This window comes from Brassica napus, chromosome C1 (assembly GCF_020379485.1).
Source record: "Brassica napus cultivar Da-Ae chromosome C1, Da-Ae, whole genome shotgun sequence".
NCBI classification, from domain to species: domain Eukaryota; kingdom Viridiplantae; phylum Streptophyta; class Magnoliopsida; order Brassicales; family Brassicaceae; genus Brassica; species Brassica napus.
Window position 1 is genome coordinate 13,523,469 of NC_063444.1, and position 71,769 is coordinate 13,595,237.

General features: G+C 36.1%; 6 protein-coding genes, 2 long non-coding RNA genes, 1 other non-coding gene and 1 pseudogene across 12 annotated transcripts in view; 5 read left to right on the forward strand and 5 right to left on the reverse strand.

The window, feature by feature from the left end:
- The first annotated feature begins 6,996 nt into the window (after positions 1-6,996).
- On the forward strand, positions 6,997-7,103 carry LOC125581067. The gene has a single exon (XR_007318778.1). It is a non-coding gene; the product is annotated as a small nucleolar RNA R71 (small nucleolar RNA).
- A 6,215-nt stretch (positions 7,104-13,318) lies between these two features.
- On the forward strand, positions 13,319-14,532 carry LOC125580143. The gene is made up of 3 exons (XR_007317887.1): positions 13,319-13,741; positions 13,902-13,983; positions 14,255-14,532. It is a non-coding gene; the product is annotated as an uncharacterized LOC125580143 (long non-coding RNA).
- A 9,206-nt stretch (positions 14,533-23,738) lies between these two features.
- On the forward strand, positions 23,739-25,932 carry LOC125580144 (glutathione S-transferase T3-like). The gene has a single exon (XM_048744189.1). It carries the CDS (start codon positions 24,224-24,226, stop codon positions 25,415-25,417), a length of 1,194 nt encoding a protein of 397 aa, XP_048600146.1. The 5' UTR covers positions 23,739-24,223; the 3' UTR covers positions 25,418-25,932.
- A 32-nt stretch (positions 25,933-25,964) lies between these two features.
- Positions 25,965-27,523, forward strand: LOC106396039 (annotated as a pseudogene).
- Positions 27,524-27,705: 182 nt separating this feature from the next.
- On the forward strand, positions 27,706-29,692 carry LOC106444208 (transcription factor bHLH126). Of its 3 annotated transcripts, XR_001288194.3 has the most exons (5): positions 27,709-28,310; positions 28,447-28,806; positions 28,889-28,962; positions 29,116-29,190; positions 29,350-29,692. XR_001288194.3 is itself a non-coding variant. In XM_013885707.3 (4 exons), exons 1-3 carry the CDS (start codon positions 28,086-28,088, stop codon positions 28,955-28,957), a joined length of 654 nt encoding a protein of 217 aa, XP_013741161.2. In that variant the 5' UTR covers positions 27,711-28,085; the 3' UTR covers positions 28,958-28,962; positions 29,350-29,692. The 3 variants fall into 3 exon arrangements, 2 of the variants coding, with proteins under 2 accessions (XP_013741162.2, XP_013741161.2); XM_013885707.3 differs by lacking the exon at positions 29,116-29,190 and having other exon boundaries at positions 27,711-28,310; XM_013885708.3 differs by lacking the exons at positions 28,889-28,962; positions 29,116-29,190 and having other exon boundaries at positions 27,706-28,310.
- A 4,748-nt stretch (positions 29,693-34,440) lies between these two features.
- LOC106444209 (retrovirus-related Pol polyprotein from transposon TNT 1-94) lies at positions 34,441-37,962 on the reverse strand. The gene is made up of 5 exons (XM_048743684.1): positions 37,572-37,962; positions 35,167-37,479; positions 34,955-35,038; positions 34,786-34,873; positions 34,441-34,700 (listed from the first exon to the last, which is right to left on the reverse strand). The coding sequence occupies exons 1-2, from the start codon at positions 37,960-37,962 to the stop codon at positions 35,690-35,692; spliced, it is 2,181 nt and encodes a 726-aa protein (XP_048599641.1). The 3' UTR covers positions 34,441-34,700; positions 34,786-34,873; positions 34,955-35,038; positions 35,167-35,689.
- Positions 37,963-54,044: 16,082 nt separating this feature from the next.
- On the reverse strand, positions 54,045-55,066 carry LOC125580145. 2 transcript variants are annotated; one of them, XR_007317889.1, is made up of 3 exons: positions 54,737-55,066; positions 54,460-54,569; positions 54,045-54,378 (listed from the first exon to the last, which is right to left on the reverse strand). It is a non-coding gene; the product is annotated as an uncharacterized LOC125580145 (long non-coding RNA). The 2 variants fall into 2 exon arrangements; XR_007317888.1 differs by having other exon boundaries at positions 54,460-54,519; positions 54,737-55,065.
- Positions 55,067-64,809: 9,743 nt separating this feature from the next.
- LOC125580146 (actin-1-like) lies at positions 64,810-67,573 on the reverse strand. The gene is made up of 5 exons (XM_048744190.1): positions 67,087-67,573; positions 66,673-66,740; positions 66,204-66,597; positions 65,121-65,713; positions 64,810-65,036 (listed from the first exon to the last, which is right to left on the reverse strand). The coding sequence occupies exons 1-5, from the start codon at positions 67,175-67,177 to the stop codon at positions 64,971-64,973; spliced, it is 1,212 nt and encodes a 403-aa protein (XP_048600147.1). The 5' UTR covers positions 67,178-67,573; the 3' UTR covers positions 64,810-64,970.
- A 440-nt stretch (positions 67,574-68,013) lies between these two features.
- LOC125579823 lies at positions 68,014-69,469 on the reverse strand. Its single transcript, XM_048743685.1, has 2 exons — positions 69,463-69,469; positions 68,014-68,861 (listed from the first exon to the last, which is right to left on the reverse strand). Exons 1-2 carry the CDS (start codon positions 69,467-69,469, stop codon positions 68,014-68,016), a joined length of 855 nt encoding a protein of 284 aa, XP_048599642.1.
- A 2,242-nt stretch (positions 69,470-71,711) lies between these two features.
- Positions 71,712-71,769, reverse strand: part of LOC106442380 (gibberellin 20 oxidase 1-like) — a 2,620-nt gene continuing 2,562 nt past the window's right edge. Inside the window, exon 3 of the mRNA XM_048744191.1 lies at positions 71,712-71,769. This exon is cut by the window's right edge and continues 320 nt beyond it. The gene's annotated coding sequence lies outside the window, so the exon portion shown is untranslated.

Below are 71,769 nucleotides of genomic sequence, written 5' to 3' on the forward strand. Positions count from 1 at the left end.
GACGAGCATCCTGTGGAGGTAACGTACGGACGGGTGTCGGATGTGTGAGTTCTTGTCAGCCCCGGTAGTGTGTTTGTTTCCAGTGATCAACTTCCAAAACTCCTTGGGAAGGTTCTCACACTTGGGTAGGGAGTGGTCTTCTAGGTCCTGGAACCCCCATGACTCTCCCAATGTCCTTGAAGTTCATGTTGTATTCTCGTCCATTGACCTTGAAGCTGATTTTGCCCCATCCTTGCCTTACATGCGCTGTGTCGTGGTAAGTGACCGCAAGAGAAGATAAGAACTGACAAGTGACATCCTTGTAGAAAGGATATGCCATGGTGAGGAGTTTTGGCATCTTCAAATGTCCTAGCATCTCCTCAATATCAGATTCAAGACCCAACTCCTTCAACAGATCAAGGTCGGCGAACCTGGTTGGAGTCTAAGTGACCTCATTCTTCAAGTGATCATACAGTTCCTCCACAGATGGAGTTTTCGCCCTATCTCGATCAACCGCAACCCCTTTGCCTTTGGACATCTTGGCTTTCTTCGTAGGTGAATGCTCATCAGAACTCTCAGTTTCACTTTCCTCATGGTTGGGAACTGCTACACTTTTCCCTGCCCTCTTCTCCTGTTCTTTCGATTTTCTTGCAGCCAAAGTCTGCCGTCGAACAGTCCTCTGCGTCCCTGAGCCAGTTGGCTCGTAGGGTAAAGCTTTTCCTCTTAGTGCAAACTCTTGTCTTTCAGCTTCTTGCCTCTCAGCTTCCAACTTTCCCTTTGTCTTCTTAACCATTTTCACCTGAAAAATTAAAAACTTGAAAAGGGATAACTAGATGGAAGTAAAGACGGGCAAGACTTTGCAAGTGAAAATTGCAAAAGTGAACTTAACAAATGAATTATCAATTTAAACTCAAGTTCAACACAATGCAACAATTCTCACTCGTGTAACACCTTAACGCATCTAGTTCACCCACAAACACACCCAATTAAGATCAAATTCGAAAACCCCCAAATCCATGAACCCTAATTTTGCACTAAATTCGAAAACCCCCAAATTAAACTCAATTTCACCAAAGTGCAAATTAAACTCAATTTCACCATTTATTCGACAACTCAACTTGATAGATAAGCTTTCCTTAGTCTATTTCACCACAATCTAGCAAAAAAATGATCAAATTTCGATTTTCAAATCCTAGGGTTCATGGACTTACGAATTTGAATTTAAAAACTCAATACCTTGCTTTGGATGAAAGGAAATGGTGAATGGGTGGTGAGGAATAGGCTGCAGGGGCGAAAGCTTGGATTAGAAACAAGAACTAGTTGATTTGGGTGAGAATTGAGAAAGGTTTGGGATTTTTGGTGTGTGTGAGTTTGAGAGAGTTTGAGAGTTTGTGAGAGGAGGAGAGAGTGATAGAGATGGAGTCGCGGGGGTTCGGGGTAGGTTTAGGGTCGTCCGGTTCGGTCTAGGGTGGTTAGGATCGGTTTACTTGAATTAAACCGGGGTTTAGAGTTAGAAAACTTACCTGGACCGGTTCGGGAGCGACGTGAGGGTGTCGCTGCGAGATGTCGCTCCCGAGTCCTTTTCTCGCGTCGTGATTCGACGAAAACGCGAGTGGCCTTGGAGTGTCGCTCTCGAAACCTCGCTCTGGAGCTGGAGCGACTTCGAGGTGTCGCTCTAGGACGTCGCTCCAGGCCAGTTTTTGAGCTCCGTGACGACGAAAACGTGAGCGACCTCGAGGTGTCGCTCCCGTAACGTCGCTCCCAGCTGGAGCGACTTCATGTGCTCGCTCTGAGAGGTCGCTCCGAGAGTGTTTTTGGAGCACAGAACGTCTTTAAGCCGAGCGACCTCGAGGTGTCGCTCCCGTAACGTCGCTCCCAGCTGGAGCAACTTCGAGGTCTCGCTCTGAGACCTCGCTCCCACGCACGATTTTTGCTCAAACCTGCATCGATCAAGCACCTGCACACGACTTCTCTCTTTCTCTTTTTTTTTATGCAATAAGATGAAAATGAAAATACCAATGCAATATATACAAGGATACGCATGGGACTTCCTCCCAAGTGAGCTTGTTTTAAGTCTCTAGCTTGACTTTGTCTCTTTTTGGATTAGGCCGGGGTAGGGTCAGACAGTGGAGTTGAAACCCCATCTTCCTCTGGTGCAGTAGCCATGTAGAGCTTAACCCTTTGCCCATTGACTGTGAAGTCTCTTCCATCAGTACTCCACAAAACTATTGCTCCATATGGCCTAACCTCTTTGACTTTGAAAGGACCTGACCACCTTGATTTAAGCTTTCCTGAAAATAGCTTCAGCCTAGAGTTGTAGAGAAGAACTTGATCTCCTTCTTTAAACTCTCTCTTCAGGATATTCTTGTCATGGAAAGTTTTAGTCTTCTCCTTGTAGATCCTCGAGTTCTCAAAAGCATCCATTCTTATCTCATCAAGCTCATGTAGCTGAAAAATCCTTTTCTCCTTGGCACTCTTGATGTCAAAGTTCAGCAACTTTATTGCCCATAGTGCCTTGTACTCAAGCTCCACTGGCAGATGGCAAGCTTTCCCATACACTAGGTTGAAAGGTGTGGTGCCCAGTGGTGTCTTGTACGCTGTCCTATAAGCCCAAAGTGCATCATCAAGCTTATTGGACCAATCCTTCCTTGTGATCCCCACAATCTTCTCCAAGATAGACTTGATCTCCCTGTTAGAAATCTCAACTTGGCCACTTGTTTGGGGGTGATAAGGAGTTGCCACCTTGTGCTTCACACCATTCTTCTTGAGAAGTCCCTCAAGCAGTTTGTTAATGAAGTGGGAACCTCCGTCACTGATCACAACTCTTGGGACTCCAAACCTTGGAAAGATGATGCTCTTGAACATCTTGGTTACAACTCTAGCATCATTGGTGGGGCTTGCAATAGCTTCCACCCATTTGGAGACATAATCAACAGCCACAAGGATGTATTTGTTTCCAAAAGATGATGGAAATGGTCCCATGAAGTCAATACCCCACACATCAAACACTTCAACTTCAAGGATTGGATTCTGAGGCATCTCATTCCTCTTGGTGATGTTTCCTCTTCTTTGGCAAGAATCACACTTTGAAACAAAGTCTTGTGTATCCTTGAACATATGTGGCCACCAGAATCCAGCTTGTAACACTTTCGCAACTGTCTTGAAGGTGGCAAAGTGGCCTCCATAAGATGATCCATGACACTGTGTAAGGATCCCATCAATCTCCTCATTTGCAACCACTCTTCTATAAAGCTGATCCTTGCAGAGAATGTAGAGATAGGGTTCATCCCAGTAGTATCTCTTCACATCCTTGTAGAACTTCTTCTTGGCATAGCCCACAAGATTGAAAGGTTCTCTTCCTGTGGCTAGGTAGTTCACCAAATCAGCATACCAAGGTTCCTTCTCTTCTGTTGCCTTGACTTCTTCCAGCTTCCTACCAGTCTCACAAACTGCTATCACTGCTTCAATAGCCATGATCTGCTCCTCAGGAAGTCCTTCGTCAATAGGAATACCAGACTCTACCCTCAACCTGGACAAATGATCAGCTACACCATTCTCAACTCCTGGCTTGTCCTTAATCTCCATATCAAACTCTTGAAGCAAAAGGATCCACCTCAAAAGCCTGGGTTTTGCATCCTTCTTGGCCAAAAGTGTCTCAAGGCAGCATGATCTGTGTAGACAATGACTTTAGACCCAACCAAGTAGCTCCTGAACTTCTCAAAGGCAAAAACAATTGCCAGCATCTTTTCTCTGTTGTGGCATACCTCATCTGAGCATCATTGAGGGTTTGGCTGGCATAGTAGATCACATGGGTTTTGCCATCTTTCTTCTGCCCCAAAACAGCTCCCACAGCATAGTCACTAGCGTCACACATGATCTCAAAAGGGAGATCCCAATCAGGTGGCTGGACAATTGGAGCACTAATGAGTTCACCTTTCAGCTTCTTGAAAGCTTGTAGACATTCCACATCAAAACTGAAGGTGGCTTCCTTGCACAGCAGCCTGGTCAAAGGTCTAGTGATCATGGAGAAGTCCTTGATGAACCTCCTGTAGAACCCAGCATGACCAAGAAAACTCCGGATGTCTTTCACTGTCTTTGGTGGGGGCAAACCAACCATAACATCGATTTTGGCTTTATCCACCTCAATCCCCTTCTCTGAAATCTTGTGTCCCAGCACAATCCCTTCCTTGACCATGAAGTGACACTTCTCCCAATTCAGCACAAGGTTGGTGTCTTCACATCTCTGTAGGACCCTGCACAAGTTTGACAAACAAGCAGAAAACGAAGATCCGTAGACAGAGAAATCATCCATAAATACCTCCACAACATCCTCAATCAGATCAGAGAAAATTGACATCATGCACCTTTGAAAGGTGGCTGGAGCATTACATAGACCAAATGGCATCCTTCGATATGCAAAGGTACCATAGGGACATGTGAATGTCGTTTTCTCTTGATCATTGGGATGTATGGGGATTTGGAAAAATCCTGAGTACCCATCAAGAAAGCAATAGAATGGGTGATTTGCAAGTCTCTCAAGCATCTGATCAATAAATGGTAATGGGAAATGATCCTTTCTAGATGCGGAGTTTAGTTTTCGGTAATCAATGCACATTCTATGACCTGTGATGGTTCTTGTTGGTATCAATTCATCCTTGTCATTTTTAATCACAGTGATACCACCTTTCTTTGGTACAACATGCACAGGTGATACCCATTTAGAATCTGAGATAGGGTAAATAACACCAGCATCTAAGAGTTTAAGAATCTTTTTCTTTACAACATCCTTCAGGTTAGGATTTAACCTTCTTTGATGCTCGATAGAAGTCATTGATTCATCCTCAAGATGTATCCTATGCATGCACAAAGAGGGTGATATTCCCTTGATGTCATCTAGTGAGTAACCTATTGCCTTTCTAAATCTTTTAAGCGTTTTCAAAAGTTCAGATAGCTCAGTTTCAGTAAGTTCACTACTCACAATGACAGGATAAGTTTCATTAGGACCAAGGAATGCATACCTTACACCATGGGGGAGGGGTTTAAGCTCCACTTTAGGTGCCTTAAGCTCACTCCAGTCATCTTGCTGAGTGGCTGAGACTTCTTGGTGAGCCATCTGTGGAAGCTCCTCATACTGATCCTTACTGACAAACCCCTGGTGTGAATCCAGCATCATCCCATAGGCAGTACTCTCCAGGTTCTCAATCACCTCAGCCTCTCTCTCTACAGTCAAAACATGCTGTAGAGGGTCCTCTAGTGACAACTCTTCAAGGATTTCATCAGCAAGGACGTCCATCTTTTCAATGTTGGCCTCCTCATTACCTCCTTGATGTCAAAATGGAGAATGTGCCCTTTACCCAGATGGAGATCAATCTTGTCTTCTTTCACATTAACAATAGCTTCTGCTGTTGCTAAGAAAGGCCTTCCAAGGATTAAAGGGTCTTGAGCTTCTTCACCCATTTCAAGCACCACAAAGTCTGTAGGGATCTCATAATTTCCAACCATCACTGGGAGGTCCTCTAAGATACCCACAGGGTACTTCACTGAACGATCAGCCAATACCAGAGAAAGTCTACACTTCTTGTACTGAGTGCAGCCGAGCTTCTTAGCAACAGATAGGGGCATCAAGCTGACACTGGCTCCCAAATCGCAGAGACATCTATCAAATACCATAGGTCCAAGAGCACAAGGTAATGTGAAGCATCCTGGATCTTCTAGCTTCTTTGGAATGACAAGCCTCTGAATGATAGCACTGCACTCATGAGTGAGAATCACCATGCCCTCCATCTCTTTCTTCTTTGCAGCTACAGCATCTTTCAGGAACTTGCTGTATTGAGGAATCAGCATGAAAGCATCAATAATGGGCATTGTGACCTGGACTTCACTCATTTGCTTTTCAAATAGAGCTTGGTACTTCTCTAGCAGCTGCCTCTTGAATCGACCTGGGAATGGGAGCTTGGGTTCATAGGCAGGAGGAACAAAAGAACTTTCACTTGCAGGAGTGACAACTTCACCATCCTTAACTGTTTTCTTCTCTTCTCCAACCTTTCCTTTTCCTTTGGCTTCCACTATCTTCTCCAAGATCTCGTCATTGATCTTCTCATCAACAATCACCACTTCATCATCTATGTTGATGGCAACCCCCTCACTTTGTTTCTCAGCATCCTTGGTGAGAGCTCTCTGAGGTAACTCCTTACCACTCCTGAGAGTGATAGCTTTCATGGTTTCCTTTGGGTTTTGCTCAGATTTTCCAGGTAGAGAACCTTGTTGGCGATATTGTTGAGTGTTCATGGCAGCAAACTGGTTCTCCAAAGCTCTGAACTTGTTGTTGAGCTCATTGTAGCTCCCATCAATCTTTGAGTGAAAGTTCTTCAACTCATAGCCAACATGCTTCTCACTTCTTGTTTAAGACTCCAGGATTTGTTTCAGTAGAGCTTCAGTGTTGTTGACTTGAGGAGTTGAGGTAGAGGGATTAGATTGCTGTTGGGAAGAATGGTTGCCCTTGTTGTTGAAACCAGGAGGAGGGTTTTGCTGAGGTTGATAGCTGCCTTGCTGATTATTCCGAGGCTGATAACCACTCTGTTGGTTGTTGGAATAGGATTTCTGTTGGTAGTTGTTGTACTGAAAGTTGGGCTCTTTCTTGTACCAGCTACCATTGTTGTTGATGAAACACAGCTCTTCCTGACCTTCCAAACCCTCAACTTCATGGACAACAACTGGTGTCTCTTGGCTTGGGTTGCCAACAAAGTGCAGCTGCTCTTGGGTAGCTTTGTCAGCAATGAGGATGTCTATCTTATCCTGTAGAGCCTTCAACTCCTTCCTCGTCTGCTTATCATCTGTTCTACTACCTCTGTCGTGGTCTCCACTGTAGACTGCATCACTCTTAACCATGTTGTCAACCAGCTCCTCTGCATCCTCCTCAGTTCTCCCCAAGAAGAACCATTGCTAGCTGTATCCAGTCTGGCCCTGTACTTAGGAAGAGCACCACGGTAGAATGTGCTCAGCAAACTCTCCTTAGAGAAACCATGGTGTGGGCATTGAGCTTGGTAGCCCTTGAATCTCTCCCAGGCTTCACTGAATCCTTCCAAGCCCTTCTGTTGGAAGCTGGAAATCTCATTTCTCAGCTTGGTAGTTTTTGAAGTAGAGAAGAACTTCTCCAAGAATGCTCTCTTGCAATCATCCCAAGTGGTGATGGAGTCGCTGGGTAGAGACTTCTCCCACTGACGTGCCTTATCCCCCAAAGAGAAGGGGAATAGCTTGAGCTTTAAGGCATCTTTGGACACACCATTGGTTTTTGACAACCCACAGTAGCTGTCGAACCTGTCCAAGTGATCAAATGGATCCTCTAGAGCCAAGCCATGATACTTGTTGTTCTCGATCACGTTGAGGAGTCCTGATTTGATCTCAAAGTTGTTGGCTGCCACAGCGGGTGCTCGGATTCCCAATCTATGACCATGAATGTTGGGGCGATCGTAAGTGCCAATGGGTCGAGCTGCTCGCTGTTGGTTAGCCGGGGCATTGTTATTAGCGCCATTGACGCCTGCATCATGCTGATGAACGTCTCCCATATCAGTGTTCAGTCTTTGCAGTTGAGCTTGTTGCTCTTCTTCTCTTTTCTTTCTAGCACACTCTCTCTCTAAAGCTCTGATGTCTGCAGCTCGTGGAACTAGGTTTGATGGACCGTTGCTCCGCAAGTTCATACACCTGTAGATTAAAGGGAGGTGAAAAAGAGTCAGTAACAAAAGAAAATAAAAATGACTTAGTCTCAAGCAATTGACTAAATCTATATGTTTAAATCTACTCAAAATTTGGCAACGGCGCCAATTTGATGTTAGGAGTTTTCAAGGCTCCTAAGACAAATGTTGTAGTATAAATGATTGTCAAACCAGTTCTGAGAGATATCAAAGCACCGAGAATGCAAGTAATCACTTAATCTAAGTGCAGCCAATGGTTTTTAAAAGGGTTTTTAAACTATAACTAACTAAAAGGAATAACTAAATGATACTTTCTTAACTATGGGAAAAGAGAACTCATGGATATAGGGATTAGACCTCGGGTGATCAAGTTTCGAACTAAGGATGGCAAACGATCAATCAAACTATCAACCTTAAGCTTAGACACAATCCTAAACAAACTCTATGTCTAGATGAATGTTCATTTACTAACACAATTCAAACATCAAATGTCTTTGGTTGAATAATATGAAAGCAATCATAACTAGCAAGTCCAATGGCTATCTTAGCACCTCTAACAACAAATGTCTTTGGCAAAGTATGCTAAAAGCTTAGAAGAGTTGTCTCGGGCATTTCCTCGAACACCTTTCGGGTGAGAAATGCCTAACGATCAACAACTGAGTGGCCAACTCAGAAGATGCATTATGTTCACTCTGTTAGCAAGGAAATATGAATGATCTACACTAAAACATCCTAGCTCTAACCTAATCACCCTTAATCTCCCTAACCCATGAATTCAAAAGGTGATTACTCACTAATCTCCATGATTCCTCTTAAACCCATGTTGGATTTCAGATTAATCATGTAGAGAAACACAGAAAATAGATATAAGAACACAAAATTTCAATAACAAAACTGATCAATTGATTCAAGAGATGACTTTCCAAAGGTTTTTGGTGGTTTTTCTTCAGAACCAAAGATGATACGCCTCCTGGTGGCTTACAGAGTATTAAAACATAGGTTTAGAAAATAAAAACGTGCATAATGAAATGACCAAAAGGCCCTTGAGAAATCATAATTTCGAGCAGAAATAAGACGCGCAACGACCTCCGCTCATCGGTCCATGCTTCGGGAGCGACCTCGCTGTGTCGCTGTGAGAGGTCGGTCCGGACTCGTTCTCGCATCTCCGAGTGATGAAAACGCGAGCGACCTCCGCTCGTCACTCCGACAAGTCGCTCCATGCTTCGGGAGCGACCTCGCTGTGTCGCTGCGAGAGGTCGTTCCAGACTCGTTCTCGCGTCTCCAGGTGATCAAAACGCGAGCGACTCTTCCCTGTCGCTCCGTGAAGTCGCTCCATGCTTCGGGAGCGACCTCGCTGTGTCGCTGCGAGAGGTCGCTCCGGACTCGTTCTGCGTCTCCGGGTGATCAAAACGCGAGCGACTCTTCCCTGTCGCTCTGGTAAGGTCGCTCTGATAGGGAGATCAGAGCGACATGATGGTGTCGATCCGGACTGGTCGCTCCGGTAAGGTGCTCGGCCAATGATCACTTTAAACACTTCTTTTGAACTCCAATTGCACCCAAATGTCTCCAAGAACTCCATGTGGTACTCCAATACCTGATAAGGACTCATGTATGCAAAATGCAACCTAAACACGGCTAAATCCTAATCTATATGATCAAAATGCACATGGGTGAATGGATAAAACAATAGAAATATGCAAGATATCATGGAATCAATCATTCTTTTGCTTGTGTCATGTATGCGATTGTGAAGTTCTGCATTGTTCGTTGGATCCTTGTGATTTCCTGCTGAGACAGAGATGGTGGATGAGCAAGAAGAAGCTCATTCTTGTTGGTGATCAAGTCGTTACAAAATGGTTGAGTCGAGACTATGTTTCTAGTAGACAGTGTATAGTGGTTCGTTCTGGTTGGTTATGGTCTATCCTTGATCTTCTATACTGTTCTTTGCCAAGACCACCAGAGGTTCTTTGTGATTCTTTATGATTTTCTGGATTTAACATCCCCCAATTCACATGGTTTTCAAGTCCAAGATGCAAGTTCCTTACATCTTGAGGGGGAGTATTAGAGATAAGAGTGTGGTTTACACATTAGTTGTTGGTTTAGTGATAACCGGTGGTTTGTACCAGATAGATTATTAGTCTTTATATAGTGATTGTACATCAACTTTACTCTTTAACAAAAATAATATTCATTTTCATATCTTGGGTTCATCTCCTTCTTCCTTATTACGAGAGCGTGATCTCTGATCGTTTCTGTTCAACATCAATTCATCTAATAGGTTCCAAAAAGATTCAGCACGATGCCAGACTTTGGAAAAACTTCGGTTCAACTACGATAAGGCCAAAGAAGTTGCAAAATAAGTTTTGACACCCTAATTCTTATAGGTTAGGATAGCTTTCTTTAAGTGCAAGTGTTGAGTGTTCGGTTTGGTGCAACAGGTTTGAGCTTCAAGAAACAAAGTCAGTAGTGTTGGGGTTTATTTCAAGCAGCAAAGCTTCTGTAACTGTATTTGGAGTAGCAAAAGCAACCTGATTCAAGACTAACCAACAACTAGATTCAAGACTAACCAACAACTAAAATGGCGGGTATATTTTTTGTTTTAATTTTTATATTTAATAAAAAAATTAATCGAATAACCTATTTAAAACCCGTTAAACTAAATGAATTTATATGAATATTTATTTCTATTAAAAGTTTAATTAAACTCAGTTAAATCCTATTTTTTAACACCATGTGATTTGTTAATTGATAAACTTAATGTCTGTAAAAAATATGTAAAAATTGAATAAATTAATTTCTGATTGAATAAATCATAATTTTTTGGGCTGGGATGTAAGTTATATTTTTGTATTGTAAATCCTAATAGAATAGATTAGCAGGTTAATAGTCAAACCGAAAGGAAAGAACAATTATATATCTGAAAGTCAGGAGTGATATAACAATTGACACAAATGTTAGACTATTCCTTTTAGTATAATAGATAAAACCATGGCTGTTACAAAAAAAAGAAAGAAAGATAAAACCATAGCATTTGATACTAACTAAAATGAAGAAATAATATTCAATACTTATAAAAGTGGCTCAATATCTGTGTTTGGGGGAAGTGGGTTCCTAAAAATTTGGAACTAAAGTAGAAGTTGCAAAATAATTTTATTAAAAAAGGTAGTTATGTTACAATTTGCGTGGACAAAAAAATCATACAATTTGCTTTATATTTTAATAAAAGAAATAAATAGTTGGATTTAACTTATATCAATAGGTCATGTTCTTAATTTAATAGTATTGACTAGATTCCGACCCGCCCTTAAAAAGGGCGGGTATATTTTTTGTTTTACATCTTTTTAGTTCTTTTCAATTGGTAATTTAAATATAGGTCTAATGGCATAAAGCATAATAAATAATATTTTAAATAATGATAAAGATAAAAGAAATAATAGTTGGATCATACTTTTATCAATAAGTCACACTGCTATTTTAATAGAATAGATAATAAAGAGAATAATAAAAAAACTTTTAAATAGAAGGAATAATAGTTGGACACAACCTTTATCAACCGGTCATACTGCTGTTTTAATAGAATAGATATTTTTAAAATTATTAGTAAGATGTTTTGATAATTATATTAAATTTATGATTTTGCATAACTATACATGAAACCAATATCTGAGTGTTGTGGGTATAAATTATTGAAAATATATTTATAGATAGTTTTTCTTGATATTAAATTACAATATTGAAAATAACATTTATATGAATTCCGAGTTATTAAAGGTTGATAGTTAGTTACGAATTTAGTGTTTTTTAATTAAGTTTTCAAACTATACATATTGAAAACAAAACAAACTTGTTTGGTTAAATAAATGTTTTTGAATCATGTTTGATTTTATTTATAAATAAATCTCACCTGATACGTATATGATTTTTCACATATAGGAAAAGCATATATTTTAAAATTGTTCCATGTTCACAATATTTCTCATTTAGGTATGTAGTCGACAGTTTTTTTAGGGAGTAATGGGTCATCATGCATAACATGAAATTAAGGTAGGAAGTGGTTATACAACATTTAAATTAAAAACAGGAAGTTAGTTATTATTAATAGAATAAATGAATAATTAGACACAACATTTATCAATATATCATGATCTTGTTTTAATAGAATAGATTTCACAAAAAGAGATTCAACTGAGAAAATCCCAATAATAAAGCTTCGGTTTATGAGTAAAATATTATACAAAAAAAAATCCTTTATGTTACAGCTGATTGTTTATGTTTTAACATGTTTTTTTTCGAAATGCGAAAACCCAAAAAAAAACTTTATAGCATTCGCAAATTTTTGAATTTTTTTCTTGCGTTAATATCATTCAACATAATCAATATTTTACTAACGTAATATAACACAAAATACCATTAAACCTTTCAGTCTTATACTTCAGTAAACTTTCAGATGGGAAAAATGTCAGAATACATAACCACTACCGAGTGAAAACTGAAAATAATTACACAAGATAAATATTTGTAACAATGATCTATATCATTTTATTTAGCATAGACAAAAAAATAGAAGCAGTATCAAATTGAACATTTACGTTCTATATAAATAATCTTATAAAAATAAAAGAAATCATTCATATTACTTCAAAATTTAAAGTGGCATTCATATAATTTTTAGCAAAAAAAAAAAAGACACTCAAATAATTTTGAGAATATGGTTCAACATCTGGCCTCGGGCCCTCAGAGATGCAAGCCTATATTATATAAATGTATATATATGGGCTATGTCGACTATAGGTAACTAGGTGTACAGGTAACTATATACGTTAGAAATTTTTTAAATCTAACTTATATTTAAAAATAAATTTTATTAAATATTATAGATTTTACTATTTTCTTACTAATATTTAATATAAATTTGATATATATTAAATCAATTTGTATAAAATTAATAAAAATAATATAAAATTATATAGTTATCAAAAATTTAGCCTAAACAATATTTATAAAATTTGTAGATATATAAGAAACTAATGATCTTATGATTAGATATTTAAATTTTCTAAAAACTGTAGAAATTTTTGAAAGCCTTAGTAATATAAATTGTATAATTATACAAAAATAATAATATTTCGAAATTTGAAATGTTATATATGAATATATTTATTTTATAGATGATGTATGAGATATTACTATATTAAAAAAAAATAACCAAAAAAAATATCAATATTGAATGTAATATATGAATTATTACCATATTCTAATAAGTTTGGCAAAAATATAAATCAACATTAAATGAAATTATCCATGTCATATTTTTCTGGAAGCCATATCATCAATTTCAATAGCCTTGTCATATTTGTTTTGTGAAATTGATTGTATAGAGGACATGTGGCAAAATCACTTCGCAAATATAGTCCAGGGGATTAGGTATATAATAAGAAAATAATTGATCGTAACAAAATATATAGGTAAATAACAAAGAATAAATGAAACTGAGATACGTAACTTAGAAATGGAATGTGGAAATGAACTTATTGGCATTAATTAAAGAGAGAATAAGTAAAAGATTGAGCAGAAAGACGTCATTGCTTACCCTAGTCTCTCAATCTTTGTCCAATACGTCTACAATAACGTAGCCTTTTCTAAATTTTATACTATAAACACACTTTCTTTATTTTACTTTCTTTGTTCCGACTCCGACTTATTGTTTTTTTTTTTCCAGCTTTACAACAAATCACTGAGTGAGATTCAGACCATCACCGAGAACAAAAATCAGACATGATCAGATCCTGCTGACTCATCATCATCATCATAAAAAAAAAATTAATCAATATATCATCACCATCATCATTAATGTAATAAGAATCTTTATTAAACGTAAAGACAAACTACATGTTTAAGATGAATGTTTTTCAGGAGAAGAGAAGAAAGCGTCGTAAAGAGTTCAGAGTTAATTAGTAGTGAAGAAAATATGGAGAAGATAATGCACAGAGAAGTTGAGAAACAAAGGAGACAAGAAATGACTTCTCTTTACGTGTCTTCTCGGTCTTCGCTCTATTGAGTTCATCCAGCTGGTCAGTCTCTTTCAAAAGTATCTATCTTTTGATTCTTCACTTACAGATCTACAAGTTACAATCTTTTAGGATATTTTGAGCTGTTGTTTTGTCTAAAAGATTTACTAGAACTGTGACGCTCCAAATATCCTAAAATTAACTTCTCTTTTTCGGTATGTAGGGAAAGCGTTCTACGTCAGATCAGTTGAACGAGGAGGTGAATTACATAAAGTATCTTCAGAGGGGGAGTATAAATGCACACGGTATGAATGAAAGTTTTACACGTGATACAAGACGGTTCTGATTTAGATAGCATCATTTATTTAGTACCAAAATTTATGTTTCAAAGTTTGTTAGTGATGTTTTATGTGTCAATCTTGTCAGCGTACATACCAAAGACATTCGTGTCCTAATTTTGATACAAGTAGAATATAGATCTTATAACTACTTAATATCCTCTTTGACAGTATTTATCAGATTAAAGTGATGATGAATATGTTTAATATGTAAAGTTGATTTGCTTTACTGTTGCAGGTCAGATAACTGGATTTAATTGACTTCGCCGATTCAAGAATACACTTCCATGCTTACCCTAATGAACTAATTGTTTCCTTAACTTCTCAAACCCAAAACGATGCATATACATAGACTGTTTCCTTGCACTTGTACTGTAAATTTGTATATTTATGTGTTTGCTGATTTTGAAAAGAAATTGTGTGCTTCCCTATTTCTAAAGAATTTACGAGAAAAAATATATTTTGTTGAAAAAAAGATTTATTGGAATCACCATATTTCGGCATTTTAATCTTGGATTTTTGACGAAATAATGTTCTACTTCGCAGTCACAAAGAAAGACCATCTTTTTCTACAATTTTTTTGAGAAAGAGTCTGAGACGGATCAGAATGTACTTAAAAATTCAAGATCTTCAAGATATTAGTAATAAAACTCAGAGTTTATGTTAGTACAAGTATTTTCTAAAGACATCCCGGCATAGTAATTCCTTTTTTTGGGGTAAAATATCTGAGGTCAATTCCGAAGTTTAAGAGGATAGTTTTACAAAATTGTCTCGTTTTAATAAACCCAGCTTGCTTTATCTAAGAACCCGTTCCACTTAACATATATAACCCGCTGTATGCAAGACATGTTAAATGAACGGGTTATTCCACGTTGAAATTCCTTATAAACATATATACTTAATTTTATAAATATTGTTTTCGCCATTAACTGCAGATATATTGCCCAACAATATACAAGACAGATCATCCACTATCGGTCTATCCATTAGTGTACCAGTCTTGTCGACCATTTTCTTGGTCATTAGCTTCAATTATATGAGGTGTTTCAAAAAACAAAACAAAATAGATCATCCTCTATGGCTCTATCCTCTATCCATTATACAAACTTATTGTTGTCACGTGAAGGTATCTCTACCAACTCATCCTGTATTTGATATTTGATTCTCTTACACCTCATTTTCTCTCCCCCACCCTTATCTCTTGTAATTAAAGTTCAAAACCACTTCATCTCCACGTGTGGAGCCTCCATTCCATATATATGGTTCTTTTTGATAACATTTATAAACTAATAAAGATTCTAACTTTATTGAAATGAAAAATAGCTCATTGAGCTTTATTATGAAAGTAGAGAAACGGAAAAACTTTAGTTTTGTCACCAAAAACACAAGAAGTAAAATAGATATTTCATTAAGTGAAGGAGAGGCTGCTACAATGGCAGCCAACTTCCCTTCATCAAAGCACATAACAACGTATATATGAATCTAGAAACCCTAGTTACATGGATTACAAAAGCCTCTAATGAATCGTAAACATGGGTTTTAGTTTGGGCTTCAATACTTTTATTTATAAACTTTTTTTTCTGAATTGCATGTCCTATTTTTCTCATGGAGTTCAACGTGTGCCATGACTCCCAGATTTGCTAGTCCAGTTGAGCCAGTGACTGGTCCATATGTTTTGTTGTCGTTAGTTTCGAGCACTGTCATTCAATGTATCAATACATTTTGGTAATAACGTCAATTTTTTGGCGATTAAAATCATGTACGTTTTGTCGTGTTAGCTTGGCATATATTTCAGCAACGAATCGTTAAACTTAAACGCTTTCTGTGTGTTTGTTGAATTCAGAAAACAAAAAAAAAGCTACAGTCAAGTAGAGAAAGAAAAACAAGCAAGTGAACATAAAAGTAACAAAACTGTAAAGTATGCCGCTAAGTTTTGTGTGTGTAAATGTTAATATGCCGCTAAGTTTTTTTGTGTGTGTAAATGTTAATATGCCGCTAAGTTGAAAAACATCTATCCAGAATGTTGAATTTTCTTTTAGACTTTGGTAAACAATTTCAACTAAATGAATAATCATTTGTTTCTTGACAGGCCTAACCTTGGGTCCGTGAATTAAATAAAGTCGGGTCTATTATTAAATTTTGCACACATGGCCAAGTCACTGATTTTGGGTGTTTCTACTTTATTTTGAAAAGTCCTCCTTGTATAGGACTAACTGACGACTGACTAACAAAATTGTGATTCGATCATGATGTATAATCTTTTTTTTTTTTTGATAAGTTTTATTGGCCGATCCGATCGACCTCAGGAGGAACACATTTAGTACTACAAAGTGGACTAGTCTGAAAACGTACCACACTGCCTGATCCGAATTTAAAATACCTTGCGATTAATGTCAGGGATGAACCAATCATCTTTTATGATCCACCATGAAACCTAAGTCAAGACTGATCAAATATTGATAATTTAGTGTTTGGGGACAAGATGTATAATCTTACAGTTTGCGTTAGTGTTGTTGTCAAGTCACTATTCGAATAGAAAGTTGATTAAAAATCCTGATCGTGATTCAAAATTAGGGTAACTACTGCCTAAGAAAAGTCAACTAAGATTTTACAAATGTTTTTCTTTCATGAAGTTCACTAGCGTTGCTACATTCTTTAACTGACGAAGTGACAAGGCCAGAAATGCATATTTAAATATAGTGACAAGGCCAGAAATGCTTTTAAGAAACTTATTCATTTTGTCAACACCGTATGAATAAATGAAACATGGTAAAAATATAGTGTCTTTTGTTTAATGTTCCTAAATTTTGAATTTTCAGAAACACAATATTAAGTTTATGTTTGGAATAGTTCTTAAATTTTTATATTAAATTTTGTCATATTTTTAGTATATTAATATACGAAGAATATATTGTATGTAATATTTGTTTAACAATCTATTACAGGTTAACTATTAAAAGCACAACGTTATTTTAAAGAACAATGCAAAGTTGTATTTACCAATATATTAACGTACATGTACTTAACATTCGAACACCATATTTTAATTCGGTTGACAGCCATTAAAAAAGCAAAATTATAAATAATTTTGTAGTTACTGTAGAAGTTGCGGCTCTTGTTTGCAACCGTCCGATAGAAAAAGTGCAAAGAGATGTCTTTTGTTTATTTTAGTCTTTTTGTTTATTTTAGTCTTATGCTCCTCCTCCATTTGCGTGGCTTCAGGAACTTTGCATAATCTTGTTTTCTTGACAACCATCGATTTGACGCGAGTCATTTGCTCGTACATAAAAACGTGCGTCAAATTTCTAATTTTATAAGACAGGAATTGATGCATGAATCAAATACTCTCAGATCACACTACCAGTCGACCGGCTTTTGGTATATTTTAAAAAATCGTCAATGGTTTTTTTTTTTCTGAATGAATTTTAAATTTATTCACATCAAAAAAACCTTGTTACAAACAATATTGCTATTGTTTGCGAAAAAGTTTAGAAAAAAACCAGATAAACTACTCTGAGAAACTAAATTAAGAAATCTGTCAATGCCTCGCAAACTAGATTGCCATGGCTTTGTCATGCTTCGTTCCCCCTTTTCCTCTTATAGATGAAATCCTATTCCGAACAAACTTATTCAGATTGTTGATTAGTCGAGTTGGGTTGTTTGGAAACTCTCCTACTCGAACTTTCGTTCAAACCAGAGGGCGTAGACTGTGGCTTGAAAGCTATATCAAAGAAGGAAATTCAATGGTCTTTAATAATACAAGTTTTTACTATTTTATCTAATTAAAGTCCTTAAGATTAATAACACTAGAGCAAGAGAGATGCTTCCTAGAAAGGATGGTCGATTCACTAAAGGATGATAATAAGACAACATTCCAAAAAGGTGCTAGTGTATTGACTATAAAATGTCAAAGGCCTAGCATGAGTAGGCCGCGGTACAAACTAGCTTGACGAGTAGTTCAAAACACTTCAACGATGATGCATCTTTGCTTATCTAACATTCAGAAACAAGTTGTATTCTAGTTATGGTTTCGGCTAAAGTTTCCCGCTTTCTAAAAATCCGCTTCGAGTGCTCGCGCACCAGAACGCAAAGATAAGAAAAGCTATGTTCAATCTTTCTAGCACAGTTTCTCATTTTTTACTTCTATTCTTGTAAAACACAATAAATGTAATAAATTGGTCAAACATCCCAAAAATGTAAAGCTCCAAAATCCAAATAAATAATATGAACACAGTGGACCATATATTAAAAGGTAACAGGGGATTCGTGACAGAGGAGGATTTCCTTTGCCCTTGAAAGGATAACCTTTATATTTTCCGAAACCATAACCTTTAGATAACCTTTATATTATAGAGTCATACATTACAAGGCTTCTTTTTAATATAGAGAAGCAAAAAAATAAGTGGAACTATGGAGTATGTAAGGATATCATCGTATATTTTATCCAAAGCATATTATATTGTATAGTATCTTCTTAAGATAAATATACATTACATATCTGATACGCAATGGATATGGAGACTAAATAATACTACTAATAAGTATTTGTGAATAAGAAGAGTAGTTGCAGTGTGAGCAGGTGCACATCAAAAGCAGAGAGCCCACATTCGACCATGACCAGATCAGTGGATGAGATTTGATCATTTATCTTTCAAGCATCCGAATCTTAGGCACGGTCGGTTGAGCTTCCACCTCCACAGACGTCAGATAGATGCATCCTTCAGTTCCTCCCGGTTGTGTGAGATCATAAGGGCAAACGTGGGTAGGGAAATATTTTTCATTTCTTTGTAATAATAGTTTGTGTTTTAGTTACATTTTCTACATATTTTTTGGTCGGTTTGACATTTATATGTACAATCTTTCCTCCTCTCTTTTTTACCCTGATATTTGATGGTAAAAAGAATTTTCGTAACATATACCTTCTATATTATTAAAAGAGAAGTACCCATTAAAAAATACTCCTAAGTTTTTTAACTTATTTATATTTCTATGCCACTGAGAATTAAATTAAATTACCTATTTTAATGCTTGTCTTTTACAGTTAAATTAATGAGTTTTCCTTAATCAAATTTAAATTTAATGTCATTATATGAACCTACCTATTTTAATGATTGTCTTTTCCAGTTAAATTAATGAGTTTTCCTGAAATTTAAACTTAATGTCATTAAATGAACCTAAAAATACATCATATTTAACGTATCTTATTACGGACGAGTACGACCCAATAATGAACTTGAATTTTATTTTTACGAAAACGTGAATCACTTGACTTATGTAATATTTAAAATATATTAACTACAATATAACAAATGCATATAACCTACCTATACTTTAGTTTGAAATGATCATGCTCAAGTTTTATATAGTCAACTTACATCATGCATCGATCGATGTACAATAGTCAAACCACCTATAGTTTTCGTTAGGAATTTCAAACAGGTTGATCCATCCCGTCCCGTCCCGTACCGCAACGGGTTCGTCTTCGAGCGGGTCACAGCGGGCCAGGCCCGCGCGGGCTGCGGTCCTCAAAATGGCTGACCAAACCCATACCGCAAAACATGTAGGCCTTTGCGGATCGGTTCGCGGGACATAGAATTACAAACAAACATATGGCTCCTGAATGCTTCAAGACCTGATTCAGGACGCTTTATCAGTTTCATGAAGCATCGGTAAGTGAGTTTAGTCAAGGATTGAACTGGATAAGGCAATACACTTGTTAGTTAAAGATTTTAGTTGGATCAAAACACTACTTATTTACTTTTGTTAGACTCCAAACATTTTAAAAATAAATAATACTTTAGTTGATGAATCCAAATATTATAACTCATAAGTTCATAACAAAAATGCTTTAGTTTTCTGAATCCAAAATTAAATAAAACCAACACCAAATCAAAGATGTTAATCTCAAAAATAAATAAAAAGAAAACACCAATCACACTTCTTGTTCTTCATCTTTATCGCCAACAAGCGACAAAAAGATGGAAATTTCTCTTCTTCACCATCAACTTCATCTTATGCAAATAAGAATAATAGAAGTCAGTTAAAGATATATTGAAACCTAAAACTCCAAAATGTATGATAATATGAACAAATACATATAGGCAAAACTATGAAGAACCCATGGCGGAAACTAGATCTTCTTCTTTGGTGGAAAGTGAGTCTTCAAACTTCTTATGATGACTCGAAGAAGCTCCACCGGTGCAGATCGAAGGCGTTTGGGAGACCGGAAGCATCACCGACCCTGAAACCACCATCATCGGAGTTACATACCGTTGAATTGCCTTCTCTCTCTCTCTCTCTCTCTCAATGTTTTAGGCGAAAGAAGAAATGAGGACTTACAGTTGCAAGTCTTCAAAATCCCGCAGGTTAAGCCCATCCCGCTTTTGACCCGTCCCGTTTTCGACCCGTCCCGCTTTCGACCCGTCCTGCTTTGAACCCGTCCCGCGAGGCCCGCAATTTTGCGGGCTTACCAAATGGAGGCCCAATCCCGCCCCGCAGCAAGCTTTTACGGGCCAGACCCGCGGTACAGATCCTTGATTGCCATCCCTAGTTTTCGTTTTCTTTATAGGATGTATCAACCAACCAATCATCTCACTGATTTTCTAAGTTTTATAAAAAAACAAATCAATAAATGCAAACTCAAAATTCAATATCTTCTATTAATCAAAACAGAATATTTTCAAAGTCGTATCTTTAATGTACCTATTAAATATAGAAACTGTAACCATAATTACACTAATTATAAGAATAGATTTGATTCCAACCAATTGATCTATTACTTCGGTAATTGATTTGCTTGCAGAAGAGAAAACAATAAATTTAAAATTTATAAGAATATAAAGATATAGAGATTCCAACCAATTGCCTATATTTGCGTATGATTTTCGCATAATAAGCTTCAAATTGAACATTGAAAAAGATAGAGAAATTTTTTTTAATCTTTTACCGACACATAACTTAAACAAAACGAAGAGTTAAAGGTAATTTTTTTTTGTTACACTTTCCGAAAAAAACGGTTACAACATGGACTTTCATAATATGGCCTTTTAACATATTAATGTTATGGACATTTAATAATTATCTTGAAGAAAAACAAAGACTATAAATAATTTATTATTAACAAAAGTATGAAATTATTTACAATTTGATGACTAATTCATCACCTTTTTTTATATGTTAAATTTTTCATAGAAGTTTAAAAATTATTTTATTTTCTTTAAACATGTATAACTAATTTATAATCTTTTATGCCATACTAAGTCATGATATAATATTTCTTCATATTTTACATTAATAACCATTGTTTTTATATATCGTCTACAATTCTCTAATTACGTCTATTTGTTCAATTTTGTATATGATATCGAATATTCATCATAAATAGATTGTTTAAGATGCCAAAAAAATTATTTACTTGGTGAATATAATTCATCAAATATTACAAATACATCATTTAGTTAAATAAATAACCATAAACCAAAAATTCATATCCGCGCTGGCGCGCGGATCAGGGTCTAGTTTCCCTTAGAGTATGAGCTGGCCAAAATTAATAATAAAACCATACAAAAATATAATTTCACATTTGGTACTATATATTTGTAGAAACTTTTTATTCCGTTTAATATTTTCTAATTAGTTGGTTCATTTAATTTGCTTCCTACCTCATTTTTATAGCTGTCTTTTACAATTTCAGTAAAATAGTTTATACTGTAAGTATAATCTTAAGAAAATAATTCATTTTCAAAATTAAGGTTTAAAAGAAAAATCAGTTTGCACCAATACATAGAGCATAATGGTTTGTATTAGTATTGCTATTGTATGACTATCCAAATTCAATTTTGTATATTACATATTGTTTCACAAAAAAAAAAAATCAGTTACTTCCAGAATGAATGAGTGTTATAAACACCATTGTTACCTAGTTTCTTTAAGGAACTAAGTTATTAATTATGACCAATCAAAGTGACACATAGATTATTAATTAAAAAATATTAAATTAAATAAAAAATAGCTACAAAAAATAAAAACGCTAATTTTAACGATGCTAACGCTTCCAGCTAAACCCTAAACCCTAAATCTTAAATTCTAAACCCTATACCCTAAATTTTAAACCCAAATCCAAACCCCTAAACCCAAACCCTATACCCTAAACCCTAATCCTAGACCCTAAACTCAAATTATATACTCTGAACCCAAAAACTAGACTATAAATCTAAACTCTATACCATAAACCCAAGTCCTAGACCCTAAACCCAAACCGTAAACCTTAAACCCAAATTATATATCCTAAACCAAAAAAAATAACTATAAGTCCAAACGGTAAATCCTAAACCCAAACCGTAAATCCTAAACCCAAAATCTATACCCTAAACCCAAATCTTAGACCTAAAACCCAAATGGTAAACCCGAAACTCAAACCCCAAACTTAGATGCTATAGAGTTTGGGTTAAGGTTTACGGTTTGGGTTTAGAGTCTAAGACTTGGGTTTAGGGTATAGGACTTAGGTTTATAGTCTATTTTTTGGGTTTAAGGTATATAATTTGGGTTTAGGGTCTAGGATTAGAGTTTAAGGTTTACGGTTTGGGTTTAGGGTGTATGACTTGTGTTTAGGGTATAAAATTTAGGTTTATAGTCTATTTTTGGGTTTATGGTACATAATTTGAGTTTAGGGTCTAGGATTAGGGTTTAGGGTATAGGGTTTGGGTTTAGGGGTTTGGATTTGGGTTTAGAATTTAGAGTATAGGGTTTAGAATTTAAGATTTAGGGTTTAGGGTTTAGCTGGAAGCGTTAGCGTCGTTAAAATTAGCGTTTTTATTTTTTCTAGCTATTTTTTGTTTAGTTTAATGTTTTTTAATTAATAATCTATGTGTTATTTTGATTGGTCATAAATGATGGAGTGAATTTAAAGGTTCACCACTCTAAGTTCCATTCTTTCTTTAAAGAGGTAAAAATCTTTACCAATTAAATCAGTATAAAATGTCTATAAGAAACTTTAATTCAACAGTTTAATACTTACAATGCATGTGTTGAAAGGAGAGTTGAATCATAGGTGGATTAATCATAGTTGAATATTTTCAACTAGTTGAATCGAACATGGGTGGAGAGAGAGAGTCCACATGTCATATTATTATTAGAGTTAAAAATTGAAATTTGAGGAAGAAAGAGAATGAAATAATTTATTTTGTTTTTTCCACCTCCATTATTTGATGTCATTTATTTCATAGTAAATTAATTTTTATATTTATATTTTAATCATAAAATTTCATCATTTTTCATACTCTATTAATAGAAATTTGTTTCATTTTATTTGGACATATATTTATAAATAGAGATTAATCTCATTCATTTGGTGTTTTAAAACTTTTTTTGTTAAATAAATTCCAATAACATTTTTTTAACAATTTTAATTTTGTATTGTATAAAAATAGTTAAGAATATGAATATAAATATGAAATAAATTAAAAGTATTTAAAACTATGTAACTTTTGTTATAAACTTAATTATAATCAATGATATTATTTTAAATGTTATTTATTATTTTAAAATATAAATATTAAAATATTTTAAAATATTTCAAGTTTAATATTATAATATATTATTAACAATAAAAAAAGATAAAAATATGAAATAAAAATAGTGGGGTAGGGTGTTGAATTTTATTAAACAAAACCATTGTAGGTAGAAAAAATTAGATGGTTGTTGAATTATGATGTGGAAGAAAGAAAAGATGATATGAAATGTAAAAAGTGTAGTTTAGGATGTTGAAAAATTCTGACCATTGTACATAGTCTTAGACCAAGTGCAATGGCGTGTTGAAAAAATTAATTCAACAGTTGACCAAATGCAGTGGTGTGTTTAATCAAACGTTTAAAATGATTTGGCACACAACTAGCTGAAAAAATTAAACCCGTTGAGAGGGAGAGAGACAGTCTGATGTGGCATAGTTCCATTGGCCAAAGAGAAAGTGGTTCTGCCGACTTTTCTTTGATTGGCTGTGTTTTAGTTTTTTTTTTTTCCTCTTCTACATTATTTCATTCAATTATTGTATATTAAAATATTTATTTTAAAAAAAAATTATATCAAAATTTATCATATTTCATACTCTATAAATAGAGACTTGTTTCATTAGATTTGGACACAGAAAAAAAAACCATCTTTAGCCTCTCATAACTCTCGTTTCTATATTTTTTCTATCTTCTTTGAAAAAATGGATCCCAACCAAAACTCTTCTAATAACATCCAAAACCCTTCAAACAACCCTTTTAACTATCCGAATCCCAACAACTATCTATTCCAAAATCCGTTTCCTAACCCCAACCAACCCCAAAACATACCAAATTATGGTTTTCCACCAAGTTTTTTCACGCCATCGGCTGTTCCAAACTACCATCCATATTATGGTTCGCCAATGTCATATTCATCTCAACCACCCACTTATTCTTCTACTCCAACGGATAAGGAAATTGCTTCGAATGTTGGAGCAACTGAATTTCCCGAGTTTTCTACACAAATGACTCTTGGTGGTATAAGTGGGGTTAATGAAGCAACTCTTGGAGCAGACAGTTCAGCCTCTGCTACCCGAAAAAGCGTCAAATGGACAACTGAGCAAAATTTGGTGCTATTGAGTGGGTGGATCAAATACGGAACAAACAGCGTTGTTGGCAGAAACCAGAAAAGTGAATCATTTTGGGGCAAAATTGCTGAGTATTGTAATGAACATTGCTCATTTGATCCTCCGCGCAGTGGAGTTTCATGCAGAAATCATTACAACTACATAAACCAAAAATTGTCAAAATGGATTGGCGCTTACGATAACGCTAAGCGTATGCAACAAAGTGGGTGGTCGGAGCAAGATGTATTGGCGAAAGCGCAAGAAATCTATTCAGGTGGTGGTACCGGAAATTTCAATTTAATGAAAGAATGGATCGCTGTCCGTGATCAACCACGTTATGGTAGTCAAGTTGGAGGGAATAGTGGCTCTAAAAGCAGTGGATCTAAGAGAGCCCACGATAGTGATGCTAGTGACTCTAACTCTGTTGGATCCACTGCTCGTCCAATGGGAAGGGATGCAGCAAAGAAAAAAGCTAAAAAGAAAGGCAAGAGCGTAGCCCTGGAAGTGGTCAACGAAGATTTTAATGAATTCAAACAAATCAAGGCTCAAGAGTTTGAACGCTTGGAAAAATTAGCCATGTTGCAAGAGGAGGCAAACGAAAGGCGAAAGGAGGCAATCCAAAGGCAAGAGGAGGCAAACCAAAGGCAAGAGGAGGCAAATCAATTGATGAAAGAAAAAACTCGGGCTAAGAAGATGAAGATGTGGCTGAAGCTAAGTGAAAAGGAACATCTCAATGACCAGAGCAACGAGTTGTTCCAACAGTTGAGCTACGAATTATTTGGAAAATAATTGTAGTCACAAGTGGTTTCTGCATCATCCCACTCCATGCTTGTCTGCACCATGTCACTTCATGCTTTTGTAATGTTTGTTGTAATTTTCTCCTTTAATAATGTTGTTGTCTGTTGATGTTTTAATAATGTATTGTTATGTTATGGTTTAATAATATAAAATCTTATCCGTCAATTTCGGTTTTAAATGGGAGAATCTTATCTTATAATCACTCAACATGGTTAATAAAGCTGTCGAGTGCCCGTGACTTTTCAATCAATGCTATCCGTCAATTTCGGCTTTAAATGGGAGAATCTTATCTTCTAACCACTCAACACGATTTAATAATGTTGTCGAGTGCCCGTGACTTTTCAATCAATGCTATCCGTCAATTTCAGTTTTAAATGGGAGAATCTTATCTTCTAACCACTCAACACGATTTAATAATGCTGTCGAGTGCCCATGACTTTTTCTTCAATGTAAAAATCTTATCCTCCAACCACTGAACATGATCTATCGATTTCATTGTCTTATAAATAAAGACTCATTCTTTATTGATGTACCAATACCACAATGGATCCATCGGAAATTCCTTTTGATATGGATCCTTCAGAACTTCTTTTTGATATCGAAGCTTACAAAAGACAATCTGAAATTGAAGAAAGGTATATCCTCAACCAGTTTAGAGAGCGTCGAAAGAAAATCGAGGAAGACTATCCACCTCGTAGCAAGAGGAGATACCACAAGAGAGATCATGCAGCGGCAAATCAAAGATTGATTGACGACTACTTTTCCAATCAACCTACATATGATGATACAATGTTTCGTCGACGATTTCGGATGCGGAAACATGTCTTTCTCCGAATTGTAGAGGACCTATCAAGAAGTGACGATTACTTCACTCAACGATTTGATGCAGCAAATAAAGAAGGTATATCTCCACTAGCGAAATGTACCACAGCCATGCGGATGTTAGCATATGGTATGGCAGCCGACGCAGTTGATGAATACATCAAAATTGGAGGTACAACAGCTTTGGAGTGCTTGCGTAGGTTTTGTAAGGGAATCATACAATTGTACAAGCAAGTGTATCTGAGAGCCCCAACTGAAGATGCCCTACAAAGAATTTTGCATGTTAGTGAAATGCGAGGGTTCCCGGGAATGATTGGGAGTATTGATTGCATGCACTGGGAATGGAAAAATTGTCCTAAAGCGTGGGAAGGACAATATACTCGGGGAGACAAGGGAACTACCACAGTTATTCTTGAAGCGGTCGCAACCCATGATCTATGGATCTGGCATGCTTTTTTTGGATGTCCAGGCACATTGAACGATATAAACGTTCTAGATCGTTCACCAGTGTTCGATGATGTTGAACAAGGAAATACTCCAAGAGTGAACTTCTTCGTGAACCAACGACCTTACAATATGGCGTACTATCTAGCTGACGGTATATATCCTTCTTATCCTACTTTCGTCAAATCGATTAGGCTTCCACAGAGTGAACAAGACAAGTTATTTGCACAAGTTCAGGAGGGATGTCGGAAGGACATTGAACGTGCATTCGGAGTGCTGCAGGCTCGATTTAAAATCATTCGGGAACCAGCTCGCTTGTGGGAAATTTCTTGCTATCATAATGAGGTCATGTATCATATTGCATAATATGATTGTTGAGGATGAACGAGATACATATGCTCAACTCTGGACCGATTATGATCAATCTGAGGCAAGTGGATCTAATGCCCCACAACCATTCTCGACCGAAGTGTTACCTTCATTTGCAAATCACGTGCATGCTAGATCTGAGTTGCGGGATTCAAATGTGCATCACGAACTGCAAGCAGATCTAGTCAAACACATATGGCAAAAATTCAGCATGTTCCGTGGTTAGAAAGATTTCCAAGTTTGTGAGTTGTGTTTATTGTACTAATTATGTTATGTGTTTTATTATTTGTGTTGTGTGCTTATTAATGTATTGTATTAAATTTTAAATTTTCGTAATTCTACTTTTTAATAATAATTCTTTATATTTCATGTCTTAAATAATTGATATTTTTATTAAAATTATAAAATTAAACATAAATTATTTAATCATTTATATAGCTCTTAAGTATTGTAATTTAATTTAAACTAATAATAATTATTAATATGTAATTACAAAATAAAAGATGTAAAACAAAACAAAAAAAATGGAAAATAAAAATTGTAGGGTAGGGTGTTGAATTTTATTTTAAATAAACCATTGTAGAGTATAAAAAATGAGTGGGTGTTGAATTATTAGTTGGAAGAGAGAGAAACTGATGTGGAAGAAAGAGAAGATGATGTGGAGGGCGTTAGTGCGTTGAATCTATCGTATATAGTTTAAGAAGAGAGCCAAGGACTCAAGGCCTAGCTAGGTTCATCCCCAAAAAAAAGTTATAGCTAAAAACCAAATTTCGTAGAAAAACGTGTTAAAAAGGCAATTCTGGAAGCTGCATTATTTGGTCTTCCTGATTAGTATTTATATATTAAAAAGAATGGTCCTCCCCTCTCACCTAAGGAGACAGACAGAACCATTTGTTTTCTTTAGGCACCATTCTTCACAATATAAAAAAGCTAACCAGTAAACAATACAAGAAAATAAATTATTTTTGGACAACCACAAAATCCTACGGAGATCTGGCATTGTTAAAGCTCAAAGTGTAAAACTATGGATCCATATCAGAATCCCAGCCCGAAAGGGTACCAGAGACAGAGGCCATTTGGCTCAGCCGGTGAAGGTGGCAGCAGCGGCGGCTCCGATATACCCCGTGAAATAGATGACAATAAGAAGAAAAAGAAGCTTCTCCACCGCGACATCGAACGCCAGAGAAGACAAGAGATGGCTACACTCTTTGCTTCGCTTCGTTCTCACTTACCTCTCCAATACATTAAGGTTTCTATTCTTACTCACTTTTTTCTCAAATTTTATTATTTTCCGTATACTGTTTTTCTAACAAAAGAAACTTAGGTTTGGTGAGATGTGGCTTTTAGGGTTATGAATATGTCTTTTATTTTCATTGAATTGTTAGGGGAAGAGAGCTGTTTCGGATCATGTAAACGGAGCGGTGAATTTCATTAAGGACACGGAAACACGGATTAAAGAACTTAGTGCAAGAAGAGACGAGCTAAGCAGAGAAACATGTCATACATATAAATCGAGTCCGGATCCGGCAAGAACTGGATCCGAGTTAGGCAAATCGTATCCGGCGAGTGTGATGGTGCAACCATGCGTGAGCGGTTTCGAAGTGGCGGTGAGCAGCAACTCGTCAGGTCCCGAAGCTTTGCCACTCTCAAGAGTGCTTGAGACACTTCAGGAGCTAGGACTTGAAGTCATCAGCTGTCTCACCACAAGAGTCAATGAGAGGCTCATGCACACTATTCAAGTCGAGGTATTGTCACAAGTTATACAACATGCCATGTAAATTGCAATTAGTCTAGGGGTTTCACTATATTTAACTATATTTAACACAGGTTAATAGTTTTGGATGCCTGGACTTAGCTTGGTTGCAGCAGAAGCTAGTTGAGGAGTTGATACTTTAGACGGGGTACTATAATACTTATTAATCATAACATTTGTAGTCCTAAAGACTTGTTCATCGTATGATCTCTCTTCCAAAAGAACTCTTAATTTTATATGTTGGTTTGAATTTGTAACCCAATATATATAAACTCATTTCCAATTTATTTTCTTTATATAGATTTGGTATTGAAGCTTGTTAGTGGATATAAGAAAAGCGTTTTTTGTAGATACCATCTGTTCGTTGCTCCAATAGGTTATTCTCTTGCTCCTACATATATAATTAACTAATGTTTGAAATATTTATAGTGCATCAATATATGTTAAGTTCGATAGGCCGTATCTATATTTTTATGCATCATACAAGAGAGCTATAGTTGATGTTCTAACTAATTTCATGGTATGCTAAATGCAGAAATATCTAAAGCATTCATGAAACTTCATCTTGGAAAGCTGGCCATGAAATATACTCTTGGATGGAGGCATAGCCTCGGTTTAAACAAATTCAAGTTCGTGTTGCAGTTTTTTGTTTTGATAAGTGCGTATTGCAGTTATGTTTCAAAAGGATTTTATGCATGGGTAGGTCATAAAGTTCACCATCATTCAACGCAGAACCGTAAAGACTGAGGTTGTGATGTTTGCAATAGATCATTTTTCTCACAATAAGGTTTTTGTGTGTGTTGCTTTACATTTGCTTCTTATCAGCTCCAAATTTCAGCTATCAGGTTTCCCTTTTATTATTAGCATCTTTTGTGCCATTTCATTGTTATGTGTTCATGCGGGTTTTTAGTATGTATATAAGGTTTTATATATATATAATTAATATAACTGAGAAGGAACAACCGCTATTTCTGCGACATAATGAGTTATCAAACTATGAAGTAGTAATACAAAACGCTATCGAGAAACCCAATCGTTTGAGCAATTCAAAAGTGGTAGATAAAAGATCAGATAAGTGTACGTATATTACGCATTCATACACTAAATGGTACAAATGAAATGACATCGGCATCACCAATTTTCATATGACTATATACGTAAGTCAGTAAGTGTCAGGATACGTGTAAAAAAAAACCCATAAGCACCATCAACTGACAACGTAAATGACATCACAAATGTACCTCTAGAATCATATATATACGTTTATATATCCAGTGAAATCCGGTAACTCGAATATAACGTTGACCAAAAAACTTGAATATAAGATATACCTATCATATTAAGGAGCCTAAGAATGTTACATGACATTTACATGCAAGCAAAAATGGGAGAATCCACTGTAATATTGCTCACTTACACATTGATATAAACAAATTGGTAAACGCTTATGATAATCACCCGATGATTGTTCCAATAAGGAAAAATCATATTGACATAAAGAAATCGCCTAAATTCAATGCATAGAACCACCTTCTGTTTATGAATCTTCATATTAATTTGTTATTCAGGATTTAAAATATTATTATAATTTAAGAAACTATAAAAGCTTATCTAATATACAATCACAAAATCTTGCTTTCTTTTGTAATTCACGATACGACACAATATTATACATGATACATATCCCCAAATCTTGGTTTCTTTTGCCTACGCATACCAAAAAGCATATAAATAGAATCACATATAAGTATAATAGTTTTAGATATGATTAATATCCACTTATATTATATATGTCTCACGAACTTAAGCCAAGTTGACAGCAGTTCAAATGTTTTAGGCACTTAAGAGATACGCATTATGAGTTGTTGAGATCTCCCTGATATTCGTTTGGTACCTTTAGCTATATCATTATTGGCAACTGAATGAATTATTAATCAACTTTGAGATGCTGTCCAACAAACTCATGATCATCAAATCAGATTGTTTTCCAATAAAGATTGTCTCAGACGTTTGATTTATCAAATTTTCATTAGATTAAGATTTGTAATATTGAAAGTTTTAAAACCAGGTATTTACATCCTGATATCCAGACAAACCAATAAAAACCGTTGAAAAATGCAAATTGCATGGCTCGATCACAGCTTTGATGGCATTTATCAATTAATTTTTAATTTTAAATCACACTATTGTTAGTATTTCATACAAAAAGATGTTTATCAATGGCAAGTTAATTTGATCGAGAATTTTTTTTGTACACGGATCTAATGGCGAGCTGCAATAATTAAGAGCAAGATCTGAGACAGCTTAGCTTAGTTATATGTGTAAGATGTTTTTTAGCTTTATAACACAAGTGTTGACCATGACTTATTTTATTGTGTGTGTGTCCGTGTGGGGTTTAATTTAGCCTCATAATATGATATCGATTTGTAGCCAAACATATCCACACGTGCTTCTCCATCAGTTGGTGTCAGGTCCAAGAGATTCAGATATGGGAATGACCCGATTTTTCTTTTTCGTGATTCAATAATCAATAGATTATGATCTACAAGGGCGATCTCTTACTTACTCAGTCGATGGTTTTTGGATGGAAAGTCGTCATATATACAGTGGCGAAGCCAGGTCGTAAGGCATGGGGGCAAGTGCACCCATTGTAAGGTGTGGGGGCAAGTGCACCCACGATTATTTTAAAGTTCAAAATTGTGTACATATAAACATCAAAATTATGTTAGAGCATGCCCATTGAGAAAAAAATAATACAATATTGTGAGCTTAATGAACTGGTCTCGTCGGGGTTCATCCGCAAGAGGCGGTTCATCACTGTTTTCGTGGGTCCCACGACACGTGGCGACCCACGATTGGTTACTTTATTAATATTTTTTTTTTAAAACAAAAAAATAAAAAAATATAAAAGAAAAATCCATGTGGCAAACTCCACCCCGCATCGCTAATGGGGATGGTTTTAGTTCATATGATAAAAAGCAGCTTGTGCACCCGTACTTTGATACACTAAAATTGGATCTTTGTCTACTGTTAAGTTAACAGTATAGTTGAAATATCTTTAGATTCAATTACAGAGGACCAGTTCACACTTTTTCTTTATGGGATCATAATAAAGCTAAAACAGAAGTGGAGTTTTAAAGGAGTAAGGTAACGTAAAGAACAAGTAACAAGTGAGGTTGTTTTCGAATTGATTAAAGGCGCTAGTCTAGGGTTTCTTCTTCGGGTAAGGAAATCGCAAACCAAGCAATTATTCAAGTCCAGTTTACACAAGTCTAAACTCGGATCACTCAGGTTGAAACAACCCACTGTCGTGGTGTTGGTTGAAACAACCCACTGTCGTGGTGTTGATTCCTTTGCAGATCGGTCTTGATACCTAAACTCTCGTTTGGACCAAGACGCGATAGCAAGCTTTAGAGATCAAGTCCGATATGTTCACAATACACCCTAATATCTACTCTCCCTGACTTGGGATGAAAAGCTCATTCAAATCATATCAAGTTATCAACCAACGGTTAGCTAAATTGATTAACCCTAATTTATGACTAAGTGATCAGCTCAATGTAAGCAATAAGAACATATATGAATGTAGACAATCTTTAGATGACTTATTTATGATTCAGCTCGCGAATCCCAAACCCTAGAACCCTAAACTAACTCGGTGACTACTCAGTCATAACACAATAACATAGAAGCATGATTTCTGAATAATACTGCATATAATAGATAATAGAAATCAGAGAGTTCAAGATAATCTTCTCTAGGAGATAGATGAGGCCTTCTCCCTTACAAGTAGCAATTGCCAAATCACAGAGCTCTCTAGGCCTTTCTTGCGTAAAAACTAAAGTAAGGTCATAAAGTAAATAAAAGAAGAATATATACATGAGCCACATGCGGTTAGAGGGAAAAATAGGGAAAACTAGGGCAAATCCCGAAATATTTGGAAACTTCCTTAAAAATCTCTGCCGCTGGAACATGCACTCGGGCTGCTCCGCTCGACTGTTCTGCGTGAAAAACTCTAAATTACATTATTTTTCTCCTCGTTTCCTCCAACTGGTCTATCTCCCATCCAATGCAACTCCAGACCTGAAATGACTCAGAGAAACCAAAAAGACTCGATAAAATCTTGAAAACTATCAGTAACACATACATATAATGTGTCAAAAACACAATATATGTATCTTTCTTTTTTTAATAGCAACAGTGCACTCACCCATCAAATCAAATAGTCTAGATTCGTCCCTGCATATATATACATATGATTCTAAAAGGTTTTATAAAACACGCATAATGCTTAACTAGTATTATATTCCATCTATTATTTCATGTTACTTTCTATACAATTATGTACTATACTACTATATAAAATACTAGGGGCAGAGCAAGCGCAGAGATCTTAAAAATACTTGAGTTATAGTAGTTGAATCATATTAGTGTAGAAGAAGAAGGGTGAAGAGATTTATAAGAAGAAAAAGAGTGAAGAAATTTTTAATTTTCTATTAGTGCACATGTGTAATGTTCGAAATTCTTTAATGTTTTGAGTGATTGTTAAGAAAAACCTCATTGAGAAGTATAGTAGATACTTCTTGATTAGTGAGCTTAAGCATCTCCTTGTTGAACACCACAAAAGTGGTATAATTATTTCTATTATCAATCAATAATCACGGTATCTGTGATAAACAATAATATGACTGATCTGAATGCATAAAATAATGACTTGTTTTTCTTTAAATGAGTATGAAAACTTTTTATCTTATAACACTGGAGAGATGCGACAGATCTCTCTAGCTTTTGGTTGCAGTGAGTGCAAGAGACATAGTACCGGCGTTTTTGGCTCTAGACCTCAACAATCCGGGCTTTGCAAATAACATAAGCTTTCTGTGTATCAAGAAAAAAGATGTATCATTTTATATTATAATTTGAAAAAGGAAGAGATTTTAAACTATGTTGTAAGCCTAGCTAGTCTCTAGCGGTACAAAGCCCAAATTGTATTTTAGACATAAAACTGGAGTTTAAACATAAAACTCATTTTTTTTTGTTCACAAACATAAAACTTTCTAATGTGGGTAAAACCTTTCCAGAAAAACGTACACTATGTGATTAGCCTAATGGTTATCAAATTAAGTATTGACCAATCTTAGATAGTTTTTTTTTTTTACTGAATTTTTGCATTAATATAAAGGTAGCAAGAAGGCTTTTTGTTAGTCCCTTCTAGTGATTACAAAATAGATAGATGGCTTGTAGTTTTGAAAATAATAGAACCCATTATGGACCCAAGTTGAACGAAGCCCAGTAAGTGCGATGATGCCCATAGAAAAGTGTGAAGAGCAGCCCAAGTAAGAGCCCAACCAGAGAGGTATGAGACAGAAGAAAAGTCGTCACTTTCGTAAAATCCGACGAAACTGATCAAAACAGAGAGAGCCAATCTTGCATTATTGTTGACGAAGAACGTGGATTTTGGGTCCTTAAAGAGGAGATTCTGTTCTTCACCACCAAGTGTATTCGGATAAAGACTGAAGAAGAGGAGGAGAAGATGTTGGAGTGAAGCCGTTGGTTCCTTTCCCTAAGTTAAATATATGAATTAGTTGTTTTCCGATACTTCCACTACACATGGTCTATTAGGAGGAGATTTAAGTAACTAACTGAAATCAGTTAAATTTTTAAGAACTCAGTTTCAAGAACAGACGGAAAGCTCAGCATGATACATAGATCTCAGTACACAAAATAGGAAAAGAATTCAAGGAGCTTTATAGACAAAAGCTCAAATCTCAAACTCAGAAGATCGTGTCTGTTATGGTTGTTGGTAGAGATGATGATAACATTTATCATCGTAGGAAGCTGTTGGGTGGGAAATGTCTTAATGGGTTCTGTAGCAGCAGCTCTGTTTCTCTACAATTTTTATAAAAAAGTAAACATTGTTAGATACACAAGGCGTGATTGTTTGGTGAATGAACCAAGAGGACCTTATGCTTACACTTTTTTAATCTCACGGCCATCACTAAGCGGCAGACCTTGTGATGACGATGATGAGTTAGTTTCACTCTTCCTCTTCTCTCCTACCTCTATGCAATTTCATAATCAAAAACTCAATAACAAAACATCTCTGCCCTGCTGCGAAAACATTCATATTTTGTCTAACTTACTCTGTAGATTCTTCTTCTTCATCAACAAAAACTAAAGGAGGAAGTAGAGGCTGCAGGAATTCTCGCAATAGGTTTCGGAGGAACCTGCGAGGATACATAGAAATGCAGTTAAATCGCTATTGTAGAACTAAGTTAGTTTTGTTTGTTAGGAAATACGCGGTCAAATTTTGCGGTAAACCAGAATTTATGGGAGCGGGAAAAAGAGCACATACACAAAATTGTTAACGGAGTTCGGCCAATGTTGCCTACGTCTCCGGACCTGCTACAGATCTTTTATTATCAACCAAGGAAATTTTACAAGCTCACAACTCACACCCCGATCCCAAATACACTCAGAAATTACTCGTAATTTCTTAAAGAAGATTTTTTGTGAGAAAAAAAGTTTTTTTTTTCTCTCTCTCTCACGTTTTTCTCTTCTTCTTCTCTTCTTGTTTTGGGATGATTTTCCCCTTCTCCTTCATGCATCTATTTATAGGAGGGGATTTGTGAGTTGGTGGTGAGTTGGTGTAACAACCAAACTTACCAACCAAAAAACCAAAGAGAAAAAAAAAAACGTGTTCTTCACCATCACCAACTTGCATGCGTTGATATTTTTGACCAACAATCTCCCACTTGAAGACTGATTTCAATCTGTCTTCACACCTTGATCAATGTAGCAGGTCTTCTCAGCTTGTTACTCTGACAAGCCAACTGAGGTTGCACACAACCTCAGTTTGTCATACGGCACGACCTTCGTCAACATGTCTGCCGGATTCTTGCTTCCTGGGATCTTCTCAAGCACCAACATTTCATCTTCCAACGCTGATCTGATGAAATGATACCGACGATGTATGTGCTTCGTCCGAGCATGGTAAACCGGATTCTTTGCCAAATCGATGGCACTTTTACTGTCACAGTACAACACACCTTCCCTTGGTCATGGCCTAGCTCTTCTAGAAAAGACTGTAGCCATATCATCTCTTTTGTTGCCTCCGTTACCGCAACATACTCAGCTTCACAGCTTGATAGAGATACAATTTTCTGCAACTTTGAAACCCAACAAATTGCAGTACCGCCAAAGGTGTAGACATACCCGGTTGTGCTCTTCGTGCTGTCAATGTCACCTCCATTGTCAGCATCAACATATCCCTGCAATCCCGTCTTAGACTTCGTGAAACATAGCGATAAACTTGGATTTCCTTTTAGATATCTGAAAATCCACTTAACGGCTTCCCAATGTTCCTTCCCTGGATTGCTCATAAATCTGCTGACGACTCCCACTGCATGTGCAATGTCTGGCCTTGTACATATCATCGCGTACATCAGGCTGCCAATAGCAGAAGCATATGGAACTTTATCCATACATGCCATCTCGTCTTCCGTCTTTGGAGACTGTTCTCTGGATAACCGAAAGTGACTTGCCAGGGGAGTACTAACTGGCTTCGCGTCATCCATGTTAAACCTCTTGAGGACTTTCTTCACATACTCCTCTTGTGATAGCTTAAGACCTTCCTTGCTCCTACTGATTCTCATCCCTAGAATCTGTCTTGCTTCTCCAAGGTCTTTCATCGCAAACTCTTCTGAGAGTTTTGTCTTCAAGCTATTGATCTCGTGCAAGTCTGCTCCTACTATCAGCATGTCATCGACATATAGGAGCAATATCAAGTAGGACTCTTCAAGCGTCTTGAAGTAACAACAGTGGTCAGCTTCACACCTCAAGAAACCAACGCCTTTAATAAAGCTATCGAACCGTTTGTACCACTGTCTTGGAGCTTGTTTTAAGCCGTACAAACTCCTTTTTAGCTTGCAAACAAGGCTTTCCTTCCCTTTGATCTCAAAGCCTTCGGGTTGCTTCATATAAATTTCCTCATCCAAATCACCGTGAAGAAATGCCGTCTTCACATCCATTTGTTGAAGATGCAGACCTTCTTGTGCTACCAGCCCAAGAACCGTTCTGATGATCACCATCTTGACTACAGGAGAGAAGATTTCAGTGTAGTCAACGCCTTCTTTTTGTTGGAATCCCTTCACAACAAGCCTTGCTTTATAGCGCTTACTTCCATCAGGTTCTTCTTTTATTCGGTAGACCCACTTATTATGCAATGCCTCTTTCTCCTTAGGCAAATCTGCTAACTCCCACGTGTGATTGGATAACAACGAGTCCATCTCGTCGTTCATTGCAAGCTCCCACTTGGTCGACTCATCAACTTGCATAGCTTCCTCATAACATTCAGGCTCGCCTCTGTCTGTGAGCAGAATGTAGTTGAGCGATGGAGAGAATCTTACTGGCTTTCTGATGATTCTGCTTGACCGTCGTAACTCCGTGACTGGTGTATATGGGACCACTTCAGAATCATCACTTTCTTCAGCCTCACCACTCTCGTCTTGAGAGATTTCTCCTTCTGCTGTTGCGGTATCCTGTGGCAACTCCGGTGTCAGGATATCTTCTAAGTCAACAGCTCCAGGCTCTTTCCTCTCTGAGCCTTCTCTTAGCTTATCCTTGTACAACGCTTCTTCGTTGAACACAACATTTTGCTGCGGATGATCTTCCGATTTTCGTCATCCCAAAACCGGTAACCAAACTCCGTGTCACCATAACCGATGAAGTAACACTTTTTAGACTTCGAGTCAAGTTTACTTCTTGCAGCATCGTCAATGTGAACATAAGCTAAGCAACCAAACACCTTTAGATAAGAAAGGTTTACTTTCTTTCCGCTCCAAACTTCTTCAGGGATCTTAAATCCCAATGGTACAGACGGTCCTCTGTTTATTAAGAAGGCTGCGGTACTGATTGCATCTGCCCAAAACGTCTTTGGTAATCCACAGTGCAATCTCATGCTCCTTGCACGCTCGTTCAAGGTTCGGTTCATCCTTTCCGCTATTCCATTCTGTTGAGGCGTTCCAGGAATAATCTTCTCCATCTTGATCCCGTTATCAGCGCAGTATCTCGTGAACTCGCCGCTGATATACTCACCACCATTATCAGACCTTAGACACTTCAACTTGAGATTCGTCTCAATCTCAACCATGGTTTTCCATCTCTTGAAAAACGAGAACACTTCATATTTGTTCTTCATGAAGTAGACCCACACCTTTCTTGTGGAGTCATCAATAAAGGTCACATAGTAGTACGAACCTCCTAGCGATGCAACATGAGCGGGTCCCCACACATCTGTGTGCACCAGCTCTAACTTCTCAGATTTTGGCTATCTTCCTCCTTTTAAGAAACTAACCCGTTTCTGCTTTCCAAGGATGCAGCTTTCACACATCTGATGATCCACCATCTTCAGATCCGGAAGAGCGCCATTTGCCACCATGAGTTTCATCCCTTTCTCACTCATGTGCCCCAATCTACAATGCCACAACTTGGTCTGTTTGGCATCCTCAACAACAGTAACAGTGTCTTCATAGCTCGTCGTCATATAAAGAGTACCTCTTTTATGACCTCTAGCAACCACCATGGAACCTTTTCTGACTCTCCAGGCTCTACCACCAAAATTAACATCGTGCCCCGTATCATCAAGTTGACCTACTGAAATCAGATTTCGCATCAACTTTGGCACATGTCTGACCTTCGTAATCTTCCACACACGTCCGTCTGACATCTTCAGGTTGATATCTCCAATACCAACTATGTCCAAAGGTAATCCATCAGCAAGATATACCTTTCCGTAATTTCCCGCAACATAATTTTCCATGATGTTATGGTGCGGTGTGGTGTGGAATGACGCTCCTGAGTCAAGAACCCATGAATCGACTGGGCTATCAACATCGGAGATTGACGCTTTGGTGTTATTTCCAGCTGCACCACGAGCTTCACTTTTCCTCGAAGAATCGACAGACACTACCAATGCATCAGCGATTTCACGTGTCACTGCATTGGCTCCGCCTCTAGTATTGTCTTCCTCCTTCGGTGGTGCTCGACAATTCTTCTTGATGTGACCTGTCTTTCCACAATTCCAGCACTCTGCAGGCTGTCGGAATTTAGACTGACCCCGTCCATTCCTTGACTTCGATCTGCCATTACTCCGGTTATTTCTATCTGGGTTTCTCCCTCTGTTTTCCACGTTGAAAGCAGAGCTCGTTGATGCCTCCCCAGAGTCTATCCTTCGAACTTCCTCAGCAAGGATACGATCTCTAACATCATTGAATTTGAGCTTTTGAGTACCCACAGAGTTACTAACCGCTGCCCTCATTGGCTCCCAACTATTTGGCAGAGATGCCAACAAAATCAGTGCTCGCACTTCATCTTCAAACTCGATTTCAACTGATGACAGTTGGTTGACAATCGTGTTGAACTCGTTCACATGTGCGGCAACCAGGCCACCTTCTTCCATCTTCAAATGAAAGAGTTTCTTCATGAGAAACACCTTATTGTTTGCCGAAGGTTTCTCATACATATCAGAGAGAACTTTCATGAGCCCTTCCGTGGTCTTCTCCTTCGCAACGTTGTGAGCAACGTTTTTCGACGGTGTTAACCTTATAACACCCAGAACTTGTCTGTCAAGGAGCTCCCACTCATCATGATCCATCTTCTCAGGCTTCTTGCTCAGCGGTTGATGAAGCTTCTTTCCGTACAGATAATCTTCAATTTGCATTCTTCAAAATGCATAATCTGTACCGTCAAATTTCCCGATACTGTGCGCCAAACTGTCTTCGCCTCCCATCGTTTCTGGAACCACCGTGTATTAGAACACCTTCGTCGACAAACCGATGTTACCGATAAAATTCACTATTCACGAAGTAGTGTTCATGTGAATAGTAACCCCACAAAAAATTTGACCGATCACCGTAACTCAGGCTCTGATACCAGTTGTTAGGAAATACGCGGTCAAATTTTGCGGTAAACCAGAATTTATGGGAGCGGGAAAAAGAGCACACACACAAAATTGTTAACGGAGTTCGGCCAATGTTGCCTACGTCTCCGGACCTGCTACAGATCTTTTATTATCAACCAAGGAAATTTTACAAGCTCACAACTCACACCCCGATCCCAAATACACTCAGAAATTACTCGTAATTTCTTAAAGAAGATTTTTTGTGAGAAAAAAAGTTTTTTTTTTCTCTCTCTCTCACGTTTTTCTCTTCTTCTTCTCTTCTTGTTTTGGGATGATTTTCCCCTTCTCCTTCATGCATCTATTTATAGGAGGGGATTTGTGAGTTGGTGGTGAGTTGGTGTAACAACCAAACTTACCAACCAAAAAACCAAAGAGAAAAAAAAACGTGTTCTTCACCATCACCAACTTGCATGCGTTGATATTTTTGACCAACATTGTTTAGGAGGTTAGAGCAGAGTCAAAACTATTTTCAAGGTAATGAATTGTTTTCTTTGTTCCTCCCTGCTCTCTGCCTCCAAGCATTAGCCAAGCATTACTCTGGTTTTGACTTTTCTGATTCCGGATGATTCCCCGGTGTAGATAGATAAAGGTGTATTGGATGAGCTGCACACATATCATTGTGAGTTGCACAATACGTAAGAATCTGATGAAGTTTGTATATGCTTAACCTTAAAAAAAGGAGAGGAAAACATAAATCCCTTGCTGATTTGGCTTTGGTTTCTTGGCTTGTGGTCCTAACGCTTGCCTTCCTGTATCTACAAAAAATCATTGTCATGCAAGAGAGCTTATTAAAAAAATCCTTTTAGTGATTTCAAAAGGTAAAAGTTATTGCAACTCATTATTATTATCAACCCTAGACTTTATGCGAATTGCAATACGTTATTATTACGATAAAGATGTCCTCTGCAAAAAAAAAAAAAAAAAAAAAAAGTCAAACAAAATCAAGGTTTCGGTTAATTACGGTAAATAGAGATTGAAGATTAAGATCACGACCAACAATGATCTGGGCAGATCTACCGACTTGGAGAGCGTCAAAGGCGGAGTGCGCGAGAACAACATCGGAGGAGGCCATCTCTGAGAAACTTTCTACGCTTTAGAATATGATAAACTGACAAAGATTCCGAGCGGTAATCATCTTCTCAAGACGCTGATATATATAGATTTCACCCACGCGAAGGATTGATTATGTGAGGAAAGTAACAACGGTGAAGCCCTAATTTTGGATTATTCACTAAACACAACGTTTAATGCATGAGTGAAACAAAGCGCGGTTGGCCCAAATCAGCTCAGACGACAATCACAATCGGATCAACCTTAACCGAACAAACCCTAGGAACAAAAAAAAAACGAAAATCAAATAATAAATGGGACCCACAAACTTAATATTTTGCATCAGTGGATGCCCCCGAGAAAAGAGGAAAGAGTGGCGTTATATATACTAGGGTTAAATCCGTCCTACGGGCGGGTGAGCAATTAAAGAACAACTAAACATATTTCAAAGTTTAGTATATATTTGAATATTGCTATGAACCAGATTGTGGATGGTTCATAACCAAAAGATTATGATTTGTAATCTTTTAATTTATCTATGACGGTGTAATCTCCTATATAAGGAACCTCTATGTTATGAATAAAGATAGTCTTTTCCATTATTTTTATAACACGTTATCAGCATGAAACTCTAAATCCCTAAGCTAATACCCAAATCGGAAAACCCTAAAATCCTAACCCTAGCCGGCGATCCGACGAACCCTAAAACCCGATCGCGTCTCTCGTTCCCGCATCTGTTCCAGCTCGCGTCCCCGATCAGCTTCAGCCCAAGGCGTTCCTGATCCTAGCTCAGACGTTCGCGATCCGAGAGCAGCTCCAGCACGCGAACTCTTCCTCGTTCGCGACAACATCGGACAGCTCGCGTCCGACGATCAAGGCGTTCCCGATCAAGCAACAAAGGACGTCCGCGACCCGATAGAAGCGACTCGATCCATTCCAGCTCGCGTCCCGTTCGTGTCCAGCTCGCAGCTCAACTTCTTTGGTGGTCCAATTCAACAATCATCTCAGGTTAAAAGGTAATTCAAAACCTAAGAACCCATAATCGAACATGGATTGATTGATAAAGAATGAAACCCTAAAACCCTAATCTTGATGAATCAAAACCATAGGGTAATAGATCAAAAATCCTAATTGAGTAAATCGAAGCTCTAAAAGTTCGATACCCCAAACCCTAAATCATGTTCCTACATGATTAAACCCCAAATCGGTTTTTACAAGTTAAAATCCGATAAACCCTAACCCTATATCTATAAACCTTAAATAATATAAGTATCAGAATTAATTATACTATAAATATCAAATCACATATTAAAACCCTAATCAAATATTTTGAAATCAAAACTGTTTTCGGTTTTGATCATTGAGGTTTTAAATCTGATTGAATCTGATGCTATGTTGCTAGAATTGTTTGACCGTTAAATTGATAGATTTATTTTCTCATCCTGCTTGGTTAATTGTTCATCTGATTTAAAATTGTTTAAACCGACCAGCCTGTTAAAACATTGATTGAATCCGATAGGTTGCTAGCTTGCTTTGCTTATATAATCCGATAGGTTGATAGATTGATTGAGGTTTACTTGTTTAAAATCTGAATGATCTGATTGCATGATTCTTGAGGTTTAATATCATCTGCTAGGATTGATAGTTTTGTAATCTGATCTGTTTTAAATAGAAACCCTAAATAATCTGTATGATAGGTTATATTGATCTGATTTGGATGTCTTTGAGAATTGAGAATTCGTATGCTAAATTGATAGATTCATGATAAAATCTAATGTCTTGAGGTTTAAGATTGTATGCTAAGTTCGATTAAATTGATTGATTTGATTATATGTTTTTGAGGTTTGATAAATTCGGATACTAGATAAATTATTTACACATGGTTTATGCTAAATACCAATTAGCCTTGAAACTGATTCATTGAAATTCATGCTTGAAATCTATATTCTAGTATTGCTAAAATCAGCCTTGAAACTGATTCATTGAAATTCATGCTTGAAATCTATATTCTAGTATTGCTAAAATCAACATTGAAATTGATTGAGTGATTAATAAATCTTTTTACTAGTCCTGATAAAATCCATTGATTGTTAAACCCTAATTGCATGATTAATTGAATCCGTTTTTGCTAGTCTTGATAAACCATAATATTATGAGAACATATAAATAGTATTGCTGAGACTTGCATGAAATTGACTGATTGATTAAATGTCTTTAAGAGTGATAGTCTCATTGTCCTCACAAGATTGAAATCCGAATTGATTGTTTTTAAGAGTAAGGCCGCATGAAAATTATACCTAAATATTGAGTGATATATGATTTGAGATGTCGAAAATCAACCTGGATTTTGCTGCCCTAAATCTCTCTGGAGATAATTATTACGGTGGGCATTGGATACAAAGATTATCCTAAAGTCAAAAAGACTTGGTGAAGGTATCATAGAAGGTAATAATGCCAATGAGAAAGATTGATACATGGAAATATTAATTATTAGCCATCATCTTATTAAGAGTCTCAAAGATCAGTATCTGACTATAGAGAATCCTCTAGACCTTTGGACAAAGTTAAAAATCGAGATATGATCACCAAAGAAAAGTGTTATTACCAAATGCCCTATTTGATTGGAGGAATCCCAGAATCCAGGACTATAAGTCCGTGGATGAGTCTATTGCTAGTTGGGCAAAATAATGGATTACTGATGAGAAACAGTGAATTGAGACCTCCTGGATTAACCCCATTACCTGATACTAATAAGGCCGCAAAAAAAAAAAGGTAACCACGTCCAGAATGATAGACCACACGGTCATGGCCGTGGAGGGTGGAAAGGACGTGGCCATGGCCACTATAACACATTTGGCCGTGGGAATCACTATGGCAGAGGCCGTGGGTATCAACCCAATTTGAGCCATGGTCAAGGCAGTGGCCGTGGTATATCCTTTAAACCACAAAGCTCGACCAAATCAGTGTGCCATAGATGTGGAATGGGGAACCATTGGGCTAAGATATGAAGGACTCCCAAACATTTTTGTGACCTCTATCAAAGAGAGTCTGAAAGGGAAGAATCCTGAAACCCACTTGGTCTATAAAGATGGTGAAAATAATTTCGAACATGATCAAGATGATCTTATGGAATATGAGACTTATGATTGCCTAAAAGAATCAAGTTGATAATCTGATTTCGACATCAAACTTGTGTGATTGCTTTGCTTGTATGCTTTCTCTGATTTTTATCTCCTTGAATTTATTTCTATTACATTGTCTGCTTAGATTAAATGAATGAATGATTTTTCTATATGAGTACACTGAAAAACGCCAATATAAGTACTAAAGCAGGTATCGCCAGTCTGAAAGAAGACTATGGCTAGGCTAATATATTATTGCCTAAGGGTATGCATCTAGAAATCAGTGATGCCTTATATTCACCCAGCTCTAAGAGCAAGAGCAGCCTATTGAGTTTTAAAGATATAAGAATGAATGGTTTCCATATTGAAACAATGGGCGAAGGAAACAAAGAGTTCCTTCAGATATATGTATAAAATCGCCCAAGGCCATAATAAGTCCTAAAGACTATACCTGCATTCTCTACTGACCTAGACTATGCGTAGATCAGTATGATAGAGGCTAAAAGCCTGCGATAATATACACTTTATGGCACGACCGGATTGGTCATCCTGGTCCAAACATGATGCGAAATTGATATTCAAAAGGCACACATTAAAAGATAAGAAGAGTTATCCCAAAGAATCTCACGTGTGTAGCATGTACACAAGGGAAACTCATTAGGCCATCACCAGTAAAACGGCTACGAGCCCCTTTTTCATAAATAAAAACTATATGTCTAGATAATACTGGTGAATACATGTCCCAAGCATTTAAATGATTATGGTATGTCCATGGGGGTAAGTGTGGACAATTCTGTGATACATGTCCATACCAAAAACGACTTGGCCGAAATCTTTTAAAACGCAAATAGCTAATTGATAGACCATAACTTATAAGGTCAAAACTTCCATTCACAGCTTGGGCCACACGAAATTTACATGCACCTAAGTTAATACGCATCAGGCCATTTTGTGAGCATAGATATCCCCTATCACAATTATTAACGGGTCAAGAGCCAGCCATACCCCATCATAAGACAGTTGGATGTGCTGTCTATGTACTAATTGCTACACCACAGAGAACTAAGATGGGACCTCAAAAGGAGGATGGAGATATATGTTGGATATGATTCTCCCACAATAATAAAGTACTTTGAGCCAACTATGGGTGATTATATTTGAGGCCAGGTACACGGATTATTTTAAGACCAGAAGGAGAAAAAAATAATAAAGCTGGTAAAAAAATGGTAAAAGAAATAGAATGGAATCAAGCATCAATGTCTTTGCAAGATCCTCGGACTAAATTGACTGTGAAATAGACGTCCAAAGATTTTACATTTACAAAGCTAGCTAATCAAATGCCAGACACATTTGCTGATCCGAAAAAAAATGACTAAGTCATATATAAACCAGCTTGTAAAGCACCAACGAATTTGATGTCCAAGAAGAGACACAGTCAAGTTGCTACAGAGTCTAGACAACGTATGAAACGTGGTAGACCAAATAGGTTCCAAAAGATAAGAATCCTCGGAAACAAAAGAAAGGTGCAGAGAATGATAATCAAAATCCAAATCCGAGGTTACTAAGGAAACCATCACAGACATGGAGATAAGGCCGGCCGGCTCTAAGGTACAGGTATCAAACAATGTAGCTTGGGACGCCAAGCTGCAAAGTATTAAAGGTCCTGATAATAATGAATCTCAATCGATTATATCATGTCTGGAACATATTGGAACACAATAAGGAATGTCGACATAAGATGATACAAGGTAGCACTTGAATTTATGAATATAAACGAGGATCATGAACCCACGTCAATATAAGAGTGCGCACTCGTAGAACAGATTGAATGGAAACGTGGGGTTAAATAGTTTAAGGAAGAAATACGTATTTGGTTATATGATTAAGACGTGATGTTAAAACCAGTGGATATAAATGGGTCTTGTGAGGAATAGAAATCGTGAGATATAAAGCTGATGTTGCACAAGGATTCTCACAAAGACCAGTAATAGATTATGAGGAGACATACTCCCATGTGGTGGATGCAACTACTTTTAGATTTCTCATAAGTCTGGCTATATAAGATAGAAAATTAGACTTGCAGCAAGTTGATGTAGTGACTGCATATTTATATGGCCCACTGGATAATGAAAGTACTAGAGGGTATTGAGCTGAAAGTACAACAAGTTCTCGAGAACAATATTGATAATCATCAAAGTATATGATCTGAATATCCTAGGAACCTTTGGATACAATTTCTCAAACAGTTGAATATCTCAAGAAAGAGTTTGAGATGAAAAATCTTGGAAAAAAAAGTTTTGTTTGGGATTACAGCTTGAGTACATTAACAATAAAATCCTTGTGCATCAAATAGTATATACAGAAAACGGTACTCAAGAGATTTAATATGGGCCAGTCTCACCCATTATCTAGTACAAGGGCGTGAGATCACTTGTTTTGGACACTGATCCATTCAGTCCAAAGGTGGACGATAAAGAAGTCCATTTTGTCCTGAGATGGACGATGCAGAAGTCTTGTTTTAGACACTGATCTGATTGGTCCATAAGAAGGACGATGAAGAAGCCTTTGATTTTGGTTTATTTTATACTAATCAGCCCAAATAGGGGTTATTTGATTTTGTTGATTTGTTTTCAGACATGTTATGTTTTACATATGGTGGTACACACATATCACAACAACAACATCCAAGATTTCGTGTGTGTGTATTTGAGGTCGATGACTCAATATGTTCGATCAGAGTGTGGCATGGCCGATGGTAAAGAAGAACCAACTATCATGTTCGAGGACGAAGCATATTCTGCCCAAGATCTTCATCACCCACAGATTGCAGAAAATTGGAGAGGTCCAAGGGACCTTCAGTAATGTCCAAATCAGGGGGAGTAATGTGTGTTGTACTCTTTTTTCTTTACCATGGTTTTGTCCCAATTGAGTTTTCCTGGTAAGATTTTAATGAGACAACATTAAAGCACATTACAAGCTCTAAATGGTTATGACATCCAAGGGAGAGTGTTATGAACCAGATCGTGAATGACTCATAACCAAGAGATTATGATTTGTAATCTTTCCATTTATTTATGACGGTGTAATCTCCTATATAAGGAACCTCTATGTTATGAATAAAGATAGATTTTTCCATTACTTTTATAACAAATATAGCTTTTTATATATAATTTTTTTTGTAATTTTTTTATTAATCTTTAATACTGCAAAAGATTATAATAATAAAATATTATTTTTACATTGTGGAAAGAGATACAAATGAATATATGATAGTGATATATCATTTAACTCATTATTCACTGTTTAAACCCGAAAAGTAATTTTGTTTTGTTACTTTTAATCCATAAATGGATAATAAACCAAATGATTATTAAAAAATATAATTAAACTAAGTGCGGATTTATAACTTTATATTTTATTAATAATTAAATTTGATTTCTAAATTATCAATATCTAATGAATTTACATAATTTTTGTGTTTGTGGAAATACAATGTTAACCTACTTTGTTTAAAATTAAAATCACACATTTGAAAGTGTTATTGTAACTATCATAATTTACATAGTATAAGAATGAAAGGTTAAACTCAATGGAATAACAGTTCATTAGAGCTTAATGGAGAAAATAACATTATATTCATGTTTTACTGATAAATTTTATTAGATAAATTTTCAAATATGGTAAATTTCTTCACTCGACGATGTAATTCATGAGGAAAAAACAAATTCTACTTTATTAATCGCAATTTATTAATTAGATTTTAGTAATTTTTTAAAAAATAATAATTATGTTTTGATTATGTAATAATTATTGTTGTGTTTTTCTTTCAATTTTCATGTGAATATTTTTAAGATTGAGCTTGGTAACCACAGAAACAATATCCATGATATTACTTTCGTTTTTATTTCCATTGGTCGGATTTTGATGAAATGTCAAAAATAATATCGTAAATGGATTTTCTTTTTTTCATTCTTATAAATATTTGTTAGTTTTCTGTAGTTTTATATTTTGGATTAGATCATGTAAATTTTTATATAAACTATTATTTGTTAATTATTTTTCACCAAATTCAAGTTATTCAATGTAATTTTTACAAAAAATATATTGTTTTATTTATTATATCTTATTAATTTTCAAATTGATTTTTATAAGATATTTGTTTTGATTATTTACTAAAGCTTTACATTCTTTCGCCTAGTTACTCCTCATGCAGCTAAAAACCTTATATTATTCCTACAATATTTTTGTGCAAGAGAACAAACCAATCATTTACAAAGATTGAAGGAGAAAGTGAGGACATCGAGGATGTTCCACGTCTCTTTGATCTTATTAAAGATAAGGATGGAGGATGAAACTTCCATTCTAAGCAGCCTTGGGAAACTAACATTCTTCATTCTTGTTAGCTTAGGTTCCATGGCTTTTGAGTTTGTTATTTCTACTTTATTCTCAGACTCTAAGCCATACCTCCTTATCAATCAAACTCCCTCACTTTTATCAAACCCGGATTAAGCTTCTTCAACTCAATGTTTTTCTTATCCATTACCCTTTTGTTCAAAACTTTGGTTACGTTCTCTCCTCCTAACTCGGTCTTCTCTATATGATTTTTTTATATTTAACTGCATTTCTTTGCTCGTAAGCATTTCGCATCAGCAATGTTCTGTATACTCTAATCTTGGTAGCTTAGATTTTCTGCTCCAACTGCAGATTGCGGCTTATCTCTTGCCTCACAAGTTTCTTTTTTCTTCCAGAGTTTCCACTTCCCATGATGATGTCTCTTTTGTTTTTTTCTCGATCTATCTAACACGTTTCTCTAAGTATTTAGAGTTCTGTAGCTCTGACAGAGTCTCAACCACCACAACTTTCTTATGTATAGAACCGCCACATTGCCAATGTGGTCGTGTGTAGAATCTAACTTCAACCTCTCCCAAGTTCTCAGTCCAGGAGCAAATAAAAATGCTAGGCCATGTTCGTTTATTAAACGCAGCGACTTAGATGAGCGGCTGAAAGGTCTTCTTCATTGGTCGTTCCGGTGAAACACAAGAAAACGTGGTGATCAAACAATAAAAGAGATCCAAGAGTATCTGTGATGCTAAATAAAACAGCGACTCCATTTGTCTTTTTTTTTCTCTCCCCAGCGACATGTTTCTCTCTCATCAGCTACTAAAAACACCAGTTTCCTTTCTTTCTCTTACATGTCTTTCGTTAAATGTTGTACCGCTGGTTATTGTCGCAATGTTAACTAAACGAACAGCGTCTGAGCACTGTGGGGCACCAAATAAAGTCTATCACTGGTCATAGGCTGCGAGGGAACTCATTCTATTTGGTACCAATAGGTTATTTGTGCAGCAGGAGCAGTCATGAACCCTCGTTGCAATTCTGTTGGATATAAAGAGAACATAATATGTTAGCTTTTCTATTTATTTGTTTGACAGTAAAGGTATATTAATCGTAAGTGCAAGACAGAACATATAAGTTTGTGATGGCTTGATACCTTCCATGAAAGAGAACATCAAACCAGCATGCAAGACCATGCACTCGGGTACACACGAACACTGTAAATTTCAACGGAACATAAATGTCGAAAATTGTGCTTTCCACGACAATAAATTGACAGGTAAATAAGTTTAGACTATGTCATTCACCAAACAGAGAATAGTGCACACTGGGATTTCTTTTATGTGAAAGGGCATGGATAAAAGATTCTGTGATGTTAACGAAACACCATTGAACCAAATTTCATGTATAAAGAAGCTATACACCCATCTAAGTGAAATTTGACTTCCACCTGCCAAAGCACACACACAAAATTACTCTTAACTCTGCTTAACCAATGAATCAATTAACCCCAATAACTTATTCTTCTTTGTTTTGTTAAAAAAGTGAGAAGCTTAGTCAAATCATAATCGCATGGCATAAAAAATCGATACCGCAAGGCTTGCGGCGCAATCTCCACGTACTCGCGGTCTGACAGAAATTGATATAATCAAATAAAAATCTGTGATTCTGAGATGCTCCAACGCGAAGAACCCCTACAAAGTTAGTGGAGTCATTGTTTTTTTTTTATGAAGTATTCTTTGATGAGGGGCAATGGTGTGAGTTCGCTGTTGTTGGGTGAATGGTTTTATAGTCATGCTTTTTAGAGGGAAATAAACAGTCTCTTCATATAAAAATGTAATATTACTAGTATAGATTTGGAAATAATAAAAATGTAAAACTATACATTATTTCAGATATTATGTTTAATGTAATATTACCATTTTTATATTGTATATTTATTTATTCTATTTTTTTGTTTTTTCTGATAATGTATATTTACTTATTTTAATTTCTTGTTAATTTTTTTGTTAAATATGAAACGGTAATTTTACATTATGGAGATAGTTTGTTTTTTGGCTTATTCTCGTCAAATTCAATATAAGTAGGGATTTGGAAATAATAAAAATATAAATGTATACCTTTTTATATATGAAATGGTAATATTACATTATGGAAGGTTTGAACCGTAAGAAATAGAGATTGCTTATTTTTGGCTTATACGAGTCAAAATTATTATTTTCGGTCACACGATTTAATGAGCCATGTGACTTCTTTTGGAAAAAATATTTGTATCCTAACATGGACACTCCTCTTTGTAAAATTAAATATAAAAAATGTAATATTATTATTTTTTTATATTGTATATTTTTTTATTCTAATTTTTGATTTTATTTATTTAACTTAATATTATCATTTCTTATATTTTATATTTTTTTACTTTTATTTTCAATTTTATTTCTTTAACCTTTTTGTAAAACTAAATGTAAAATATGTAATATTGTATATTTTTTTATATTGTATATTTTCATATTCTAATTTTCGAATTTATTTATTTAATTTTTATATGAAATGTTAATATTACATTACAGACAGTTACGAAAAAAAAAATAATGACACGTCTCATCTTTCGGAAAAGGTTTATTTTACTGATGTGAGCCTCAAAATGTCTCTTTTATTAGTATAGATAGATTCTTTAACCTTTTTGTAAAACTAAATGTAAAATATGTAATATTGTATATTTTCTTGTATTGTATATTTTCATATTCTAATTTCCGAATTTATCTATTTATTTTTTAAATGAAATGTTAATATTACATTGTAGACAGTTACAAAAAAAATATAATAATGACAAGTGTCATTTTTCAAGAGAAGTTTTGTTGCTGATGTGGACACCTTATGGAGTCTCAAAATATCACTTTTATTAGTATAGATTGTAGATTACTTTTTAATGTAGTATTTCCATTTTTTAAAATTGTGTACTTACTTATTATTATTTTTCATATATTATATATTTAAATATTTAAATATTTAAATTTAAATTTATTAATATTTAATTTTTTACATTTTAAGATAAATGTTTAATGTAGTATTTCTATTTTTTAAATTGTGTACTTACTTATTATTATTTTTTCGTATATTATATATTTACAAATTTAAATTTACATTTACTTATATTTCGTATATTATATATTTATATATTTAAATTTATATTGACTTATATTTCGTATATTGTATATTTATATATTTAAATGGTAATAATGTGATTTAATGTAATAATAGTAATAATGATGCCACATGGCTTCTTTTCGAATAATAATTTTATGCTGATGTGAACGCTCTATGGAGCCTCAAAATGTCGCTTTTATTAGTATAGACTAGGGCTGGCCCGCCCTATGGGGGGAAGTTATAATAAAAGTTAGTTTATATTAACTTATGAAGTATCAAAAAATTATTATAGATAAAAAATATTATAAGCAAACAAGTAATGAAAAGATTATGAGATCATAATAATAAATATTTCTGTTTTGAATTATAACGACAGCAACCTTCACTATTTTTCGATATATAGCATTATATTTTTAATATTTATTTTAATTTCAAATGTTTAGTTTTATAATATATAGTAATCATTATTTATTATTATATAAATGTGCACATTACTATATATATATATGTCGAAGAAAATGACATAGAAGAATTATTGTCAAAGAAGAGTTAATTTTATGAACATAAATCCGCTAATATGTTTCACCCTATAAATATTTGAATTGTGTAATAAATTTTCTACTATAAAATAACATTAAAACTCATGTAACACAACTAATGTACACAATTATTTTTTACATATGTGAATAATTTGAAATCATATATCTCAAACCAATCAGTTTCTTTCTAAAAGTATTCCCTTAAAAACGACAACATGTAAAGTTGCTTCAGGTGTTACTCCCTACTTATATATAAACACGATGAACTTCACTTTTATATGAAAAATTAAACTGAATTTCATTAGAAAATAAGATAATTTACTTTCTCATCTCATAAAAGCACGATATAATCGTAACATTTTGGTATGCTCTTAAATTCTTTGAGTTCTTATACTTGATTTAGTAAATAATGTTTAAAATACTTTAAATTTTAGGAAACAATTTTTCACTTTCTCTTTTCAAATCATTGGCAAACTATATTATGTAATTGTTAGGGAAAAAATATCAAACTATTTTGCAGAGATTATGTATTTTCACTATATTATGTAATTTGTTTGAATTGAAAATTAAATACTGATGAGAGAAAATGATGGCTAAATGTCTTAGTAGATTTGATCTTAGTAGTAAAAAAAATAAAAATTAATGTTAAATTTAGTTTTAAAAGGTTTTGTAAACTTTGTTTTAAAAGGTTTTTGTAAACTTTGTTTTAAAAGGTTTTCTAAGTTTGTTTTTTAGCGAAAAAAGTTTTCTCTAAGTTTCTAGGGTTGTGTTGATCTTTCTTTTTGGAAACTGTTTCCTGTATGCGTATGTTGGAGTTGTTATTTGAAAAGGTAAAATCATTTGTTTCACAGTGGAATGTTGGTCGGAAGCAATCTATCTCAGTGTTTATATAGATTTACATATTTGATAGATATTTACAATTGCTGGGACTCATTTATGTTTATACATAAATTTTTTAGTTAAAGTTGTTTTCTTCGTGTTAAAAAAAGAACTGTTTTCTTCAAAAAAGAGTTTTAGCGAAAACATATTTTCATTGATGAAGATCAAAACCAATTCAAGTGATGAGAGTAATATATATATATTAGTAAACATAATTTCTTCAAGCAAGTTCCTGACATTCATAATCATATGAGATTTCTAAATTCATTTAAGTTAATAAAAGGTAAAAATAGTGGAGAACATACTACACATATATATTCCATTACTTATTTCCTTTGAGTGTGTTGTCGTCTATATTTTGACCATAATGTTTTAAAATTTCTCTAGACTTGCTATACCAACATTTACTGGTTAATGACAAAAAAAAACTGAAATGTCAGCATTTAATCTTTTTATTAGTACGAAACTGTAGAAAGGACATCGACTTTCATCAAATACTTTCTCTAAAGAAATCATATCACTTGATCAGTTTTATTCTTCAATCAGCTTCTCCTTATATCAGTGGGTGCATCATATCACTTGATCAGTTTTATTCTTTAATCAGCTTCTCCTTATACCAGTGGGTGCTTCCAAGCTAGCCGACAACGTCTGAGTCAACGGCTGCATGGAATAAGATCCAACACATTCACCAAGGTAGGTTATGTACCGAGAATTTTTACTAATCGGAGTAAGCGTAGATGAATTTATAAGATTTCAGTGTATCTACTTTGATGCCTTACCCTCTGCTCTCCAAGGAAATTTCAAGCAAAATTGCTCAGAAATACATGGACTTGATCACTGCTTATTACCAACAACTTAGGGTACGTAGTAGTAAAACTATTCGAGTACTTGCTTTTATTTTTACCCATATGTCACTGTTTTTCTACCCAATCTGTGTGATCTTGGCAGGAGATGAAGATATCTCGAGAGGGATTCTCGAAGAAGCTGAGGATGGTTGTTGGAGATGATCATCTTCTGAAAACCGCCATTACAGCTCCTCAACGCTTACCACACACTGCTATGAAAATGGAACCAGTCACAGGTGACTGTTAAAGATGGGGATAGAAAAAATGTGTAGACTTCTTTCTGTTGTCTGACTTTATAATAAGATTAAGATAAAATGAACTTGTTTCCGTTTAGTGTACTCTTTGTGGAACTAATCTCCATTTTCTTGATATTTTCTCAATTTGATTTTTTTTTTATTGATCTACAGCTTCCGTTCTTTGTTATACATCAGACCTGACTTTACTCAAAGAGTCAAAACTTAAATCATCAAATATACGTCTTGTACAGAAATTATCAATGACATGAAAGTGATAACTCTTTATAACGCTTGTTGCTGGGTTTTATAGAAAAGAGAACAAAAGAGCATTGTTTTAAGAATACATATGAGAAGCTTGGATGAGCTCCGGTGTCAGACGACGGATCCCATCCCCACGGTTTTATATTGGGCCAATCGCCACGGCAACCTAGCCTTGTGTACGGACTCTTCTTACCTTCAAAAACAAACAACCAGTTACTATTTCATGTTTTCAAAAGAGAAACAGGGACAGAGTTTTCGACAGTCTCTCTGATACCATTAACAATACTCTTCTTCTGCTCCTTCCTTCTTTTCTTCTTTGTCAGCGACAAAGCAACTGCAATAACAACACCAGCCAAAACAATACCTTTAGGATCTATTCACTTCCTGAAAGCAAAAAGATGTAAAGAGAAGATCAGCACTTAGCTACATAACGAAGAGACAGAAGAGTACATGAAACACAACATTAAAGATGGAGAAGTTAAGGACATAAAACGAATAAAATTTAGGCAAAAGTGATCTTTAAAAAGAAGAATATCGGGTCTGAGACTAACCATATCCGCGAGTATATGGATCTGGTTCATCATCCTTCGTTGAGTCCAAGATCAAACCCAAACCTATCTCTCCCTGCTCGTGATTCAATCACTTGATTTCCGGATCAGCCGGTGACAGAAAGTCTTTCCACCGCGTTTGACGTTTCTGTCAATCTCACCTCCACGGTTGAAAAACATAGGGCTGACTTCTATTCTGAAAAAGGATTGATGAATTAGCCATTTTAGAGGAATATAGACACAGCCTTACAGAGATCGAAGAAGAAAAAGACTTCGATTCATTGTGGAAGAAACACCAAACCCTAAAATAATTTGCGGCTGGTCTCGATGTCTATAAAACGCAGAGTTTAAGATAGCCCCTTACTGAAACGCTGAGTTTTGTTTACAGAAGACACGTGTCGCCTGGAGAGAAGCAGACTTTGTGACATGGAATCTGACAGTGTCTTTAGAACACAACTTTATAATAATAGACTAGGGGTTTTCCGGGCTACGCCCGAATTTTTTTCTATAATATTAGTTTAATTTTTATATTTATATTTTAAAAACGAACAAAAATGATATTTATATACAAAAACGGTTTAAGAATTCTAACTCCTATGGTTTGATTCTGCCCTACAATATGAGTTGCAAACCTACGAACTGCATTATTATTATTTTCGCATTTGCCTTACTTCTTCTTTTGTGTTTCATGACCTTTTTTTTTAGGTTCCATGACCTTTGTCTATTATGCTTCGATAGTATTGTATACAAACTCAATATTAAATTTTAATTTAGTTATACACATTCTAAGTTATTATCCAGACTACACATGTTTATATTAATAATTTGTTTCATATTTATAATAATTTTAAAATTATCAAAATAGAAGATCGTTTTTAAAATTGTAACCTTTTAATTAACTACCATTTTCTATTTTTGGATTTATATATACATAAATTATGTTTTAAATGTACTTTTCCTATGTAATACACATTATGTAAATATTTTTTTTTGTATATGTAATCTTATGATATAAGATTTTATAATCACATTTAATATGAGTAACATATACTAATTATTGAATAAAATTAAATTGCATCTTTTTCCCCCAAAAAATCACTGTTTAAATAAAATATGTTCTATAAATATTGAATAATTTGAACACAATATGTTTTTGTTACAGGATATTATTATTAGCATATTGTTTACAGCATAACCAAAGTTTTATCATAATAAAGGAAAACAGTGACCTTGTACGCTTCTGAATCTCTGTACCGATGAGCAGTGTCATAAGGACAAAGCCTTGTGGTTTGAGAAACTGGTAGACATGCCCTCGCTTACTGTTCAATCTCTGCCACAAAAGTAGAAGAAAACCTGAGCAGTAAGAAAAATCACTACAAGAAAACACAGTTTTAGCAAGGAAATTTAACGAGGAAAACTAATCCTCGTGAAATTACGTTGACTTAACGATGAAATTGCGAGGAAATAAAGTTTCCTCGTAACGGCCTTGTAAAATACCGAGTAAAGCGATTTCTCGTAAAATCGTCGTAAGTTGACGTGGTTATTTCGAGAAAAATGTGTTTCGTCGCAAATTCGTCGTAAGATTAGCATGATTTTTACGAGGAAATAACTTACGAGGAAAGAACGAGAAATCCACCAACTTAACACGTTTTTTTGCAACCAACCTAATATTTCGTCGTAAATTCCTAGCAAAATTCAACTACCAGATTCCAAAATTTTCTATAAATATGGAGGTTTGAACATAATTTTAAGCACACCAACAAGAAAAAAAAACGTGAAAAAATGTCCGGCTTGGGAAATATTTTCGAGTTGCGGGGGTGGATGTATATGCATAGAGATGCTAACGGGAGAGTGACGAAAGAATATCTTGCTGGGTTGGAGCGTTTTATGCATCAAGCAGATTCTACACCGCTCGCCCCAGAAAGCGGTAAAATATTCTGTCCTTGTAGGAAATGTAACAATTCAAAGTTGGCAAATCGTGAAAATGTTTGGAAGCATTTAGTAAATAGAGGTTTCACGCCAAATTATTATATTTGGTTTCAACATGGAGAAGGTTATAGTTATGATCAAAATGAAGCTAGTAGTAGTAATAGCAACTTTCAAGAAGAACCGGTTGATCATCAATTGCATAATGCACATAGTTACCATCAGGAGGATCAGCCGATGGTAGATTATGATAGGATTCATGATATGGTAACTGATGCATTCGTAGCTCATGATGATGAAGATGAAGAACCTAACATAGATTCAAAAAAGTTTTATGAAATGTTAGATGCGGCAAATCAACCACTTTACAGTGGTTGTAGAGAAAGTCTCTCTAAATTGTCATTGGCTGCTAGAATGATGAATATTAAAACTGATCACAATCTACCTGAAAGTTGCATGAACGAATGGGCAGATTTATTTAAAGAGTATTTGCCGGAAGACAATGAGTCTGCTGATTCTTATTATGAGATTCAGAAACTGGTTTATAGTCTTGGGTTGCCTTCGGAGATGATAGATGTTTGCATCGACAACTGCATGATCTACTGGGGAGATGATGAGAAGTTGGAAGAATGTCGATTCTGCAAGAAACCACGATTCAAGCCGCAAGGAAGGGGACGTAATAGGGTACCGTACCAAAGGATGTGGTACCTACCAATTACAGATAGATTGAAAAGATTGTACCAATCGGAGCAGACTGCTGGAAAGATGAGGTGGCATGCCGAGCATACTCAGACGGATGGTGAGATGACTCATCCATCAGATGCAAGAGCCTGGAAACATTTTAACAAAGTACATCCGAATTTCGCTAGCAATAGCCGGAATGTGTACCTCGGATTATGCACAGATGGATTTAGTCCATTTGGAATGTCAGGGAGACAATATTCATTGTGGCCAGTCTTTCTTACGCCATACAACCTGCCACCGGAGATGTGCATGCAACGGGAGTTTTTATTCTTGACCATATTAATACCCGGTCCGAAGCATCCAAAAAGGTCACTTGATGTTTTCCTACAACCACTGATAAAAGAGTTGAAGGATTTGTGGTCAACAGGGGTGAGGACGTATGACTGCTCAACGAAGAAGAATTTTACGATGCGAGCTATGCTTTTGTGGACCATAAGTGACTTTCCTGCCTATGGGATGTTGTCTGGATGGACTACACATGGGAGATTATCTTGTCCATATTGTAATGGAACGACAGATGCATTTCAACTGAAGAATGGTAGAAAGACAAGTTGGTTCGATTGTCACCGTCGATTTCTTCCAGTTGGCCATCCGTACCGAAGAAACAAGAATTTGTTTAGGCACAAAAAGGTTGTGAGAGACACTCCTCCTCCATATCTAACTGGAGAACAAATTGAAGCGCAAATCGACTATCACGGAGCTAACGAAACAGTTCGCTGGGGTGGTAATTGGCATGTCCCTCGTAATATGCCTGATTCTTACGGTGTTCATCACAACTGGCACAAGAAGAGTATATTTTGGGAGTTACCATATTGGAAGGATCTTCTTCTGCGCCACAACCTTGATGTGATGCATATAGAGAAGAATTTCTTTGAGAACATCATGAATACAATATTGAATGTCCCAGGGAAGACAAAAGACAACATAAAATCGAGGTTGGACTTGCCGGATATTTGCTCAAGAAGTGAGTTACATATAAAAAGCAATGGCCAAGTTCCCGTTCCAATTTTTAGATTGTCTTCAGAAAAAAGTCGGTTTTGTTCAATTGGGTGGCATCAGAAGTGAAGTTCCCTGATGGGTATGTTTCAAATCTTTCAAGATGTGTTGAAAAGGGTCAAAAGTTCTCCGGGATGAAGAGTCATGATTGTCATGTCTTTATGCAACGACTTCTGCCATTTGCATTTGCGGAGCTACTTCCAACAAACGTACATGAAGCACTTGCAGGTAGTTTACAATAGGACAATAATATTAAATTGGTTTAGTTTACAATAATAGTATTTGACTAACAATGTGTTTAATTGTTTTTGGAATAGGCATTGGAGCATTTTTCAGGGATTTGAGCACACGCACTCTTAAAGAAGAAGTCGTAGAACAGCTTCAGGAGAACATTCTATCTTATTGTGCAACTTGGAGAAGATATTTCCTCCAGGCTTTTTTGACGTGATGGAGCATCTAGCTATCCACCTCCCATATGAGGCATTGCTTCGTGGACCGGTACATTACGGATGGATGTATCAGTACGAGCGAGCCATGAAATATTTGAAGGGAAAAGCAAAGAACCTCGCCAAAGTTGAAGGTTCTATAATTGCGGGAAGTTTGACAGAAGAAGTTTCTCACTTCACATCGTACTACTTTGCGTCAAAAGTACGTACCCGAAGAAGAGCTCCAAGAAGATATGATGATGGTGGCGTTAAGCCCACATATGCAGTTGTTGGTGTTCCAGAAATCTTTAGCCAGATTGGACGACTTGGTGGGAAATCAAAACAGGTTTGGTGGTCGAGTGAAGAAGACGCTCATAGTGCACACACCTATATTTTGAAAGGTAACTTAAATTGAGTATACATTATATAATTGAGAGAGATTAATTCATGTAAAATGTGATTTTACAGCATGTTTGTTTCACAAGTCGAATAAACATTTCCTGGTATATCCACAAGTGACGTAGACAAAAGAAAAGATCAACACTTTGTTAAGTGGTTGAAGAATCAGGTATTAATCAAATACTTTTAAAATTTTCATACATGAATGATTTGTATTTCAACGTTCTTTTTATTTTTAAATAGGTTGATTATGACGACGATGCAGATTATCCTAAGTGGTTACACGAAGTAATTCAATCTCCACTTGTAAAGGTCACCACATCACAGATGTATTTCACACGAGGCTATACTTTTCACACATATGAGTATGGTAAACAGCGGGCAACCAGTAACTATGGAATTTGTGTGAAAGGAGAAACAGATTTCTACGGAATCTTGACGGAGATTATTGAAGTCGAATTCCCAGGGATGTTGAAGCTAAAATGCGTCCTCTTCAAGTGTGAATGGTTCGACCCCGTCGTCAATAGAGGTGTTCGGTTGAACAAATTCGGTGTAGTAGATGTCAACGGTGGCCGGAGGTACAACAAATTCGAGCCCTTCATCTTAGCTTCACAAGCAGACCAAGTTAGCTTCCTTCCATACCCTCGGATGAGAGAGTCAGGTATAAATTGGTTAGCCGTGATCAAAGTTACACCTCGAGGACGAATCATCATAGGAGAAGAACCACCATTGCAAGAAGAACAAATAAATGAAGTTCATGAACCTGAACAAGAAATTGATGACATCCTTCTCATTGATCCGCATAATCACGAGTATGAAGATCTTACCGAAGATCCCACGGAGGAAGCTGTTGAAGACGAGTTTCATGAAAATGATGATGTTTCAAGTGATGACGAGAATGTCGATGAATCCGATTAATGTATTTGATATTTGTATGAGTTTGATTTATTATATATAATTAAAGATAATGAGAGTTTATTTATAAATAAGATATCGACATTAATTATAAGTAAAGGAATTGTGTTTTTATAATTTTCGGTTTGGATTAGAATGAATTGCTTGAGGTTAAAGGATAGAAGTGTTTGATATATGAAGTAGAAGATAAAGAAGATGTGGTTTGGGGTTTGGGGTTTCGTTTTAGGGGTTTAGAGACAGTCGTCGTACTTTCCACGTTACCTCACGGGAATTTTACAACGATTTATAATACATTACCTCGCATATTCCACGGTAACAGTAAACGTCGTAATAGCCTCGTGAACTTACGTGGAATAAGAGACGCTTTATAATTAAAAAAGCGGACCTCGCTTATTCCACGTAAGATCAAAACGTCGTAATAGCCTCGTGAACTTACGTGGAATAAGAGACGCTTTATAATTAAAAAAGCGGACCTCGCTTATTCCACGTAAGATCAAAACGTCGTAAGAGCCTCGTGAACTTACGTGGAATGAGCGAGGTCCGTAAAAAAAAATATTTTCTATTTTATATAAACTTAAAAAAAAAGAGAAGAAAGATATTGGAAACACATATGACGAGATACGTAAGTGTAGCCCACATAAATCTACATCATTTGTATTCAAATATCTTCTTCTCTTTTTTTTTTGTTTTTAAACCTTTCATATTTGATTTGTAGAGTGTGTTTGATTTGTTGTGTGATATGTCAAATTCAAAATTTGTAAAATAGTTTTTCAACGTATTAAACCTTTCAAATTCAAAAAAATATATATATTGAAGTTAAAGGGTTAGAAATATATGAAGTATAAGATAAGAAATATAAGAAAGATAGGGTTTGAGGTTTGGAGATAAGAAAGATAGGGTTTGAGGTTTGGGGTTTAAGATTTTAGGGGTTAGCAAAAAAAGCCTCGCTATTTGCACGTAATGTCGATGATAAAAACAAAAATCGTCGCAAGAACGACGTAAAATAAAACACGGGCCTCTGTATTTCCTCGCAAAAAAAACACGTGCCTCTGTATTTCCTCGTTAATTTGCGTGGGCCTTGCGACGAAACGAAAGACGGGCCTCTGTCTTTCCTTGTCATTTTGCGACGAATCTTCGACGAAACCTAATCCTATATATAGGCGAAACCGCAGCCCTCTTCATTTCCTCTCTATTTCCTCTCTACAGCCTCTCTATTTCCTCTCGCCATGGTAAGTCTCTCATTCCTCTCCAAGTAGTTTAGGGAATTTAGATTAGGTGGTTAGTTTAGGGAATTTAGTTTAGGAAATTAGTTTAGAAAATTTAGGTTTCGTAATTTTATTAATTACGTAGTTAATATTGTTCATAATTTTTTTTTACTCTTGATTTTAATTTAGAAATTTAAATTTTGCAGACTATTCGCAAGCACCAGCGTACTGCTCACTACTCGCAGATGTTCGGTCAACCGGGTAGTCGGTTAGACCCGCCTTCATTTCCCAGTTCTTCTTTAGCTCCCGGTTCTTCGGGTCAGCAGGAGACCGTCCCCGAGACTCAATCTTCTCAGAGAGTCTCGCCTTCTTCTACGGCATCGTCATCAGTTCCTCATGTGCCTCCTCCGATAGCTCCTCCTCCGATGCCAGCTCCTCATGTGCCTCCTCAGATGCCCGCCAATCAGGTTCATGCTGATTTGATGGTGCCACCGAGTTGTCCTTACTCTCAGTACACTGTTGAGGACATTCTCGGTTTGCCAGGCAGAGAAGGCTTACCGATCATAGACCCCGACCGACCTGACGGAACTCTCTGGTATGTATGTTACATTAATTTTTTAAAATTCATTTGTGACTTTAATAAATATTTAAAACTTTAAATTTGTTTTTTTTTTCCAGGTTTGGGGTTGATAACTGCCTTGCAACAGAAGTAACCGAGACGATTAAAGGTTACTTCTCCATGCCACATCCCAACTGGAAATCCACTCCGATCTACATCAGAAGGACGTGGTTCAAGATTTACGCTGTAAGTTTTACAATTTATTCCTGATTTATATTTTTTTAAATTTTATTTTTCTAAACTAATTATTAATATTTTTATTTTTTGCAGCAAAAATTTAATTGGTCCATGGGGGTCAATGAGAAGGTGGGGAAAGAGTTTATCGATAAGGCGAAGAAACGTTTGTTGGACACGGTCTCCAACTAGAAGGGTGACTGGATCGTGAAGGGCTATGAGCGGGGCAAACCCGCAACCATCACCACGGACGTGTGGGATGGCCTCATCCGTTATTGGAGGGATCCTGTTGCCATGAGAGTCGCCCAGTCTTGCTCCGCCTCCCGTAACTCGGTAGATGAGCACGGCCACAGGGCGATGCAACATAGTACGGGCCAAAAGCCACACGCCCGCGTCCGTTTGGAAATGGTACGTAATTTAAATATTTAACTTTTTAATTTTTAATATATATATATATAATAAAAACTTTCTCAACTGTTTTTAGGCCAAGGAGTTGGGACGTTTACCGACTCTTATGGAACTTTTCGATCGGACCCACAAGAACAAGGCGGGCGAATTTGTAGATGAGAAGTCTGAGAAGATCTACAACGATGTGGCAGCTCGTATTGACGAGCGTGAGACCCAGCTGGCGCAGGAGTCCGCCGACGGATCACCCGTCGTCTTATCCACAATAGAAGTGGATAGAATTTACGAGGAGGTAAATTTTATATAAATTTTTTATTAATTCCATTTTACTTTAAAATTTAAATTTTAATATATATTTTATTGTTTTTTAAGGTCGCTCCTAGGAAAAAGGGACGTGTGTTGGGGATTGGTTCCGTCAACGATGTTCCGAGAGCGACTTCCTCTTATGGCCAGAGACGGGATGATGAAGTCTCTGAGCTGCGCGACGTGTTGGAGACGACACAACATCAGCTGTCGTCGACACAAAACGAGTTGGCCTCGACAAAAACGTCGTTCACAGCTCGTATGAGTGGTCTCGAGAACTTCTTGGACGTCATAGCGGCCACAAATCTGGAATGGGAGGCCATGTTCAGGACCATGAAACAACAAAACTCGCGAGGCATCCGTGCAAGTCAACGAGGCAGATCTCTCGAGAAGGAGCGAGGAATTCTACGACGCGGCAATGCAGCATTAGTTTTTTTTTTGTTATTGTATTTTAAAATTCAAAACTTATTTATATATTATATAATTTCATTTTGATTCGGCCAAAAAAAAATTTCTATTCGATTTAATTTCAATTAAAATTTTATTAATAAATTAAATAAATATAATTTTTATTTTATTTTTATTTATAAATTCAGTAAATAGAAAACAAAGTAATTTAGTAGCTAATTCCCGATGTATTAACGAGGAAAATTAACGACAAAATCTCGAGGAACTATTAACGAAGATTTTACGTGGATTCGTTTTCGTATACTTTACGATTCTATTACGACGAATTACTTTCGTGTTATTTACGTTTTTATTACGACGAATATATTTAGAGGTTTTTGCGGGTCTTTTACGACGAATCCTTTTCGAGTTACTTACGAGGAAACAAAACGACCGCATTATGTGGAAACCCCACGTGGTCTTTACGACGAAACCTTAATTCTTCTTTACGAGGAAAATATAACCTCGCTAATGAACGAGGAAATGGCGACGAATCTTCTCTTACGACAAACATATAACGACGAAACGCCTTTCATCGCCATTTCCTCGTAACCCTTCTTTTACGAGGAAATAACGAGGATTTTGGCCGTCGCTATACTTGTATTTTCTTGTAGTGAATCAGTATCTTCGTTCTTTAGATGTAACACATGAAAACTCCTAAAACCTAGACTTGGTGGTGGTTACCAGCAAAGTATATTATGCACTTGGACTGAGATTGACGTCCTTCTGATATGTTCAGCATACTGGAGAAACTAACAAACCTCTTAAAAAAAATTCTTGTTCAGAAAGATGCAAATCATCAACAGTGATAGTGAAGGGATTGATATAACAAAGATTTAGAGATTGAAACATTGTACATGCTGCAATCTCTTACCAGTTACCATATACAGTGTTGAATCATGATGAAAGAGAAAATGAATGTTGATGATTAAAACTTGTTGGTGAGCATCGTACTGTAAGGAAGAACTGATTTTACATGTAGCAACAGCACGGCTCAGTCTAAAGTACTCCTTATGTACAGCCGTGGGAAAACCTAATTGCCAATCAGAAGAAGAGAAGGAAACACACATTGATTCATCTGTTGATTGAAGAATTGAAGAATGAAGCTAAAAAGAACATGAAGCAGCTTCACAAAAATGGTCTAGGCGAGGCCTAGGCGTTAGTAAATTATTGATTTATTTTATTTATATTATATATTTATATGATATATTTTAGTTTTTAAGTTTAATTATAAAATTATTATGAAGAATTATGAAAATTAGATATACAAAACAAAAAATTAGACTAATTTGTAGATTTATAATAATATTATTGCTTAATTTCACATATTTAAACAAATTTAAATCGATTTTAAACAGTTTAAACCAATTTAAATCATATAAATCGGTATAAATTAGATTTTAAGAAAATCGCTTCGGATAGGATTGAGTTGCCATCTAGGCGGGGGCCTAGGCGCTGCCTAGACCGATTTTTAGAAACTTGCTTTCTATAGCTTACATCTTTAATTGATAAAAAATATGCAAAAGTAGATAAGATAAAAGAGAACTTGAAACACATTTCAAAAGACAGTTGAAACTGAATAAGAAGAATATAAATCCTTCAAAGTGTCTTTGGCCAGAATTTCAAAATATAAAAGAACATAAAACAAAGAGTAGTAACGCTTATGATAAACTTTGAACTTAGAAGCATTTCCTGTGAACAATGGATGGGCCTGACTCATCGTACTCTGCCTTTGCGATCCACATCTGCACAAAAAACATCATGGATTAGTTAAGCTGCAGGGTAGCTAGAGACTGATAAGGAATCAACTTAAATGGTTAGGTGTGTACCTGCTGGAAAGTACTGAGCGAGGCCAAGATAGACCCTCCAATCCAGACTGAGTATTTCCTCTCAGGAGGAGCAACAACTTTGATCTTCATGCTGCTTGGAGCCAAAGCAGTGATCTCCTTACTCATTCGATCAGCAATCCCAGGGAACATTGTGGTTCCACCACTAAGCACAATGTTACTATACAAGTCCTTTCTGATGTCGACATCACACTTCATTATGGAGTTATAGGTTGTTTCATGGATACATGGATTCTCCATACCAATCATAGAAGGTTGGTAAAGAACCTCAGGACAACGGAACCGTTCAGCACCGATGGTGATCACTTGTCCATCAGGCATCTCGTAGTTCTTCTCAACAGATGAGCTAGTTTTGGATGTCTCCAGCTCCTGCTCGTAGTCAAGAGCAATGTAGCAGAGCTTTTCCTTTATGTCTCTGACGATTTCACGCTCTGCTGTAGTGGTGAAAGAGTAGCCACGCTCGGTTAGGATCTTCATAAACGCGTCCGTGAGGTCACGACCCACGAGATCAAGACGTAGGATGGCATGTGGAAGTGCATAACCCTCATAGATAGGAACCGTGTGGCTCACACCATCTCCAGAGTCAAGCACGATGCCCGCCAACACACATACCATAATCAAACAAAAGCTTTATACTCTACAGAACGTACAAATTATAGCCCTGCGGATTCGGTTTTGATTTCATTTTAGTTTGGAAAGATTTTGAAAATATTTCGGTTTGGTTCTCTCTTTGTTAAATTTTCAATCATTCGAAATTAACCAAAAATAACTCAAACTGAACAAATCAAACCGAACTAACCGAAATTAACCAAAAAGAACCGAATTTAAACAAAAACATCCTGAGTTTAAAAAAAAAATTAAAACACTATCTTAGCTGAAACAAAAGAAAATTGGTTATTTTCGGTAAAATTTTAAAACCAAAATTAACCGAAAACGAAACAAACCAATTTTTCGATCGCCAAAGCGGACTAACCAAAATCAAAAATACCGGACCCGAATAATCCGAAATAACTGAAATAGGGCTGTACAAAGCTTCAAGCTTTATAGCATTAGGACTACACTCACCGGTTGTACGACCACTGGCGTAAAGGGAAAGCACAGCCTGAATAGCCACATACATAGCGGGAGCATTGAAAGTCTCAAACATGATCTGAGTCATCTTCTCACGGTTAGCTTTCGGGTTAAGAGGTGCTTCAGAGAGTAGAATGGGATGCTCCTCAGGTGCAACACGAAGCTCGTTGTAGAAAGTATGATGCCAAATCTTCTCCATGTCATCCCAGTTGTTGACAATTCCGTGCTCAATAGGGTACTTGAGAGTTAAAATACCACATTTGGATTGAGCTTCATCGCCAACATAAGCATCCTTTTGTCCCATACCAACCATCACTCCGGTGTGACGTGGACGATCCACGATGCTGGGAAACACAGCTCGTGGTGCATCATCACCAGCGAAACCAGCCTAAGTCAAATAACAGAGACATGATCTCAGACATAAACTAAATGATACATTGTTCCATGGGATCAAGAAACATACCTTAACCATTCCGGTTCCATTGTCGCAGACAAGAGGTTGAATGTCTTCACCGTCAGCCATTTTGTTACCTTTCAGCAAAACAAAAGGATTTGATTTTCTTTTTAATTTCTTTAAAACATAATTTTTATTACCAAAGACAAATGGAGATCAGTCATGTAATGATTATGTCTATGTAATAGAATTTACTATGTACAAAGAACAACCTTAGATCGAGAATCTCTTAAACAATTTCCAAAATGTTATTATAAAATTCAGTAAAACATGTGCGATTAAACAAATATGACAATATGATAAACACAGATCGAAGATGAGCTCATGGTGGATTGAGTGTAGAATCGAATTGAGGCAAATATGAAATCCAAACAAAACGTACAGTTGAGTATTCGAATGCACAATGAAGAATCTAAACATTACCTGAAACCGAGAGAAAAATAAAAAAAAACTGGAGGAAGGCCGAGCGAAAATGAAACGGCTCACGAGTGTCTTTAGACATGAGCAACATCATTTTAGAGCAGAGATGTAAGGGCTTTGCCGGTTGATTTCCTCATTCTGTCATCGTTTTCTCTGAAAATTTGGTTAGTTTGAATAGGGTGAAGGGGAAAAGCAAAGAAAAAGGGAGATATATAATTGTAGAGCTGATGGAAGGGGAACAGATTCATGTCGTTTGGGTTATGATAAGCACATGAACTTTGTGAGACTTAGATGTAGAGGCAAAGGAGAATCAGAAGTGGTGTAACGCCGTGCTTTGGAGGAAGACGAAACGGAGAGGTCCTAGTCAATTTTGTGTTGTGTGAATGAACGAATGACGTGGCAAAAAGAACCCACCCCATTGGATGATTTTAATTGCTGATATGGAGGGTTTATCTGAAGCTTTTATTCCCTTTTTATTAGTTGTTTGATGATTCTCCTAGTGTTCCAAAATAGCTACACGTGATCACATGAGCAACGAGCAAACGTGACTTTATATCTACGGATAGGTTCAAATCTAAACCAGACGATTGGGCTATAATATAAGTAACTTGGCCATTAACAGAAGCCCAATATTAAACATCCACGTCCATACCAAAAGGTTGTATGTCATGCAACGGACCGAACGAATCATCAAAGTCAATATCATTTTGTAGCCCAAGGATTTTTACTAAATTCGTTGAAAATAGTGGCAATATAACCACATGATTAATCTGTATTCCGTTCATTCTAATATAGTCAGTCACTGGTTAATCTGCTATAATATCTTATAGAATTGGGCCACAAATAACCACTAGTTATTTTTTTGAGCAACTGAATACTTAGATTAATTAAATAAAACATAACAGAATTTTAAAAGCATAATAAAAGTAATTATGGCCTCAGGCCCAAAAAAGAAACAAGATAGGCTTTAGCTAAGGAGTTCGCCGGCCCATTTCTGGCTCTTGGAGTGAAAGCGACAGCGCATGATCGGAAGGGGGAGGAAGGGGAGAAGACCAAAGAGTCGATGTCCGAGAGAATTCCGAAGAGTTCCGTCGATCGTCTTATCATGGTGATAGCTCTGGCGAGCTCTTCTGAGTCTGTACGGAGACAGATGTCTGTGTAGTTGTAAGATGAGGCTTGGATTAGGGCTTCTCTGATGGCCAACGCCTCAGCCATATAGGCGGAGGGGACATTTCTCTGCCCGATAGAGCCTTGGTGAAGCACCTGTGTATGGCGATCTATGAAGATCCAGCCGAGTCCTGCAGCTTGCTGATCGGATCTCCAAGCTGCATCGGTATTACAGAAGATGGTGGATTCGTTGATGAGAGATAGCTGCAGTGAAGGGGTCAGATCACGATTCGTCGTCGTCTCGGGTCTATTGGATTGTGCCTGTTCCCATTTTTTCTGTGAGGTGATCGCCTTGACTGATGTTTCTAGTGGTGTGGTCTTTCGATTCTCGAAGACCCAGAGGTTTCTAGCAGTCCAAATCGACCAAACGAACCAGGGAAAGGCGTTACCTGTGATTCCATTGGGAGGGAGGTTCGTCCATTTACGGGCTTCTTGGATCAGTGTTTTGAAGGTGGAGCTGTTACCCGTAGAGACAACATCTTTCCAAGGTCCCGCCTTCCATACATCCTCTGCAAACTCGCAGTGAAATAGGATGTGGTCTAATGTTTCTGGCTCTCCGCATCTGGAGCAGGCTGTGTCAGCAAAGAGGCCTCTTTTCCGTAGATTCTCTCCTGTCGGTAAAGAATTTGATAACCACTAGTTATCTGCTAGAATTAGCCACGAAAACTCAGAGGTCATATACCTTTCAATGTTTTCTTGTTCAAATCACTAATATCGAGGTTGGGCTCACAGTTTCTGTGGGCCAATCATGTTCCCTTTTCAGAGTGTTTTGGTCACTAATTTCAAGATTGACCCTACAATTTTATGGCTAACCGTATCAATGGCCCATAAAACTGTTAAATGTCCATGATTATCATATAAACTTATTAGAGCATCTTTATCTCTAGTCTTTAGAGAGAGTTTTTAACAAAAAAAGTGGACGTGGATCCCACAAAGCAACAAGAAACATTATCAAAAATCACGAAATAAGGGACGCCTCTTGAACTGTTTGCGGACTCCACTGACACGTGGCTGCCCACGATTGGTTCGATTTTAATTTTGTTTTTTTTTTTAAATCAGGAAAAAAAAAAATAATAATAAGAACCCAAATGGAGTTTTAGGAATAAAGATGATCTTAGTTTTTGATTGAAGCAGAACTTCAAAATATATTTGTGTACACTTAAAAATTTCCAACCTCAGATGGTGAATTCTCATTCGTAAAAACCATCACACCATCCATTTTGATAAAACATGTCTTTCAATGGTGAAATATTTTTGTGAGAGAGCACCAGAACGAGTCAGCTCTGGTGGTAAAGAGGTTGCGGCCGTAATTTCCGCCACCCGGGTTCGATATGCGCTGGGAGGGACTATTTACATTGTTTGGGTTCCCGGCAAAGAGGTGAAAACACCTTACCAAAAAAAAATATTTTTGTGAGACAAGAGTACAAGACTATAAGACTTTATAAAAGACAGATTGTTTTCTATCGAGTTCGTAGATGGTGGAACGTGTGCTCGAATTTTGCTCAAAGTCAACATCTTACTTAGGTGGGTTATTCATTGTCTTTACGCCCTGTGTGTACTGGTATCATACTATCATTCCTCGTGCGTTTATGTTCTATATATACACTTACAATGTTTTAGAGATTCAGACACAGTCAATTGTCCGGCTTTCTCAGTGTTTCAGTTGTTAATAGATTATCATCTAAAAATAATCCTTCACCTTCCCGGTCAATGATTTTGGCAGATCAATCATCATGTGTATATGGTGGATTCGTGAAGGTTCTAAACAAGTATAATTGTAATAACATACATATCAACCAATTACTTTGAATCATCTACTATTTTTTGTGTTTGTTCCTGTGATCTGGTTATATATACTGCTGTAATTTTCTTTACATGTTTCTGATTATATATCAAGATTTTAACTACTATTGACGAGTAAGAGAGGACTGGAAGAAAGAGAAGAAGATCAAGTCCTTGTGTAAAAATGATCTTCTAATTATACCTAACTGTAGATTACACTTTATCTTGTCTATACATGCATGTGTTTCATTCGCCAGCTAGCAAGCTAACCGTTAACCCTAACAAATCCTAGTCGACCATTAGCATACTCATATAATACAAGATTCAAAAAATTCGAAACATTAAAATATATGTCATAAGAATCCAATCAGGATCATGCGTCCATTTCAATCAAACATTTTTTATATACAAAATTTTGTTTTGTAATTCTCTTAAAAGAATGGGGTGAGCTGGAGAAGAAGACAAAGCAGAGGAAAGCTAATCCATTAAGTGAATGGATTTGAATAGATAGAGCAACATGGATCCGCCTTACTTTGAATCATTGAAATGGTATTGCCTTTTGCTTCTTTCCAAATTTTTTTTTGTCTGCCTTTGCCTTTATTTTGTTTTTCTCAATTTTTGTTTATGGAGAAACTTCTATTGAGTAGCGTTACGTTCTTCTTAAATCTTGGGAGTTTATACAGATTAACCTAACATGTTAATGTAACATGTTCAGAAAAACTTGTATTATGATTCTTTACAAAATAACCTAACCATCCAGAGTTAAGAAAAGTTTGTAAATAAATTTTTAAAAAAGTCTGTAAATACCAAATTTTACCATGTAACATCTGTCTGGTTAAATATCTGTCCGGTAAGCAAGTTGACTTTGGTCAATTTTGATATCTTCTAGAGTGATCACATCTAATGTACCTAATTTGAAATTCATACGAGAGGTACATCTCTTAGATATATTTCCAATAACTTTTTAAAAGATCATATGGTGAGAAAATTGAAATCATTGTCGAGATTTCCTATGCTCATAGTTATGTCTATCGACGTCTTAATCTCTTTTTCGCGTTGTTTTCATACCCCTTCTCTTTCTTCAAATGATCATCGGACTAAGAGGAATTTATGGAAAAGTATGATGGTAATGCATGTAATTCCCTAAAAGGCTAAGAACATGTGGATCTATCCAAAATTGTTATATCAATAAACACATGTAAAAGCTGGTCAAAATTGTTTTGGAGGCGACCACTCGATGAATAGTGTTTATTTCTTAAGGATCCAACCACACAAACAATCTTACACATGTTAATATGTGTATTAGAGTCTAATCACTGTAAACTAGAATATTTAGTGTTTTTCTGCGTATACTATTTTATTAAATAGATGAAAGTAAATAAATGCGATTACTTTAAACTACATATTAGAGAACGCAAACCATCTATCACTTCGACGTCTTAATTATGGTTGTGTGAAAGAAATAATTTTTAGTTAGGTTATGGTGGCCCATATGTTTTGTTTTTTCTGATGAAGCTCCAAGATGATGTATGATGCACATAGTTACTCTTTAACCTTAATTTGTTTTTGTTTGTCGTAGACATTTGAAATTTCACTATTTTGTATTAATTCTCCTATACTCGTCCCCAAACATGCTAACTTCTTGATTTGTTAAATAGTTGTATGTAATCAATAACGGATTATAAATGAAGTACTAAGGGTGTTATTGATCTATTACCATATACATGAAATATAAAG

What these genes read in the sequence shown, in the direction of transcription:
- LOC125580144 (XM_048744189.1), top strand. Translation starts at nt 24,224, where the DNA reads ATGGATCCCAACCAAAACTCTTCTAATAACATCCAAAACCCTTCAAAC.
- LOC106444208 (XM_013885707.3), top strand. Translation starts at nt 28,086, where the DNA reads ATGGATCCATATCAGAATCCCAGCCCGAAAGGGTACCAGAGACAGAGG. An exon ending in TACCTCTCCAATACATTAAG is followed by an intron (nt 28,311 to 28,446) that starts GTTTCTATTCTT and finishes TTGAATTGTTAG; the next exon opens with GGGAAGAGAGCTGTTTCGGA. An exon ending in TGCACACTATTCAAGTCGAG is followed by an intron (nt 28,807 to 28,888) that starts GTATTGTCACAA and finishes TATTTAACACAG; the next exon opens with GTTAATAGTTTTGGATGCCT.
- LOC106444209 (XM_048743684.1), bottom strand. Translation starts at nt 37,962, where the DNA reads ATGGTTGAGATTGAGACGAATCTCAAGTTGAAGTGTCTAAGGTCTGAT. An exon ending in CATTGACGATGCTGCAAGAA is followed by an intron (nt 37,480 to 37,571) that starts GTAAACTTGACT and finishes GAAAATCGGAAG; the next exon opens with ATCATCCGCAGCAAAATGTT.
- LOC125580146 (XM_048744190.1), bottom strand. Translation starts at nt 67,177, where the DNA reads ATGATGTTGCTCATGTCTAAAGACACTCGTGAGCCGTTTCATTTTCGC. An exon ending in TATTTTTCTCTCGGTTTCAG is followed by an intron (nt 66,741 to 67,086) that starts GTAATGTTTAGA and finishes TTTTGCTGAAAG; the next exon opens with GTAACAAAATGGCTGACGGT. An exon ending in CGCCAGTGGTCGTACAACCG is followed by an intron (nt 65,714 to 66,203) that starts GTGAGTGTAGTC and finishes TTGACTCTGGAG; the next exon opens with ATGGTGTGAGCCACACGGTT.